Source organism: Telopea speciosissima, chromosome 1 (genome assembly GCF_018873765.1).
Source record: "Telopea speciosissima isolate NSW1024214 ecotype Mountain lineage chromosome 1, Tspe_v1, whole genome shotgun sequence".
Taxonomy (NCBI): Eukaryota; Viridiplantae; Streptophyta; class Magnoliopsida; order Proteales; family Proteaceae; genus Telopea; species Telopea speciosissima.
In genome coordinates, this window is record NC_057916.1 from 15,388,412 (window position 1) to 15,439,517 (window position 51,106).

The 51,106-nt window shown below is 38.9% G+C and overlaps 3 protein-coding genes across 5 annotated transcripts; 1 reads left to right on the forward strand and 2 right to left on the reverse strand.

Annotated features, from left to right (window-relative positions):
- Positions 1-2,305: 2,305 nt before the first annotated feature.
- On the reverse strand, positions 2,306-4,689 carry LOC122651879 (omega-3 fatty acid desaturase, chloroplastic-like). Its single transcript, XM_043845477.1, has 8 exons — positions 4,066-4,689; positions 3,881-3,970; positions 3,718-3,784; positions 3,551-3,643; positions 3,269-3,454; positions 3,081-3,161; positions 2,767-2,904; positions 2,306-2,675 (listed from the first exon to the last, which is right to left on the reverse strand). The coding sequence occupies exons 1-8, from the start codon at positions 4,614-4,616 to the stop codon at positions 2,484-2,486; spliced, it is 1,398 nt and encodes a 465-aa protein (XP_043701412.1). The 5' UTR covers positions 4,617-4,689; the 3' UTR covers positions 2,306-2,483.
- A 19,438-nt stretch (positions 4,690-24,127) lies between these two features.
- On the reverse strand, positions 24,128-41,383 carry LOC122651742 (U-box domain-containing protein 44-like). 2 transcript variants are annotated; one of them, XM_043845371.1, is made up of 5 exons: positions 40,785-41,383; positions 39,880-40,671; positions 33,795-34,101; positions 27,264-27,722; positions 24,128-25,340 (listed from the first exon to the last, which is right to left on the reverse strand). In XM_043845371.1, exons 1-5 carry the CDS (start codon positions 41,214-41,216, stop codon positions 24,226-24,228), a joined length of 3,105 nt encoding a protein of 1,034 aa, XP_043701306.1. In that variant the 5' UTR covers positions 41,217-41,383; the 3' UTR covers positions 24,128-24,225. The 2 variants fall into 2 exon arrangements, with proteins under 2 accessions (XP_043701306.1, XP_043701234.1); XM_043845299.1 differs by having other exon boundaries at positions 27,264-27,725.
- LOC122651962 (selT-like protein) lies at positions 41,377-47,617 on the forward strand. 2 transcript variants are annotated; one of them, XM_043845670.1, is made up of 5 exons: positions 41,377-41,393; positions 44,698-44,895; positions 44,976-45,049; positions 45,897-46,215; positions 47,323-47,617. In XM_043845670.1, exons 2-5 carry the CDS (start codon positions 44,707-44,709, stop codon positions 47,437-47,439), a joined length of 699 nt encoding a protein of 232 aa, XP_043701605.1. In that variant the 5' UTR covers positions 41,377-41,393; positions 44,698-44,706; the 3' UTR covers positions 47,440-47,617. The 2 variants fall into 2 exon arrangements, with proteins under 2 accessions (XP_043701605.1, XP_043701530.1); XM_043845595.1 differs by having other exon boundaries at positions 41,387-41,403; positions 44,700-44,895.
- Positions 47,618-51,106: the final 3,489 nt, after the last annotated feature.

The window sequence follows — 51,106 nt, forward strand, 5'->3', positions numbered from 1 at the left end:
GGCAGATAAAGATGGCATTGGTCCATTACAGGTTTCCATGGGTGACTTGTCCCTCTTTGTTGGCATACCAGTATGGGTCCAAAGTCCAATTGCTGGGGCAGGGCCTGTTTGGTTTCTCTTCTCCATTGATAGTGAAGGAGCGGATTTCATCTCACCATGGATGTAGGTAATCTTGTCGAACCGTGTAAATCTTTGTTTTCATTTTCTACAGCTAAGGCATTCCAGGTTCTGGTGAGGTCAGGTTCTAGCATGTCTTGCCTTGGAAACGGATTAACTAGAAGCTCCTTGAAAGGAATCTGAATTCTAAAAGCAATTGCAATGCTTAAAAACAGTATTTCTATATCATAATAGTTTGGTGATGAGGATGAGAAACAAAGTCAATGGTGGCTACTTGTGTGACCAGCTAGCATAGCCAGCATGTATGGCTCGAGTGTGAGGGCGGCATGGTGCTGTGCAGCTCGGCTAGCTCTGCTGTGTAATAATTGTGTAAGCGCTTCGGCTTGGCAACGGGCAGCATGGATCATGAAGTGTGTTTGGGACTAGGGTTTCAGTTGAGGTCACAGAATTTGTTATGGAAATATTTGCCTCAAGTCATGTACTGAAAAATGGAAGACATTGATTCTCTTGATCACCACAGCTGCATAAGAACTGATGATGGCTTGCGGCTCTGATGTTATGTACCCATACAAAACCCATTCCAAATTTCTGCCAATTGATGTATGTCATTGCCCTAGAAACCGTGGATGTACTAGGTAGAGTTGGCTTCCTTCCCTTACTACATTGGATGGAAGACTTCCCAGATGGATATGGGTGCGTTCTATCGAGTTCAAGCTGTGCACTATGAGACTTCTTTGTTGCCCTATGAGTACCCTAGAGGAGTGTTTCATCTATAATCCAGAAGGCTTGCCTGGTTCATTGCGTAGATTATGCGTTGAGTCCTTAATTAATGGTGGCATTTGGTTTTTATGATTCCATTGCTATACTAACATTGCCCATTGAAGGCTGGTTGGGGATATGAGAATTGACTGGTTTTGTGCTGTATGCTGCAATGAGAATCTATCAGACAGGGTATGGGTAGAAGGGTTGGTTCCATGTGCCATTTCAGTGTGTAGATGTTAGCAACTCAAAGGATGGAGTAGACAGACAATAAATGGGTGAGGTAGGCATTGATCGAAGGTCAAAGGTCAGCAAAAACACAAAATGGTTAATACATTGCCTGAACCAATTTAACAATGTAATTGTCGATGTCAAATTAAAAGGATGATCTCCAAACTTGACGAGTCTCAATCACAAATCACATTATCTGACTTGAGTGCAAATCTATTTGAAAAAAACACCGAAAACTCTGCTTATCTCTAAGTCATTTCTTCTACCAAATTCTCATGCTCCCATGAAATTCATGGTCTTGGACTCTGGGAATTAATCATTTAGAAGCTCTCTTTATCAAATTCATATTTCTGGTAAAGCAGAAGGCTTCAGATAGTATCCGCATAAATCCCCAAACCTAATTTCCTCATCTCTATGTACAACCAAAAACAGTAAAAAAGAAGTGCCGTGCCGTGTCGTGTCTCTCTATCTAGTTAGTGAAATTATTCACCCAACTTTTCACAGTGAAACTAATTGGATGCTAAGAAAGCTAAATTGATGCTTTGGGTTCCAAAAAAAGGTACAGATTTAATAGGCCGGTGCATTGGTTGTCCCCTCAACCCTATACAGCCAGAAAAAGCATGTGGTGGTGAGGCATGCACATGATACACTGTACAAATCAACCAAGGAGAGAGGACAATCAGTCCCTGGCCGGCTAGTGGTCATAGTCTCTTCTGCAATTGGAGATGGATACTAAGCAAGATGCCCAGACACCCATTAAAGATTTGAGACTTAGAGGTATTTAGCTTTACAGTAATATGGTTGTGGTGGCTGATGGAATACAATCACAACAGAGGGTCTTTAGCAGCAGTTGGCAAGCTCCACTTCTTCTCCTTCTCCTTAGGGAATCACTTAATTTAATAAGAATTGAGACCCAGGAAAGGAAACGTCCACAAGGTCTTAACTCTTACTATACCATTGTCATCCCACTCCTTAATAGTGTGACATGATCCAAAGACCAAAAGATTCCAAAAGACAAAAGAAGGAAAAGGAAACTAGTAAAGGAATCAAGCAAGCAAGCAAGAGGGCAAAAAAAGGCTTTCTTTCTTTCCATTCTTAACCTTCTACATGAAAAATTGATAGGTTATGCTAAAAAATGAATCTGTTTCAGCATAAACAATTACAAATGCTTACTTTCACCGCGTGAGCCACCACTTGTAACCAATCAATCATATATACTGAAGAAGTGAAAATACCTATGCTTTAAGCTTCAATAGGCGCCCACTGTCATTGCGAGACACATCAACTCCACTTAACATTGTGATTAGCTTGAAATTGAATAATTATTCTAAAGAGAATTAAACCCTTCCCCTGTTTCAGCAAAAGCTTTCACAGTTCTACTCTGACTTCTTCCCTGAAGATCCAAACAGGTCAGGATCGGTCTGGTAGTATAAAACATCCCCTAAATCGCTAACAAAGTGGTCTTCTTTCATGCTTTTTATTAGATTTTCAATCAAGTGAAATGGTAGAGGGCCAGATTTCTTTGGTTCCCGGTAGTACTTCCCAAGAACAGGCTTAGCTGCTTCAGTCTGCATTGTCACAACAACAAAAAAACCGATTAGGAACAATTCTTAATGTGGGTTACCTGTCTCGCTGCTGTTTCCAATAATGGATACTCACTGCTTCAATTAAATGATAATGTGGTATTTGTGGGAAGAGGTGATGTATCACATGGGTCCCAATATCATGGTGGATATTGTTAACCAATCCATAATCACGATCAATAGTAGTTAGACCTCCCCTTAAGTAACTCCATTCCTGTCCAGTGCAGAACAAGTAGAATTAAATTGAAAAACTACACTCCCACAATTGCAGCTAAAAGTAGTTAAAGCCTATGTCTGAAAGTGTCTCTATGGCATTTTTCTAGTAATTCTGGTTAAATATGGCAACTCAAAGAAAATGAAGAAAGGAAAGAATGGATCATCCAGCCTTACCTTACCGCGGTACCAAGGAAGCTTTTGCTCATGGCCATGGTGATGCAAGTAGGTCACAAAATCCAGCCACATGACAAAAATCTACTTTCCGAAAGCAAAATAAAATAAAGAATATTTCATAAGCAAACAGAGAGGAATTGAAATCTTCAAGCATTTCATCAAATTAGAATGATAATAAGTGGACCTACCCAGTAGGGAACCCCATAGAGCTTAAGCATTTGAACTGGTCCAAATACAAAGCACAATCCCACAAGCAATGCCACCATTGCCGACCAACACATGGTGGAGGTGAGCACATCCTTCCTTTCGTTGGGAGCAAAGAGATCACTGTCCGGATCGAAATGGGATCCTTTCTTTCCAGGAGTTCTAGACCACTATAACCCAACCAATCAAGCAACAAAAGAATCAGAATTTCGGTTCCTAAACTCCATCTGTGTTGGATTCAATCCCAAGCAAGAAACATTACTCACCAGATAGAATGGATATGCCAACAAAGGGTAGGGCACTGTAAACCTCAACTTTTTGGTACTGTCATCCAACCCCTTGTACATCTCCTCGGACAACTGCGAATTCAGAATTAGACCTGATTGAAAACTAAAAAGAAAGAAATCAAAAGGAAACAAAGAGAATTACTAACTGGGTGCCACGATTCGTCATTCTCGACATGCCCATGGTTCTGATGATGTGTCCTGTGGCTAATTCTCCTGCAGCATTCATTCATCAAAATGCAAATCCATGAAATATGAAACAGTTAAGTTTCTGTAGAAGGTAAGGAAAAAACAAACTTTAACAGAACATACCATCCATGGTAAGGTACAAGGATTGAAGAATGGAGAAGATGCCCAACCACACTATTTAGCCGAAGGTTGTTGGAAAAGCTTCCATGGCCGCTGCACCATCAACATCAAAACACAAACTGCGTCAAGAAAATGGATATCAAAAGCAGGGGATCCAAACAAGAAACTCGGAAGAAATAGGGAAATACCAGTCATGGCCAAGAACGAATATAGCCCAGAACATGGTTCCCTGGGCAAGCCAGTAGAGAGGCCAGACAACCCAATTGTTCAAGTAAGCGGCAGCAGCAGCCAAGCCAAAGACCACAACCACATCTCTAAGGACGTAGCTCATTGAGCGCCATGGATCCTTAACCCAGCAATGTTTGGGTATGGCGGCACGAATGTCGGCTATACGAAACGGAGGTGGAGCACCTGGATCGAAATCGTCTTCGTTGCCGACCTCATTAACCGCATTCCCACCATTCAAACCCATATTGACTGCTGCGCCTTCGTTCGGTTCATCAATGGAGGGGACCTTCAATGGAGCGCTCACCCCGAGTCCCCAATCTCTCCCTCTGGAACTACCTGAAAGGCAGATTGGAAGGCGACTGAGATACGTTGGTCGAACAACTGCTCCGCCATTACTTTCGGGCATTCTAAATATCTTGTGGATGTCGTTAGAGAAGTATCCGGTTCTGAATCGAGGGAATACGCGAGGAAGAGGTCTTAGACCACATTCTGACAAAAGCCAGCTCACCATTAAATACCCAGATGGAGAAAAACAATAGCTTTACTCCACCAGTGCTTGCTACTTTCTAATGGGACTGGGAGGTCCTCAGGAGAGAGGAGAGACAGTGCCGGAGTGACAAATTATTTTTTGGTTATTTAAAGTATATAGAGAGAGTGAGAGATAAAGGGGGGAGAGACGCATATACAAATCAGAAGGATTCGGACTAAATATCTTGGAATAGAAAAAAAAAATTTACTAAACAAGTTGCAAAGGATTCCCAGTGGAGCCTCTATCCTCTGCTTTCCTTCAACAAGAGCCTCACCACGTAACACGTTAGGGTTTCGTCGCAATGGCTTGAGACTTGAGAGCCTCTCTTTTATCCCTTCTCCACTGTCTCCGATATGGGATATACGACTCTCTATGTCCATCTGTGAATCTCCTTTGGGGCTTTTTATTTAAATCCTATTCGGGTTTCTCTCTCTCTTCTCGTCTGTGTTTTTTTTTTTTTGGCTTTTCTGAAATTAATACAAAATCAAAGCCAGTGTCGGGTGTCAATTTGGATTTAACCAAAACTGGGTCTGGAATAGCATTGTTACCTGTTATGTAAGGCATATACTGTAAGACAAAGTAGATATACAGAAATAGAGAAATACCTGTTATCGCACACCAGTTGCAGAGTGAAACGAACCAGAAAGGAAGAAGCACGGACAATCGAGTTGAGTCGTATCTGTAAGATACTTTCCTTAAGGATTTAGATGCCCCCTCTTCTGCAATGGGGTTGACCTTGCACCTTACCCTCCAAGATAAATACAACTCCTAAACGTATAGGTTGCAGAACCTAATACGAGTACTAGGGATATCAAACGGCTATACAACCCTCTTATTACTTAAACAAAAATACAGTATCTGTCTCTGGAACGGACTGTTGCAGGGACAATACGTCTCTGTTTTCTATTTCAAAAACAGGCATGACATGGTGTATATATATAATACTGGAGTACCCTTTCATGAAGGGATACATCCGTATGAATACAGGTGATATACGTACAGGGGTGTACCCTTTCATGAAGGGATACATCCGTATGAATACAGGTGATATACGTACAGGGGTGTACCCTTTCATGGGAGGTGTGACCGTATGTATACCTCCACGTACAGGGAGGGGGTGTAACTATTCATATATATGTACGAATAGACAAGTGTGGTTCAACCGTATGGATGAACCAAATCGAGTTTTAAACAAAACATTAAAACTCCTATAAGGTTTTGTCCACACCCACACCCTGACCCCGACCTCGGCCTCGGCCTCGGCCACGGCCCGGCCCAGCTCGGCTCGGCGCGCGCGCGCGTGATTCAAAAGCACCCCAAGGACCCCCCCACACACTAGAGAGTAGGGTGTCTTCCTCTCCAAAAGGCTCACACCTTAAGGAAACAATCCTATATATATACCCCTCAAGTAACTCTCCTACAACCAATGTGGGACTATTCTTGAGCTCAATTCTAGCCTCTTGCACACAAGAGAGTACAACCAATTTCAAACAAAATAGAGGAGGGAAACAAAAAAAGGAGGGAATGAAATAAAACACAATTTTGAAACTTTGACACACACTTGAAAAAGTGCTTTTTTGAAACAAGTGCTTTGACCCAAAGTGCATCTATAAAATAATAATACAACAATTCCCCCACAAGTTTCAAAATAGTGATACATATCGAGTGATAAGTATATTAGACATAGTAGGACACATCGTTGCAGGTGTCTTCAGGACTTGAATCTACACTAGGTCTGATGAACTACGCCACAGAGTACAGGTGAAGTCAGACTTCTTGAACCTTTCCTCATCGGTGTAGCCGACTAGTTCACCAGCCACATCCTACTAGTCGACCGTTTGTGATATCCCTTTTATAAAGATGGACATTTTTTAATTGGCCTTGTCCCCTATCCTGGTCTCATAGATGTTTAGAGAATTCGCCTATAAAATTCTCATCGGTAGGCGGCCTCACCTCCTACATCTATTTAGGTCAGTCCATAGTGTGCACCACAGTTAACACACCCCCACTTTACATGAGATCCGACTAGATTAAGAGTCTATAAGACTCATCCTCCTTCCTTTGTGGTGGTACTACTTTTCCTATCTACCTAGAATGAGAAAAAAAAAATGTAGTAGTACTAGACAGGTCATCCAGTGACTTCGTTTGTACCCTTTGAACCTAATTCAGGAATTTACCTCTTCACATAGGTTGGGTGTCCATCACATAACCTATGTCACAGTGCCTTAAGCTCATTCCCTTAGATGAATCATGAATTATTTTTGTAGGCAACGGTTTTGTGAAAACATCGACTAAGTTGCTTTTGATTTCACAAAATCAATAGCTATTGTTCCTTCATTAATATCTTGTCGTACAAAATTATGTCTTAGGCGGATGTGGCGCTTCTTTCCATTGTACATTTTATTCTTAGCTTTAGCTATTGCCGCTTGATTATCACAATGAAGTGATATCGAAGGCAATGGTTTTGGCCACAATGGAATATCCGCCATCAAAGTTTCGAGCCACTCTGCTTGGTTCCGCCTTTTCCAAAGCTATAAACTCGGCTTCCATGGTGGATCCTGTACCACAGGATTGCTTTACCGATTTCCACGAAATCGCTCCACCGCCTAGTGTGAAAACATATCCACTAGTTGCTAATGTTTCCTTGGTATCTGAAATCCAATTAGCATCACAATAGCCCTCTAACACGGCTGGTCTTCCACTATAGTGAAGGCCATAGGCTATCGTTCCCTTTAAATATCGCAATAATCTTGTCATAGCATGCCAATGCTCTATACTTGGATTATGAGTGTATTGACTCAATTTTCCAACTGCTAAAGCGATATCTGGTCTGGTGCAGTTCATTAGATATGTAACTGAACCAATGATTTGTGAGTATTTCTTTTGGGAGACAGGTTCCCCCAAATTCTTTTGTAAAAAACAATTAATGTCCAAAGGTGTTTTAACCGATGATAAATCATTATAACCATACTTCTTTAGTATGGTTTCAACATAATGGGATTGGGATAATATAATCTCTTTTTCTTTTCTGATGATCTTAATTCCAAGAATTACATCAGCCTCCCCCATGTCCTTTGTATCAAACTTAGACATTAAGAAACCTTTAGTTTGCTTTACAATATCTAAACTCGTTCCCATTATCAACATATCATCTACATAAAGTACGATGAACACACCTTTGCCTTTATTGAACTTACTATACAAGCACCTATCAGCATCATTTATGAGAAAACCATTCGATACAAGTACCGAATCAAGTTTTTCATGCCACTGTTTTGGAGCTTGTTTGAGTCCATAAAGTGATCTAACCAACTTACATACCTTGTGTTCTTGTCCAGGCACAACATAACCTTCAGGTTGCTTAATGTATATTTCTTCTACCAAGTCGCCATTTAGAAACGCTGTTTTCACATCCATTTGGTGTATAACCAAATTATACATAGATGCAACAGCCATCATTACTCGTATAGTAGTTATTCTTGCTACTGGAGCAAATGTGTCAAAGTAATCTATATTCTTCTTTTGTCTAAAGCCTTTTACTACTAACCGGGCTTTAAACTTATCTAGTGATCCATCTCGGTTTCAATTTCTTTGAAATATCCACTTAGTGTCCAACACTTTGGAACCTTTAGGTAAGTCAACTAATATCCATGTGTGATTGGCTAAAATGGAATCTAGTTCACTTTTGATGGCCTCTTTCCAAAACACGGCATCTAAAGATGTCACCGCTTCTTTATACGATAAAGGATCATTGTCTAAAAGATAGACAACCCAATCACCATCCGAAAAAGTAGCTTTCTTTTGCCTTTTACTCTTCCGTAATTGACTTGAATCACTAGATATAGGTTCAATATTCTTTGACACTTCTTGGCCAAAAGATGATACACTACTATCAACCTTCCTTTCTAATAGGTTAGACTTAAGAGGAAATACATTCTCAAAGAATTTGCATCCCTTGACTCAATGATATCATTTTCGTCAAACACATCATCTATGGTTTTAATAACCATAAATCGATATGCATCGTGAGCTGCATATCCAACAAAAACACAATCACATGTCTTTGGTCCTAGTTTCCTTTTCTTTGGTTCTGGTATAGCCACTTTGGCTAGACAACCCCATACCCTTAAATGCTTTATGGTAGGTTTTCTTCCATACCATAATTCAAAGGGTAACAATCCGGTTTTCTTGTGCGGAACTCTATTTAAAATATAACATGCCGATAACATGGCATCCCCCCACATGTCTAGGGGTAACCCTCGAGCTTATGAGCATTGAATTCATCATTTCCTTCAATGTTCGATTCTTCCTTTCTCGCCACCCCATTAGACTCAGGTTGATAAGGGGCGGTGGTCTCATGAATAATACCATGGTCCTCACAAACCGAGAAAGATTAGAGTATTCGAGACCTCTATCGGTTCTAAGCCTTCTCACTTTCCTCCCTAATTGATTTTCCACCTCTGCCTTATAGGATATAAAAGCATTACTTGCTTCATCCTTGGACTTAAGAAGGTAAACCATGGTAAATCTAGAGTGGTCATCTATGAATGTAACAACATATTTATTACCTCCTCTAGATTCAAGTGACTTATAGTCACAAAGATCACTATGCACCAAATCAAGAAGGCCACTTTGTCGTTCCATTGACCTATGTGGTCTTTTAGTGAATTTTGCCTCCACACATGTGGGGCACTTTGTCAATGGTTGCTTAATATGATTGTCTATTAAGCCTTTCTTATGCATATAAGAAATATAAGATGCATTGCAGTGACCTAATCTACCATGCCATAAATCATAATAATCAATAAAGTAAGCAGAAGAAGCACTAGGCTTTTCTTTTATTATCTCAGAAACACTTAGTACAAATAAACCATCGCTAAGATACCCCTTGCCCACAAATACATCATTTTTCAGAACTACAAGCTTGTCAGACTCAAAAAGTAACTTCATTCCTGCCTTGTTGAGAAGCGGCCCTGAAATAAGATTGCGTCTTATTTCTGGCACATGCAGCATATTGTCCAAAACAAGTGTCTTTCCTGAAGAGAGCTTCAAAGTAATTTTCCCTTTGCCGATAACCTTGGTTGACTGAGAGTTGCCCATATAGACCTTATCATCTAAAATAGAATAACTCAAAAAAGAGTTTCGGTCCCCACAGATGTGCCTCGTAGCACCTGTGTCTATTATCCAGTCATTTGGTTTTTCAACCAAAAATACTTCGGTTATCATTGCTGCAAAGACTTCCTCTTCAGCAAGATTGACTTTTGCCTTATCTGGCAAAACCTTCTTCTTGTTCCTGCAGTAATTAATGTCCAAAGGTGTTTTAACCGATGATAAATCATTATAACCATACTTCTTTAGTATGGTTTCAACATAATGGGATTGGGATAATATAATCTCTTTTTCTTTTCTGATGATCTTAATTCCAAGAATTACATCAGCCTCCCCCATGTCCTTTGTATCAAACTTAGACATTAAGAAACCTTTAGTTTGCTTTACAATATCTAAACTCGTTCCCATTATCAACATATCATCTACATAAAGTACGATGAACACACCTTTGCCTTTATTGAACTTACTATACAAGCACCTATCAGCATCATTTATGAGAAAACCATTCGATACAAGTACCGAATCAAGTTTTTCATGCCACTGTTTTAGAGCTTGTTTGAGTCCATAAAGTGATCTAACCAACTTACATACCTTGTGTTCTTGTCCAGGCACAACATAACCTTCAGGTTGCTTAATGTATATTTCTTCTACCAATTCGCCATTTAGAAACGCTGTTTTCACGTCCATTTGGTGTATAACCAAATTATACATAGATGCAACAGCCATCATTACTCGTATAGTAGTTATTCTTGCTACTGCCCCCTCTTCTGCAACGGGGTTGACCTTGCACCTTACCCTCCAAGATAAATACAACTCCTAAACGTATAGGTTGCAAAACCTAATACGAGTACTAGGGATATCAAACGGCTATACAACCCTCTTATTACTTAAACAAAAATACAGTATCTGTCTCTGGAACGGACTGTTGCAGGGACAATACGTCTCTGTTTTCTATTTCAAAAACAGGCATGACATGGTGTATATATATAATACTGGAGTACCCTTTCATGAAGGGATACATCCGTATGAATACAGGTGATATACGTACAGGGGTGTACCCTTTCATGAAGGGATACATCCGTATGAATACAGGTGATATACGTACAGGGGTGTACCCTTTCATGGGAGGTGTGACCGTATGTATACCTCCACGTACAGGGAGGGGGTGTAACTATTCATATATATGTACGAATAGACAAGTGTGGTTCAACCGTATGGATGAACCAAATCGAGTTTTAAACAAAACATTAAAACTCCTATAAGGTTTTGTCCACACCCACACCCACACCCACACCCCGACCCCGACCCCGACCCCGACCTCGGCCTCGGCCACGGCCCGGCCCGGCTTGGCTCGGCGCACGCGCGCGCGATTCAAAAGCACCTCAAGGACCCCCCCACACACTAGAGAGTAGGGTGTCTTCCTCTCCAAAAGGCTCACACCTTAAGGAAACAATCCTATATATATACCCCTCAAGTAACTCTCCCACAACCAATGTGGGACTATTCTTGAGCTCAATTCTAGCCTCTTGCACACAAGAGAGTACAACCAATTTCAAACAAAATAGAGGAGGGAAACAAAAAAAGGAGGGAATGAAATAAAACACAATTTTGAAACTTTGACACACACTTGAAAAAGTGCTTTTTTGAAACAAGTGCTTTGACCCAAAGTGCATCTATAAAATAATAATACAACATTACCATACTCCCTCAATTTAAGAAAATTGTTTGTAAGGATATTAGCAATGGAAAAAATATTTTTTATTGGCATGACCCATGGGTACTTACAATACCGATTCATTGTATCCCACACCCCTTTTTCTACCGGTCAGTGAACATGGTAAGTGACCTTACTCTAAACTTTACATGGAATTCCTCTTTACTTGCCAATTTGTTCCCATCTTGGTTTTCTTCTGAAATTTCAAGATTGTGTATTTCAAACTCTGAGGATCAGTGGAAATGCTCCTTGATCAAAACTAGGACTTTCGCCACTCGACAGGCTGCCTCTTACCTACAATCCAATTTTCAAAATAACAAGCTTCTTTCCACTTGGTGGCATTTTTTCTAGAAACTTAAACTACATCCGAAATTTAAATTGTTTTTTTGGCGTGTCTTACTTGCAGGTTTATTTGTCAAGGATACTATCTCACACTGGCTGCCGCTCGAGTCTACTTGTTTTCTCTGTGTCTGGGCATCTGGGCCCCTCGGCCTAAGGACTGAGCACCTTAGCAGCCCCGATATTGCACATCTTTATGTCTCCTTTCTGGCTTCAAAAGCCATGGATTTGAACTCTGCAACTTGGTTTTTTTCTATCTTTATTTTAACTTGTTATTTTGTGTGGAATGTAAGAAACAAGGTTTCCCGAGGGCTGGCTCCGGCCAACCCATATTTGGTCCTATATAATGTTAATCGTTGGATGAGTTATTTACACATCACCCCCCCCCCCCCCCACAATGAACCTACTTACGTCCCCCCCCCCCTCAAGATTTAACTTGCACTACCACGTATAACCAACTGCCTAATAACGACATACAATTCCCTATTCTGTGCTGCGCAGGCCTTTCTGACCAGTCAATGGGCCTAACCGGATGGGGGTATTGCTTTTTGTTAGAGGGCGACAGTGTTTTAGTGTCTGCAGGAATTTCGCGTTCATCCGACCAAAGGGAGGCTGAGCTAACAGGACTCTTGCAGGGATGGAAACACGCACTCAAGAATGAACTCAACCCAACAGAGATATGGATTACTAACTATAGCCTAAGTGGTTTTTTGCGTCATAAATCCCACTTACCTATACCTTGGACAATGATCTCACCTTTTGTAGAATTAGCAGAACTTACTGTTAATTTCACTATCACCCCAATCTCCCTACAACATAACCAATGGACTAATTCCCAATCGACGTGCTTCTTGTACGATGTACATACTTTTCTCATTTTTTAATATAATATATCTTTTTCTCATTAAAAAAAAAAAACTTGGATTTAACCAAAAAAAAAAAAAAGTGTCAACTTGGAAAGTAAACAATTCTTCCAATTCTCAACTTCCCTCCTAGTAAAAATAAAATTGTATGTAAAATGTATCATTACTAAATATAATAAAATTTTAAGTAGTTTATACAATCATGGGAGTAATCATTATAAATTTTTTTTTTTTAAGTTTGAAAATTCACTTCCCTTCCCTTTGATACTCCTTGCAACCAAACCTAGCCTTCATGGAAAGCATTTAACTCAATAAACTGTTCATACTACAGAGTAGAGATATCTCATAACATGATAACACTTTCTAACCCCCCCCCCCAACCTAAAAAAACAGACACACGCAATAACATCAAAACATGTGAATTTCATGTTAATAGACTCATTTTTTGTCTTCTTCAAATAAAAAGGAAAAGAAAAATAATAATAATAATAATAATAATAATAGCCAGGGCATGTCACAGTCTGATGATACTCATTTGTATCATAATCTATTAACAATTGGGAAAAAAAACAATATGCATATGCAAATGGGTCGTTATACAATTAACATTCCAAATACATGAGGTCCATGTTGGTTTAATTTTATTGTTGTGTGCCCTTGCTAAAACCATTTTAAGAAGTTTTTTGTATTAATTTAAAAGAATATCAAACTACCAAAAAGCCAAGAAGGAAACATTAATAAATAATTTAAAACTTTAAAATAGTAAAACAAGGCTACCATATAATTGAAGAATTTTATAAAAATAAAAATAAAAAAAAATAAAAAAACTTATGAAAAGAAATAGCCCAGGACCACACCATGGAAAATGAGGTTAGTGTGACATAGCATATCTCCCTCCCTCCCCCCCCCCCCTCCCTCCTCCCTTTTGCACTAGCGAGTGACATGGTATATAATTTCTTATAATCATAAAGATTCTTTTATCAAATGGTTGATTAAATAACAATCTAAACTTAAGATGTGGGCTAAAAAGTCAAATTAGGAAATAAAATAAAATATCTTGTGAGAGCCTGGTTCCTACATCCCCATGATAGGAAAGAACTTTTCCAATATGTAGCCAAAAATTGGCATGTGACAATCAGTTAGAATCCAAAATTTATGGATAGGTAGAGCCCTAGATCTCATATCTCATGTCAAGTTTCAATCCTATTTGAGTTGCTACATGGTTAATAGTAGGTTTGAAGAAGTGTGTGTGGACATACATGGAATGCATGCCAAATAAGAGGTGGAGAATTAATAAGAGAATGAAGCGCACATATAGGCTACATCTGTTGGAACTTGAAAATAATAAAAAATGGAGGGAAACTAAATTGAAATGAAAAATAAAAATGGAAATGTTATAATCATCATCAACAATGTATAACTAATTTAAGAACTTATTAAATGTAGTAACTAAATTTTATTTATATTTTTTTAACCAATTTTCTTGGATTTGAATAGGAAAATACAATAGGACTGAGAATCTTTTTTGAACATTTAAAATACCATATATTTGCTAAGATTTTAAGTTAGTTACATAATCATGATTAGATATATATTTTATTTTTTAAAATTAATTGACATTCTTGGGCTCTTTGTTTTCCTTTACTTATGGCTTAACACACTCACAAAACAGTGTTTGATCCAATAGGGATTTTAAGTTTAAAGTTGTCCAATTAAATCAAATAATAAATAGTTAAATTTGTTAGTCAAAGAAGATACTTAATTAAGCACTTAAATTTGAGGATTGTAGCATTCAAGCTGTCAAAATCAAGATTTGAGGTTTGATAGTTAGAGAGTCCTTGCTGATGTAGGGATGGCTCATAAAAGTTCTAATTTTTTCACCTTACATTGACCCACCCATGTGACCCGGCCGATGGCAGAAGATTTCACTACTTGGTGATGGTTTAATATAACCTAGTCTTGGTTACATTTAGAATTCCCATTAGACCTATTAGTGGGTTATGAATGTATTGTAAGAAAGGTTTGTGAGATTTTGCTGTTTTTGTTACCATTCAAAATTTGTGACATTATTTTTCATAAAAATAAAAAAAAACTTGGTGACAATATTAACCTCATTGTTTGTCAAATATTTTGTAATTAAGTAATTAAAGTTTCTAAGTTGTTTTGGAAAAGCAAAGAGCTTAGAACCTTGTCAAATGAGTGTCTGAAATATGATAACTACGAACTTCAAACAACATTCCATGCGTTTAGTAGTTAAAATGATAAAATCATTTTTCCACATGTTGTTAATTTAAATTGTATTAAAAAGGAAAAAAGATAATTTGTGCATGTGATGAAAAATTAATTCATTAAATAAAAAAACTGAATAAAGAATTTCAGAAACTACAACATCTAGCATCAAATTTGTAGATTCAATCGTGGCAATTAAGGTAATGGACTATCAAGATCATCTTGATAGTCCCATGATGGGCCAAATAAATTTTTATTTTAGTTTTCATGATAAGATGGCCCAAAATGATTGGTAGATGAAGAAGGAACCGTTATATTTGTCACAAATATCAAACTGGGCAAGGTGAGGTGAGGTTGAGGTGGTCCCATCTCTCTCTATCAAACATTTAGGTCCATCCATTTATTGATGATGAGCTGGCACAAGGATAAACGATGGATCTTCATTAATCAACGGCCAAGTATGATTATTTCCGTTAAAACTCAGATTCTTGAGGAGGATTTATTATTAGAGAAAATTACATGATTAGTTACTTTTGGGTTTTCATTTACAAAATTGTCTACCCTATGTTTGAGTTAACAAAAATAGATAAAAACAAGTTTAATTTTACAAAACTAGACAAAACAGTGACTCTCCTTCCTTTCTTGGCAGATCCTCTTTGAAAAAATCTTTTTTTTTTTCCTCTGTTACTTGAGATAGCAGAGAATGACGGTGGCTAGGACAAGGGTAGGGTTGCAGGGAACAGAGGATGCCTGGACGAGAAGGCAATGACAGGGGTAAAATTATCTAAAAAAATAAATGTGGGAGGGAGAGACTATTTTGTCCAGTTTTGTAAACCTTAACTTGTTTTTGTCTATTTTTGTTAACTCAAACATAAGGTGGACAGTTTTGTAAATGAAAACCCAAAAGTAGATAATCATGTAATTTTCCCTTATTATTATTCCTTGACCGCTTGACCGTTAGAAGTTTGTGATTTCCAGTCCTCACTGACTAAAACTCCTCACCCCTAAAACATTTATTAAAAAATAAAAGGGGTGCTATTCTCTGTGCCGCAATGCAGGCGGCGCCCAAGCACATGGGAATGGGTGCAATGTCCACCCTGCCCCCTGAGTGGTAGGCCCATATGCCTGGGCAGGCTGCGACAGAGAGAACATTCTCCTAAAACAAAAGTGTTGACAAAATGTAAGATGGGAAACCTAACTAGGGTGATCGGTGACGAGAGCAAGTGATGTTTGGTCATTGTCACGGTCTCGTACCCTGTAGTTGTAAGGTTATGTTTGGAAGTCAGAAAAGAAAAAAAAAACATAATAAAACAAAAAACATGATGATACAATCATTGAATTATGTGTCTATCTCTTTCCTCAAATTCAAAAATTCTTTAATTTTTTCTTTTCTTTTCTTGGCTTCCAAATATGGTCGGAGTGGGATGGGGTTGGGCTGGGCTGGGTTTTTTAACCCTAGTCCAGCTTAAGATCAGATTGGTGTATCTCAGCCCAAGTTCAATATTATTGGGATTAGAAAATATATATCAGAATAATTGTTTGAAAAATATTAAAATATATATATAATTTTATATTTCGTGGATCATTAAAAGAATAGATAGCAATGTGAAATGTGGTAAGCAATATATATAGAGTTGAAACAAGAAGTTAATTGTTCACCACAAAAAAAAAAAAAGAAAAAAAAAAAAAAACAAGAAGTTATTTTTATGTTCATGTTACAAACAATGAAAAATCCTATCTTATAAAAAAATATTCTTTTGATTAGTATGTCAAAATTATTAGATGTGGGATATGTTAGTGATCTCTATCCTTCACAAATACGCAAGCATCATAGCCATAAAAATATTCCTATCATCCATCATCAAGAAATTTTCAAGTCTAACAAAGAAACTTTTGTAATCATTACCCTCAGTATTTCACTAATTCTAAATCATTTCATATTTAGTTATAATGCTTCACAAAATGAAACAAAGAAATGTTTTGACGCCAAGAAAATAAAATAAAATAAAATAAAAAAATTTAAAAAATCGAATTTGAAGAGAGAGAGATAGCACACATAAATCAATCATTGCATCCTCATGATTTTTGTTTCAAATTTTTTTTTCTTCTTTTTTTTATTCCAAACATAGCCTAAGGGGAAGAAACAACAGTAATAATGCCTCAGACTGGATGGACTAATATTAGAATAATACATACTACTCCTAACTTAATCTTACCTTTTATGTTAAAAATAAAGGAAAACTTCACGGACACCCCAAACATTATCAAAATATCAACCTTCCCTTGACGTTAAGAACAATTAGCATCTAAAGTTGACGTTAAGCACAGTTAGCATCAACTTTGGATGCTAATTGTGCTTAACGTCAAGGGGAAGGTTGATATTTTGACAATGTTTGGGATGTCCGTGATATTTGATATACTTACAGGGGGGTCCGTGATATTTGATATACGTATGGGGGTGTCTGTGAAATTTTCCCTAAAAATAAAATAAACCCTTAATTTCGGTGAGGAACTTAGGATATTTCAGCCAAAGCACAAAAATAAAAAAGAGTTGTAGAAGTGCTTTCTATTGGTATGTTGTGTTTGTTTCTTGGGCTTTATGGGTCTTTGGTGTCTTGGTACAATTGCAAGGAATGCTGGCCAGTGTTTGTTCCTGATTTGATCCTCCAATAAGTACTAAAAACTTCAATTGGGAAACTCAGTTCAATTGAGGTAATTGTGTGAGTCTCTTAAACTTCATTAAATTCACTATAAAAGAGTATACCCAGTGCACAAGACTCTCACCGCCACTACAGGGTTTAGGGAGGATCATAATGTACGCAGTCTTACCCTTACTTTCGCAGAGAGACTGTTTCCAGATTCAAACCCTTGACCACTTGATCACAATGGAGTATTCACTTTATATGCATATAATTAAAAACAAAGAAATAGAATATCAAAGAGGTTCGAAGGCATACCTAAACTGCCCATACTTCAAAAGCTCCTCCTGCCCTCCAAAGAATTTTCAAGAGTAATACTGCTTCAGTTTAGTTAGTAGTTCTTAGTTGATGATCACTCGGTCTGAAGAAGGCACACTTATTTATAGATTTCATTTAGACCCCGTTTGTTTAGAAGGTTTTTGATGGTGTGGAAAAGTACAAAAGCATGGTATTTTAGGTCGTTTGTTTGTATGGGGTGGGAAGTACGGCAGACAGATTGTCCAAGTTCATTGAAGTTTCTCCCACCCCATCCCCTCACAAAAATTGAAACAAAGAAATGTTTCATGGAAATCATTCATTTCATGCATTGTTGTACAAAAGCATGGTATTTTAGGTTGTTTGTTTGTGTGGGGCAGGAAGTATGGCAGACAGATTGTCCAAGTTCATTGTCAGTGGCAGGAAGTTTCTCTCACCCCATCCCCTCACAAAAATTGAAACAAAGAAATGTTTCATGGGAATCATTCATTTCAGGCATTGCTGTACAAAAGCATGGTATTTTAAGTCGTTTGTTTGTATGGGGCCGGAAGTACGGCAGACAATTTGTCCAAGTTCATTGTTGGTGGCAGGAAGTTTCTCTCACCCCATCCCCTCACAAAAATTGAAACAAAGAAATGTTTCATGGGAATCATTCATTTCAGGCATTGCTGTACAAAAGCATGGTATTTTAAGTCGTTTGTTTGTATGGGGCCGGAAGTACGGCAGACAATTTGTCCAAGTTCATTGTTGGTGGCAGGAAGTTTCTCCCACCCCATCCCGTCACAAAAATTGAAACAAAGAAATGTTTCATGGGAATCATTCATTCCACGCATTGCTGTGCAAAAGCATGGTATTTTAGGTCGTTTGTTTGTATGGGGCCGGAAGTACGGCAGACAATTTGTCCAAGTTCATTGTTGGTGGCAGGAAATTTCTCCCACCCCATCCCGTCACAAAAATTGAAACAAAGAAATGTTTCATGGGAATCATTCATTTCACGCATTGCTGTACAAAAGCATGGTATTTTAGGTCGTTTGTTTGTATGGGGCCGGAAGTACGGCAGACAATTTGTCAAAGTTCATTGTTCGAGGTAGGAAGTTTCTCCCACCCCATCCCGTCACAAAAATTGAAACAAAGAAATGTTTCATGGGAATCATTCATTCCACGTATTGCTGTTCAAATTCCAAACCACACCGAATCTCGTCTCACTTATATTTGCAGAAGAAAAGAGGGGAAGGGGTAGGAATTGAAGAAGCACTTGGACACTTTGGCAAAGTGGGGATGGGATCTAAGCATCTACTAGCTTTTCATAAAACTTCAACTTATTCATCTGACATCCTACCAAGTTGTGTGGTTCCAACGTCTAGACAAAGATGGATGCAAAATAACCACCCTTTCCTTGTGGAAAGAAAAAAATCTTGCTGCCATTGATGCTTTCGCACATGCTCCCATATATAATATTGATTTCATAGTTTGGACTCTTTGTACTCATGAATAAAAAAAACTAACTTATGTATCTATTGTTGTGTTTTATCAAAAAAAAAAAATAAAAAAATCTATTGTTGTAATGATGATTGACCTCTAATTAATCGAGTCCGGATCCTTTACTTCCGCCTGCCCCTACTTCCATGTGCGTCCTACACACAATGGGATGCGCAAAGACCGCCTTACCCCTGCCCAAACGCCTTGCCCGATCGGGGGTACGGTGGTTTTTACGCGTCTCGTTATGTGTAGGGCGCACATGGAAGTAGGAGCAGATAGAGGATGTCGATTCTAATTAATCATATTCACCAATGTGACCAGTTATTTACATTTCTATAAATATATATTAGTTCTTAGTTTCTTGTCAAAAAAAGAAAACAAAAGAAAACATAAATTAGTTACATTTCTCTTTGTACAAACATAAATTAATCGTTGTCTCTTCCGTTGGGCATCAACTGATCAACTCCTCTATTTTAAGTAGTTGTTGGCATCACACCACTTGCTGACGAGGTGAGATGAAGAATACTTGATGACGAGTCACGAGTCCGGATCCTCTCCAGCGTGCCAGCGAGTGCGGCACTCATCAGACGGCTGGAGCTGTCCGGCACATGCCACAAGGACAGTTCGTGCCGGACAGCTCCAACCTTCCGATGTGTGCTGCACTCATTGACACCCTGGGGAGGTTTTTTTTCCACTCCAACTCATACATGGAGTTACAAATTTAATAACTATGTAACTATTTACACCCAAATCTCACAAATTTAATAGTTAATAGTTACAAATTAATAGTGTCGTTTAAATAGTTACATATGTAACTATTTAAATCAATATTTATACACCCAAATTTATTTTTACATATGTAACTATTTAAACGACACTATTATAGGTGTATTTAAAAATAAAGATAAAAAAGAGATTTCAAATTAATTTGAAAGTGACTTATTCTTGTGTCATTATCAAAAGCTGTCATTATTTTGTACATTTTTCAAGTACACAAGTGAAATGACAAAATTTATCCTTACAAGAAAAAAAAAATGTGATAATACTAAAAAGGCAAAAGAGTAAAATTACAATTATTTGACACCTTAAGGGATGTCAATAAAAAAACCTTTATACATATTTAGCATATGTTAAATTTGTTTTCGAATATTATATAAACGGATTGGCTTTTTATTTGAAAATTAGGGTTGGATCCAAAGTTTGATTCTAAGTCATGCTATATATCCTTGGCTCTAGAGTCTAGATCTAATTACAATCTCAGAGATAATTAATAAATTAATTAGAATTCATATTCCAATGGCCAATCCAAGTTTATTAGTGAAAGGTTATTCCTTTTGTATTTCCATCTATGGGAATTGGGAAAGGTAAGACCAGTTGTTCAACTCCATCATCCCTCTAAGGAACACAAAAAGCAAGAGATTTGGAACCTTAATTACTATGTGTAGTAGTTTACCTTCTCGTAAAGCTTTACCCATTCACTTTACAGACAAAAAGCATCAAAGAAACAGAAGAATATCAGAGGTTTGAATTGGGAAAAGTAGACCCATTTTTAAACCCCATCATCTATCCCTCCAAGGAACACAAAAAACTTTTACCCAAAAAAAAAAAAAAAAAAAAAAAAAAAAGGAACACAAAAAGCAAGAGATTTGCTAGCTTATACTATTTGTAGTTTAACTTCTAATAGAGCTTTTAACCGTTCACTTTACTTACTGACAAAAAGCAAAGAAACAGAATATAAGAGGTTTAAAGAGAGTATCTAAGCTGGCCATACTTCCAAATCTCCTCTTCAAAGACTTTTCAAGACTGCTTCAGTTTAATTAGTAGTTTTCAGTTGATCAATCTGAAGAGGGAACACCTATTTATAGAATTGCATTTCCATCCCATTAAGCATTTTAGTCAGTTTTAATTATGAGAATCGATTTTCTTGCATTCTTGTTTAAGAAAAAGTTAAAAAGGGGCAAGGAAACACGGAAAAAGATGAAGGGTTCACGTTTCAAGTTAGCAGAATTGACCTCTACAACATGGATGAAATTTTGCTGTAACCCAGGTTGCAGGAATGTTCTTGCTACCCAGTTCACAACCAAAGAAATGGAATCAAGAAGGGTATTTTAGAAAATACTATAACCTAGGAGGGTATTTGTGAACGTTAAGGGGAAATGAATTATTCCATTTCTTTGGCTGCAAGCCCAGGTAGCAAGAACATTCCTGCAATCGGGTAGCAGCAAATTTTTTTCCCATGTCGGTACCCATACCATAATGGAAGTTGTTATCTCACATTTGTAATGATAAATTGAAAGGAGATCCAACTCAGCTAAGTCTTATTCCAATTAAATGGAATAACCACAAAAAAATTTCTCAAGTCGGTAGCCATACCATAATGGAAGTTGTTATCTCACATGTGTAATGATAAATTTGAAAGGAGATCCAACTCAACTAAGTCTTATTCCAATTAAATGGAATTAACACACAAATCAAAAAAAGAATGGAATGAAAACTATATTGATTGAAGACTGCACTCAAGAAAATGCTTGATGATCCCATGTGCACAAGGTGTGGAACTTTTATTTGATAGAATCACATCAAAGAAATGGAATAATTGCTTAGAACTAGAACCACACTCTATTGGTCTAATCAATGATTCACATACTTTGCACACTATTGAGGATGTTATAAGTATTGAAGATAGCCAAGAAGAGAACTTTTGAGGACGTTTGGATAATTATGCCCTTAGAAGAGTTTAGCATTTATATTGCAATTATATTTTTGGCTTTTGAGAGGGACTTATTTAGGTTTCCTTCTTTTTTTCATCAACCCATAAAAAGCATTAAAAAGAAAAGGGAAAAGTTTTTATACACGGTTGTGTAAACCGTGTATGTGAGAGGGTGAGAATTTCAAGGCATTAATTAATGGGTGGGGATTTATGACTTTTCCAACTCTTTGAGAGACACCCTTTCACATACACGGCTTACACAGACATGTATGAAAACTTTCTCCAAAAGAAAAATTAGAAAAATCTGTAAGAAATCAATTTTAGAGGAGCAAAACGGAATTTACCTCCTCATAAGTTAAATATGGTGTCCTTAGGATACCACAGACCAAGGTCCTTGTGCCTTTTTATATACTTTATAAAATTTCCAAATGCCAAAAAGGATGTATCCATTGCTTAAGATTCCTGTCACTGCGAGGTCTAGGGAGGGTCATAGTGTACACAGTCTTACCCTCAAGTTCGCAGAGAAGTTGTTTCTTTAATATCCCTTTTAAAATGACCGAATACTTCCAAGCAAAACGTATGTATACCTCCAAAGAAATCTTCCCCCTTAGGCTAACGAGGAAATCAAACGTGTTAAAGGCCTAAGGGGGATACTCCAAGCATCCGAACAGATAACGCGAACGTCGCAAATTGATAGTGTATGAAGAGATAAGGGATTGAGGGACAATTATCATCTACGGTTCCTGACTGGTGCGGTTCCCTAGTTCCTCTCACAAGAGGGGGTGGGACCCACCCGGGGCACTTGACCGAACAGTCTGCCTAGGTGGGGTCCACCCTTCTCTTGTGAGAGGAACTAGGGAACCGTACAGGAAAAAAATTCGGGATTGATTCACTACCACTCAAGCACATAGGGCACACCTTCAAAAGAAAAACCTCCCAAAGTGGAGTTTTATTTTGTAATTTGGTTGTGCTGGGACTGCCCAAATGGTTTCTTGGAGAAAATTTTCCTTCAATGCACGGTGAAGGTTCACCAACCAATCCTAGGGTTCACAAATCGTACCCTCCTGATACCCCCTCGTACCCATCCTTTGGCCTGCATCGAATATATTCTCATTCACCGTGGCTGAAGGAATTTTCGATTCTTTTTCTTCTACATTCTTTTACATGAACTAAGAAGGCCCAGATCCTCCAAAGCAAAACCAGTGGATCTAAAAAAAACACTTCTGTCTGTTTATTAAGTCCAAAGCCCAGAGTTGTTCAAAGTCCCCAAGGATTCTTTGAAAATCCAAATCGCATCTCACAATCTCGTCAACCCACTTGCACTCTGTGCTTCTGTTTTATTCTTAGGATCCACAATGGTGTAATTATAGGACAAACCCCGTCAAAGAGCCCTCCAAAAACCCTTTTTCTTTCCCCATTACCCACTGTAAATCTTTTTTTCTTTTTTTTTTTTTGAAAAAAAAAAAAAACATCCAACATTGAATTGGTAAAGTCCTAGATATGCTCTTCCAAGGAGGACCAGGAAGAGCAACTTTTTTGCACTAACAAAAAAGGGTAAGCAATAAAGAGAAAATCAAGAGGGTTGAGGTTTCCTTGATGGCTCAAATGTCCACAATGTGGCACCAAATGTCTACCACTAGAGAAAAATTTGTGATAGAGGACCCCACACGAGTTTTTGGTAAAATTTCAATTTTTTTCCAAGAGAAAACGGATTATTTATTTCCCTCTAGTGGCAATTTCATAATTTATTAGACTTATAAGTATGAACCACTCTCTCCATATCATTTGTGGCTGAAATTTTACCAATAAGATGGATACAGGTCCCCTCTCACAAGGACCCAACCATGTCCTGCAAGGTAGGTCGTGAAGCACTACATTTGAAAGCGCTTCCATAATGAGAAAAGTTTGTTGGTCGGTAATGGAAAATGGAACCTCATTGTACAGAAATTACCCATCAATCTGATTAGTTACCAAAAAAAAAAATTACCCACCACTCATTACTTCCCCATAATTACAATGATCCCTCGACCTTAATATTATGTATCATTGTTGTTAGTTTCCTTCGGTTAGCATTTTCCTGTTATTTCACAGTAACAGAAAAATTAAGCATCAAAACTTTACTTTATACATGGTAATGATTTTAATTCAATTTGAATGATACAACATAGATATAGCAGATTAATAGGAGGTAACCTCATCTGCGTCCTCGAGGTTGATTCGAGTTCTTTCCACCGACCCCAGATATCTGCCTTAAGTTGGTTAGGGCATCCTGAGCATGCCTCTTTGCATTGGCATTCCCATACTTGAAGGCTTCCACCAAAGCCCGGACAAGGGCCTGATTGAGAGAGTGTTGCTGGGCGTGACTGTCCACTCTCAAGGCCCTCTCTACCATCCAAATTGTCCTTTCTTGAAGCTCCCCTGGTCGAACCTCTGTGAACAAATTGATCATAGCATCAATGACACCTAGCTGTTCAAGTTCATCAACTGCCCTCTTGAGACAATAGGAATTATCTGATACAAGGGTGGAAAGAGCTTCCACTGCTGCAATCTGAACGTTGGTATCTTCATCTGCCAGAGTATCTAATAGGGGCTTGATACAATTGCCCTTGAGCAAGCAAAACTGACTGTCCTCCTCACAGAGGGCATTGTGAATTGGACACTCTGCAAGGACCTTAGGTCCTCTTCCAATAATGGATGTCAAACATAAACAAAACCCATTGGGAGGTGGAGGTTCCGAATCACTTGCTCCCGCAAGTATCCTTCCAGACTCAGACAAGTACTTCAATCCAAGGGCAGCTCTCTGCTTCATTCTTGGCTGTGAAGGGTAGCCAAGCTGCTCACAGAATATGGTCAAAAGTCTATACTCTCGAACCATATTCAGGATTGCTGGATCATGGCTTCTTGCAAAATGCAGCAGAAGGCCAAGAAACCCTTCCATCATGCTTAATGTGGGCCGAGAGGTCCTCCCGCCAGAGCTATGACGCTGCTCTTTGAGAGCAGTGACTGTCCATCTCACAAGACCAGGTCCCAAGACTGTTTTAACCTCATCATCTGAGAGGGGAAGGTTAGCAAGTACACATGCTGCCTCTGATCTCTCTGCATCATTGCACTGGTGGTCCAAAAGCTTGTCTTTGAGCAACTGAAGCTTGTTGGAACGTTTCAGCTCATTCGCTAGAACTAAGCCCACCCTTTCAGAGAGTATTCTTGTTAGCCTGTAAGCATAAATCCTGTGGCCAACTTCTGGGTGTTCAAGAAATGATATAATAGCCATCATGCCATCACCTGATTTTATATGAGCAGCCACAGACTCTGCAAAAAAAAAGCTCTAGTTAGTAAGTGTACACTAGAGGAGAGTACTAACAAAATGATTCTTCAATAGGGAAAAAAAACTCTGTCCAGGAGTGTAGCCACTGCGCCCAGACACATCATAACACAAAATGACCACCCCATCCCCATGAAAGGCAGATCCCACCCCTGTTGATGCTTCCCTGTGTGCTCCTATAGCGCAGGGGCCACGCTCCCGGACAGAAAACTCTTCCCCTTTTCAATATTACAGAAATGCTTACGTTATGGCTAAAGAATATTATCTCAGTTTTTTCTGCAGTAGCAAGTAGCTATGATAGAATATCGGGAACACAATGCCAATCCAGGAGGTATAAACTGTAAAGTTTTTGTATATGTTGTGGATGCATTGTAAGTAAATGTATCATGCTGCATCTAATTGTTGGGAATAGTCCCACATCGGTTAACCGGGACCTTGGAGTTGGGCCTATACACTTGGGAGGTATTTCCACTTATTAGCAAGCTTTTAAGTAGGAAGCTTTGACACTTATAGTGGTTAAATTATTGCAATCGCATGGCACGCAATGTCCATCTGGGCCTTGAAATTATTCCCACTTCCATAGATATGTGGTTTCCACGGTAAAGTTAGATTCTGGCCGTGCACACCTGCACGGCTCATTTGATGCACATATCCTTCGCATTTTCCTCTTAAAAAATCCCTCAGAATCCCATCTTTTGCTGCTTGCAGCCTCATCCAATTGGAGTTCGTCAACTCCAACATCCACTGCAAGCCTCTCCAATAAGACGAGAGCTGCCAGATATCCCTACAGGCAGTTGTAACCGACCATCATTATAGACAAATCTCTTCTTGGGTAAGGAGCCATCAAATAATCTGAGGCACAATTGGGAGAATCTAGTTCTAGCAAACAGATGACAGTAATGCAGGGTATGTAGTCAAGAACATGGGGCTTCAAAAGAGTCAACCCTACTAAGGTGGGGTAGGTTAGATAATTTTCAAGAGTCAAGGAAAGGGTGTTAAGAACATAGAGAGGGCAACAGGTAAGTAAAGAAAACAGCATCAAGATGGAGAAATGGGCTGATCAAAGATTATCACGTTTCTCTCACATTTGAAAAACTGGTTCAGAGGGATGATCTAGGACCTGTTGCTAAGAGCTCTAGAGATGCAGCTAAGAGGTAAGGATTCAACCCCTCCCCCCTTGTTTAAAAAAAAAAATTAAATAATAGGTTAATATCTTATTTCCTTGACGAACTCGATTCTTAAAAATAAAAACCTATCAATTAGGCTGAAGATTCCTACGCTGCCAATGTGATACTAAATTATTAGAATGCAGGACAATACAAATTAGACCTCATTTGATGAGATTCTTACGGATCCAAGAATCTGATCAAGAATTAAGACAGCTAAATAGTAGTGATAGGGTAAACAATTAAGTTTGTGCTCAAGTATAAAAATATCGTCGACATTTCAAAACCGGAAGGGATTTTACGGCGGAGATTAAAAGTTGTCATATAGTAAAACAATAAAAAAATTCCATTATTATGTTGTCATTAGTCTCATATGTAACAGTGACAGTCTAATCACAATAATTGTAGTCACTGATGGTTAAAACATCCATTAAAACTATTGAGAATGGAAACAACAGAAGAAATGGGGGGAAAAAAAGCATTGAAGAGAATTCCAGTGGATTTTAAAGGTTTTTTTTTTTTTTTTTTTTTTTGGGGAGGGGGGGTGGTTAGTTGGCTGGATTTTAAGTTGAAAGGCTAAAATACGTTGAAAGACTATTCAAGTATAATGAAAAAATATCATGGAGAAAGACTCCAAGTCCAGTACTCTTGGTCCCCCAACCAGACTATTCATATGTCCAGCACTCTTCTTCAGCAAGTTCTGTGAAAAGAAGTAAATAATTAATAAGGAATCAAGAACTATACCTGAAGCTTGAGGAGAGGATGCAATTCCGTTAAGAATCTGGAGAATTGCGACTTGACATTTAGGGGATCCAACAGATAGAAGCCCCAAAAGACTAGAGACAATGGTTTCTGACTGCATTGACTCCCCTTCTTTGTCAGCAGATGCTAATTCCCAGTGCCCAGGTTGTGAGACTACATTTGCTAATGTCATTGCTGCCAATTCTTTCAAATCTGATGGAGCAACTCTGAAAAGAATATCGGTAAGAGCAGGAAATATTGCAGAATCAACGAGGATAGTAGCATTATCATACAAGGTCGACAAATTATACAATGCTTTCAAGCTTGGTTTTCTTTCCTCTGGCTTGGATAGCATCTCAACAAGTATCTTAGTGCCTTGCCTTGCAATTTGTTCTTTACCACTATTTGTCAAAGTCATCCTCCCCACCAATGATGCCATCTCCATTCTGACATCATTGGCACCTACATCAGAGAAAACACAGGTTCAGGTAAAAAAATTTGCAGAGTAATGTAGAGATTGAAAACTGTGTCAGGTTCAGTTTGTCCATTTATTATATTAAGGTGTGCATATATACATGACATTTTCCCTTTTTTTTTATTTTTTATAATTAGATTTCAGGAAGTAGATTTCTGTCCGGGAGTGTGGCCTACGCCCGCACTCCCATGTTTCTATATCTCTCCTCCTCAAAACAAGGGGGCAGAAGTGTCTTTTCATATGAGGAGGAGAGAGATAGACACATGGGAGTGCTGGCGTAGGCCACACTCCCGGACAGAGTTCTTTTTTCCTTAAGATTTCAAATCTATAACAGTTAGAAGGGCTCAATAAGGAACTTGAAGTATGGGTGAAAGAAATTTTCATAGGCTTTCCATTCTAAACAAGTAAACATACAGAGAAATTAAAAGGGAAAGTGAAAGGAAAAGGTGGAACTCTCATACAGCTCCCCTGTCCATTATATTAAGGTATGCATATAAACATGATAATTTTTATTTTTTCTACTTTAAATTTTAAATATATAATAGTTAGAAGAGCTCAATAAAGAATGCAAAGTATGGCTAGAACAAATATTCATAGCCTTACCATTCTAAACAGGCAAACAAACAGATACTTCCAAAGCAAGCATCACTGAGTTCATTCTTCACAGTTCAAGATTTCAGTTGAATTACCAAAATTTCGACGGTTTTATCTCGGTTTCAACCCCGATCATATTGAAACTATTAGCAACTTGACAGTTTTACAAGGTATGGTTGTGATGTGGGATCCCTCTGTGGCCCCCTCTACCCATGAATCTTTGGGTGTTGTTGGCTGTAGAGTGCATGGCAGCCCCCCTCCTACTCTTAGATATTTAAAACTACCATGTGTAGGAATAGAGTCATATCCATTGTTCCATGGCAATCAACCTGTCAGACAGCTGCCTCTATTTTGTAGACATTTGTTGCATCATCTCAAGTATTTGATTGAAAGGATCATGGGTTTGATCCGTAGTCCTTGTACTGCTCTCTGCCATAGCTCTGATACCAAATTGATGCAGAATCAATCTCAAACCAGGGGAAGAACCAGTGGGAGATTAATTGCAACAGGATCGGTGATATAGAGACGAACAAAAACAACGATAGAATTCTTTTTCCTCCTTTTTTCCCCCTCTTAAATTCAAAATTGTGGGGTGCAGTATGGTAGCCCTCTCTTTTATCAATGCTTGCAATACAGCAATCAAAATCTCCTTCCTTGCATGGAGAACAGAATCCTTACAACAATAGTCAATAGTAACCAAATACATGGAAACTAATCCTAGAATGAGATTTAATTTCTAAAGACATTACAAAATAGAAACAACTACTACTACTAGTTGTTGGGGGTACACAATCTGAGAGAGGTGTGAGGACGAGCGGTTGTAACCCTATTTTCCATTGATAGTGAAACAGATCTCATCTCACTGTGAATATAGGCAATCTTGCCGAACCACGTAAATCCTTGTGTTCATTGTGTGATTGTTGTTTCTACTCCACTTTCAGTCCTATTTTTGCTCCCGCACCTTCTTTTTGTTCACATAGTCATTAGATTATGTTGCAATATGGGTTCAAGGGTAGTTTTGTCCTAGGCATATTTCTGTTTTTGTACCTATTCTGGAATGTTCTCCAGCTCATTATAAATTAAGAGGGGCTGTGACCATATCGTCACAAGCCATTATTCCTATTCTCAACATGGTATAAGAGCTAGGATCCACATCAGGATCCTAACCCTAATGCCCACCACCATGAAACCCTAGAACACCTTCTCTCCCTCTTCCTTTCTCATTTTTTGCACCATCAGCCACCACCAGACCTTCGGCTGTCACCCTCTCACTCTCTTGGTCTCGCCTCCACTGTTGCCAAGCACCACCACCACCATCGCCGCCTCCCCTTTATCTTGGTCGCGATTCCACCGCACGGCTCCACCTCCTTTTCTTCACCCTTGGTGGTGAGTTATCTCCCACCAAGGGTTTTTATCCCTGCCATGTTTTAAATCCATCTTCCATTGGGATTTGTTGATTTATTTTTGTGGGATCTCTTGCACAGTATTGATTTTCTGTTGAGTTCTTCCCTGACTAGCAACTATGGCCAACTCTGAGATCTCCACCGCATCTACTGGACACAAAGGAGCTAATCAATGTGACTTCCTTCTGTTCCCTGCCAGCTCTATTAAATTGAATGTGAGCAATTAATTGATGTGGTCGCGGTCTTGCTTCCTTGCCATTAGTTCTTGTGGTCTTTCCGACTACATTACAAGGACATCTGTTAAGCCTATTGATGCATCTCTTCTTCAAGCTCCCCGTAAAGAAAGGCATTCTTCACATCAAGTTGTTGGAGGTCCCATCCTTGGTTGATAGCACAGGAGATAATTACCCTGACAGTGTTCATCTTAGCAACTGGGGCGAATGTAACCTGATAGTCGATCCCATGAGTCTTGTTAAAACCACTAGCAACCAGCCTTGCCTTGTATCTTTCTACCGTTCCATCAGCCTTCTGTTTAACTGTGAAACCCCACTTGTAGCCTATGGGTTTCTTTCCTGGAGGAAGAGTCACCAAGTCCCAAATGTCATTTTTTCCCAAGGCACTCATTTCTTCATTTATTGCTTCTTTCCATCTTGAGTTCATTAGTGCTTCCTGCCAGGTATTAGGGATGGAAACAGAGGACAAGGAAGAAACAAACGCATAGAAAGATGGAGAAAGAGAGTTATATGAAACAACATTAGAAATGGGATGTTGAGTACAATTTCTACGTGGCTTATGGATGGCAATGGGTAGGTAAGTCAAGACTAGGATCGAAAGGAGACTTACCAGCATAGTTCAAAATCTCGTTTTGTTTCGGTCGAAATTTCGAATATTTCGGTCGAGTTGAAATGAAATGCAACATCAAATTGAAAAAAAATGCAATATTTTAAAAAGTTCAGAAATTTCGGCCATCTCGTTTCAGAAATTTCGAAAACCTCGGTCATCTCGTTTAGAAAATTTTGGAAACCTCGATCATTTTGGCATTTTACACCCGCAAATGGCCAAGCAAAACTCATAGAAAAAATACCATATTTCGACGAAATTTCTATATCACGGAAATTTCGGTTAGACCGAAACACCGAAATGGAACGAGATTTTAAACCTTGCTTACCAAAAGGATAAGAGTACTAGAAGGACTTGAGACTGGTAATGCCAATTGGTTAGGAGCACTGGAGCAGTAGTGGTGGTATTGTCAACTTGCTTTCTTTTATGCCACATTCCTCTAGTAAAGGTCTTCAAAGTAGGCTCACCAGGCTCCCCCTGTACTAGAGGTTGTTCCTGCTCCCCGTGGATTAAAGGCTGATCCTGTTCTTGTCGTGTTATACCATCTTCAAGCTTAATAGACTGATCTTCTATCATAGGCACATCAGCCTCCAATGGGGCAATTAAAGGCATCTCTTTACTTGCAAACTTCCCATGAAAAGGTGCATGACATGGAAAATAAGCCTATGTTTCCATCCCTAATACCTGGCAGAAAGCACTAATGAACTAGAGGTTGTTCCTGCTCCCCGTGGATTAAAGGCTGATCCTGTTCCTGTCGTGTTATACCATCTTCAAGCTTAATAGACTGATCTTCTATCGTAGGCACATCAGCCTCCAATGGGGCAATTAAAGGCATCTCTTGACTTGCAAATTCCCTCTGAAGAGGTGCATGACATGGAAAATAAGCCTATGTTTCCATCCCTAATACCTGGCAGGAAGCACTAATGAACTAGAGGTTGTTCCTGCTCCCCGTGGATTAAAGGCTGATCCTGTTCTTGTCCTGTTATACCATCTTTAAGCTTAATAGATTGATCCTCTATTGCAGGCACATCAGCCTCCAATGGGGCAATTAAAGGCATCGCTTCATTGGCAAACTCCCTCTGAAAAGGTGCATGACATGGAAAATAAGCCTATGTTTCCATCCCTAATACCTGGCAGGAAGCACTAATGAACTCAAGGTGGAAAGAATGAAGAAATGAGTGCCTGGGAAAAAATGACTCTAGGGACTTGGTGAGTCTTCCTCTAGGAAAGAAACCCGTAGGCTGCAAGTGGGTTTTCGTAGTTAAATAGAAGGCTGATGGAACAATAAAAAGATACAAGGCAAGGCTGGTTGCTAGAGGTTTTCCTAGACTCATGGGATCAACTATCAGGAAACATTCGCCCCAGTTGCTAAGTTGAGCACTGTCAAGGTAATTATCTCCTGTGCTGTCAACCAAGGATGGGACCTCCAACAACTTGATGTGAAGAATGCCCTTCTTCACAGGGAGCTTGAAGAAGAGGTGTATATGGATATTCCTCCTAGCTTCGCTGCCCCAGAAACTCAAGGCAAAGTGTGTCGTTTGAAGAGAGCTTTATATGGTCTAAAACAATCCCCAAGAGCTTGGTTTGGACGTTTCCATAAAGCCATGGTGTCCATCAACTACAAACAAAGCAATGCTGATCACACGTTGTTCATCAAGAAGACTGCCCAGCATATCACAGTTTTGATTGTTTATGTAGATGACATAGTAATTCCTGGGAGTGATGCTGATGAAATAAGCAAATTGAAGACCTACTTGGAGACAAAGTTTGAAATTAAGGACCTAGGAAAGCTAAGATATTTTCTTGGGATCGAGGTTACCCATTCTGCTCAAGGTATCTTCCTTTCTCAATGGAAGTATACACTTGACCTTTTGTCGGACACATGGATGTCGGGGTGTAAGTCTGTTGAAACTCGATTAGAGTCTAACACACATCTAAAGAATAAGGATAGAGAGCTAGTGGATAAGGGTGGCTACCAAAGGTTGGTGGGACGCCTGATATATCTTTCCCACACACGGCCAGATATAGCCTTTGCAGTGAGTGTTGTTAGCCAGTTTATGCATGATGCGTACTCAACCCATCTAGAGGCAACATATAGAATTTTGAGGTATTTGAAGTCTTCTCCAGGAAAAAGTGTCATTTTTTCTCCTCAAAATCACTTGCGAGTTGAGGCTTTTACCGATGCTGACTGGGCAAAATGTCTAGATGACAGGAGATCCACCTCAGGTTAATGCACCTTTGTTGGAAGTAACTTGGTTACTTGGCGGAGCAAGAAGCAGGCTATAGTGGCTCAATCCAGTGTAAAAGTAGAGTTTCGGGCTATGGCCCATGGTATATGTGAACTCCTTTTTGGCTTCAGGATTTATGTGTTCATGTTGACCTGCTGATGCGCCTCTATTGCGACAGCAAATCAGCAATCGCACATAATCCAGTTCAACACAATCGAACCAAGCATGTCGAGATTGATCGTCACTTCATCAAGGAGAGGCTGGAACAAGGAGTTGTTTGTGTCCCTTTTGTTCAATCTAGTAAGCAATTAGTTGATATTATCACTAAGGGAATTAGTAGTAAAAGTCTTAGTTCAATAGTTAACAAGTTGGGCATGTTTGATATTTATGCACCAACTTGGGGGGGACTTGTAATATGGGTTCACTGGTAGTTTTGTCATAGGGATATTTCTGTCTTTGTACCTATTCTGGAATGCTCTCCAGCTCATTATAAATATTGAGGGGCTGTGACCATATCGTCACAAGCCATTATTCCTATTCTCAACCTATTAGCATCCTCATTCCTATACATAGTTGTTGCTCTAAGGTCATCTCACTGGATTAACAGCACAGAAGAGGATTGAAGCGTGCACCAATGTCTCATTGATGGCTCACCATAGGACAAGCAATATAATCACTAGAACTTGTGTTTGGATATGTGTTTTGACACCGGCAAATAATTTTTCCAGGCAGCAGAAAACGTTCAATCATTCAATGTTAGACTTTTCCTCTTTCTGGTTTTTAGGGCTTTCCTCTTTTCATTTGTTTTTTTAATTTTTCTGCGCCGGGGGGGGGGGGGGGAAGCTGGACAGTATGTTTTAGCATTTGAGTTACAACATTGAGCCCAACATTCTTAAAAGTTAAAATTTACTTAGGATTGTGCATGAAATATGAACTTACATGTGCATACATATTTCCTAACAGATAAATATACAAAAACTAGCACAAAACATACCATGACATAGTCGAGTAAGTAAAGGCTGAAATCTTCCTGCTGCTGCTAAATGCTGAACATTTTCCTCCACCCTTTCCATCCTCTTTAAGATCTCCTCTGTCAGATTAGATATTGCAGGATATTCCAGATTTCCAGCCATGCTCGAGAGAAGAACCAATGCTCCTTTCTCCGATGCCATTTTTGCACAATAAGCTTCATCACTGGAGAACTCAAGTAATAACTTCACAGCATTCTCTCTCTCTTTCTCCGAGCTCCCAATAAGACTATGTATAGCCAACCTAGTGGCACCTTCTTCAAGCATTTTTTCCTAAAAATGATGCATCGAATTTTTATCAGAACTTCTACAATAAAAAACAGTAATCTTACTATAATTATAAAGACGAAAAATAATTAAATAATTTCAGGAGGGATTAAATTTGATTATGAAGTTAATTGCTGACTAAACCAATAGAAACTATATCCCTTGCAATAAAATTGTGCAATAGAACTCCATGAAACACCCAAATATCATGTATTATAAGCACATAAGCTTAGGGAATGTTATCTTCAGCGGTTCTAGTACCAACCAGTTTATGGATACAGGAACAGAAACAGTCTATAAATCTTGTCTCAACTATGGGCAACTACGATCATGAATAAGATAATGGAGCAGTAAGGTTTTCTCAAGATATATTTTTACATGTTAAGTTACTTTACTAGTTGAAGATGAAGAATAAAAATCCCTCACTATAATAAGTTTTGATTGACAAGGTTAGAGAGGAGAATCTATGCAAAGTTAGAACTAAGAAGGTACGGTTTAGAATCAAAATGTTTTAACTACATTCAACGAGTTTAAATCACAAACACTAATATTCTTCCTCACACTATAATACCAAGATAAAGTTTTGATTGACAAGACTAGGGAGGGGGATATATGCAAAGTTAGAACTAAGAAGGTACGGTTTAGAATCAAAATGTTTTAACTACATTCAACAAGTTTAACTCATAAACACTAATATTCTTCCTCACACTAATATTCTTCAACAATTTTTTTTTAACACTAATATTCTTCCTCACTGCAATCCAACTCATCTATTGGCCCTCTTCTTTTCCTTTTACTTTGTTCAGTTCGCACTATTTTTCACCTTATAAACAGGGAATTAGCTGGCCTCAATGAACTACAAATCATCTCAATCAACCCTCCCTCATTTTCTGACTTAATAGAGCAACTCATACAGAAAGAAGAGTATTGCTGGGGTTAGTATTCTAAATCCTATTAGTGCCTTTGTTACTTCTTTGTCCTCTGTTTCCCTTCCTAAAAGCTGGCAGGAGGCTCTTCAAGATCAAAAGTGGAGAGCAGCTATGACGGAGAAAATGCATTCTCTTGAGAAAAATGGCACCTAGGACTTGGTAGTTCTCCCTTCCCAGAAAAAAACAGTCAGTTGCAAGTGGGTGTTTGCTGTCAAACAGAATTCAGATGGTATTGTGGATAGATACAAAGCCAGATTGGTTGTCAGGGGATTTACCCAAACCTATGGTCTTGACTATCAAGAAACCTTTGCTCTTGTTGCAAAGATGAACACAATGCGTGTTATTTTGTCAAGTGCAATCAATCTTGGTTGGGAGTTGCAACAGTTAGATGTGAAGAATGCTTTTCTCCATAGGGAGCTGGAGGAAGAAGTATATCTAGATATCCCTCTTGGTTTTGCCACTCAGGAGACTCATGGGAAGGTGTTCAAGCTAAAATGTGCCTTGTATGGATTAAAACAATCTCCCAGGGCTTGGTTCGGCAGATTTCACAGTGCTATGGTTAAGTTCGGCTACACCCAGAGCAGTGATGATCACACCCTTTTTATCAAGAAATCTGGAACCAAGATTGCTATTCTTATTGTCTATGTGGATGATATTGTTGTCACAGGCAGCGACACTGAAGAAACTGCTCGTCTAAAATTACATCTTGGGAAGGAGTATGAAATTAAAGATCTTGGCTCATTACGATATTTTCTTGGAATTGAGGTTGCCTATTCTACCAAAGGAGTATTTCTCTCTCATTGAAAATACACCTTAGAGTTGTTATCTGACACTGGCATGTTAGGGTGTAAGCCGTCCGATACCCCTCTTGAAGCAAATCCCTGTCTCTCTAGTAAAACAGGTGACCCTGTGGACAAAGGGAAACATCAGAGATTGGTTGGGAAGCTGATTTACCTTTCCCATACTTGGCCAGACATCGCATTTGTAGTCAATATGGTTAGTCAATACATGCATAACCCATATACTTCTCATTGGGATGTTGTGGTATGTATCCTACGGTATTTGAAGCCTGCCCCAGGAAAAGGAATTTTATTCTCTCCACATGATCATCTGCGAGTGGAGGCTTTTACTGACTTTGATTGGGCTAGTTCTCCTGATGATCGCTGGTCCACTTCTGGTTATTGCACCCTTATTGGAGGTAATTTAGTCACATGGCAAAGCAAGAAACAAACTGATGTTGCTCGTTCTAGTGCTGAAGCTGAGTTTCATGCAATGTCCCATGGAATTTGTGAATTGATGTGGCTCCAGGGACTGTTGAAAGACTTGGCTTTTCCTACTTCATTACCTATGCTGTTGTACTATGACAACAAGTCAGCTATTAGCATTGTCCATAACCCGGTTCAGCATGACCGCACCAAATATGTGGAGATTGATTGTCATTTCATTAAAGAAAAGCTGGAACAAGGGCTGAATTTGCATTCCCTTTGTAAGTCTGGTGACCAGTTGGTTGATATCTTCACAAAGGGGTTAAGTAGAAAGGTTTTGTCCTCTTGTATGCAAGTTGGGCATGTGTGATATCTATGCTCCAACTAGAGGGGGAGTGTTGTAATATGCGGTAAAAGGGTAGAATTGTTCTTAGGGTTTTATGTTGTGTTGCCCAAGGGGCTTTACTGTCTTTGTACTCTCATTCTTATTATTATAAATAAAGGAGGGCTGTGTCTCATAGACACAAGTCAAAATTCCCAAAGTCTTCACATAGTTCCCTGCGGCACCAGCTAATCTGGTTTTCTGAAAATCAGCTTCCATGGTGATTTACATCACATCCAACCAGTAGAATGAGTCCAGTCATTGGTATGTTCTTTTCCTAGTTCTTAGTAACCTTCGGCTATAGTCTCTCGCTCATGGTGGTTGGATCTTCCTGAGGTATAAAGTTTCTAATTCTGAACCTTTACTTTCTGTTTTTGAACTACAAGTTTACCTCATGATTTAGCCATTAATAGTGGCAGGAATTTTGAAGTGTTAATCCCTCTTAGGTACCCTAGCCTCTACTAGAAGGGTTTCCCCATCTGAGTTAGCAAGTAGCTATTTTGATATACCATCTGATGCAGGGCATTTTTGGCCCAAGACCAAGCACAGTCTTGGGTTAAGCTGCCCAAGACTAGGCCAGCGACTGTCTTTACTTGTGGGGCCCTCGTAGGCTAGCCCAAGAAGCCACTAGAATATTTTAATGTGTCTTTTAGTATTCCTAAGTCTTTATTTATTTTTAGCACTTGCCTTTTCCAATTCCTAGGCTTAGTTATTGAGTTCTTTTGAGTTTCTAGGTGCATTAAAGAGTCTCTTCAGTTTTCTATGATAGTCAAAGAGTCTATGGCTACGTAATTAATGTTTTCTTGTTTTTAGTTTCTAGGCCGTTAGTACTTCAAGAGTTACTTTTTCTATAAATACTACCTTTGTAGCCAACGAATGTAACATTGAAATTGAACTGAACATTGAAAACTGAAGCCTTTGGCTAAAATAGTGCATTGAGCACCTTTTGCCTCTCATTTTATTAGGTGAGTTATCTCTCTCTCCCATATTTTCTTCATCTTATCTTCTTTACTTTCAACCTATCATCTTCTTCTTCTCTTCTTGAATTTGACCCTTCATCTTCCACCTGACCCATCATCTTTCCTCGTCCCTCCGGCACCCCATTTGCTTCCCCTATTCTCCATCCTCTTTTAACCCTCAATAATCAGATTTAAATCAAATGCTCATTGTAGGACAGATCCTGGTGTGCTAGTCCTCCCAGCCTGCACCACCATCTTATTTTCTAGTTTTTGAGTCCTCTGTTCTGCCTAAAGCAGTGTTTTGGCTTGCTGTTTGCTCACTGTGGTTGAGTATTTAGTGACTGTACTTTGTATCAGATCCTAGGCTTCGTAAGTGTTAACAGCCATATTTCATTAGGAAGTTGTTAGGACTGTTATTTATTTCTGTTGCTGGGAATAGGTGTTATAAACTTTGTTTGTCAGTATCTGTGATCTTATTGTGGGTTAGGTTATTAGTTGGTTGGTAGTGCTTAGTCCTACATTAGGAACCTAATATATAAATAAGAATGTTGAAGCTTGATCTCATAAACACACTACACTTAGTTCTTAATTGTTAATAATCAATTTCCAGTGATGATATATTACCAAAATCCATGGTAAACTTCTATCTGTACAAGCTGCCCTGGTGGGTTGCTAGAAGCCTGATTGCAGGAATTTAGCAGTGAAAAAGAAGATATAAAAAGGATATGACCTGAGCTCCACACCGATGCCTTGATCAGCCATCCCATTGACCCACTTAGCATCCCACCAGGTAGCAACTGCATCCCACTGCCATTCATGATACAAGAAATCGCAAGATCTCGCTAATAACTCGCCATTTCAAAATAGCAAGACGAGATGAAGGTTGAAATGGAAAGTTACAATGTCTCGGCCGAGATCTCGGTGGTTTCGGTCATCTCGGTGAGAAATCTTGGTATACAGACACCTATTTATGCAAACCTTGGTATATAGACACTTATTTATGCCAGAAACCAAGACAAACACTTATTTATGCCTAACATCATTTAAGTAAATGTTTTTTATATTTGTTATTTCATTTACTTAAATTGAAAGGTTGACCAGTACATAACTCCTTCATGAAAATCATATTTGACCGGTACATAACTTCTTAAAATGAAAGGTTGTCCAACACTTATTTATGCCTAACATACACCAAATTAAGTTTGGCCGGTACATAACTCCGTCAATATAAATCAGATTTAAGCAATCTTGGACTAAGCTTTCCTACAAGTAAATAAGTAGGCATGGTTTCCCACTAAGTGAAACTCCTATTTGGACTTTCATTTTTCAAAATCCGATAGTGTCATTGTATTTAAACGGCCCAAAATAGGCTGTATACCAACTTTCATGACCAAACTAAGTCTAAAACCCCTGAAACCAGCCATCGAGTTCAAAAAAAAATTTACCCCAACTCGGTTTTTGGCCAGGGCGAAACCTGTACTGAAACCGAGTTCTTGAACCTTGTTGCCATTAATCTAAGTCTCACAGAGTATTGAACAGTAAAACCATACTTTATTCATAATAAAATCTGTATGCCTTAATGGCTGGTTACAAAAGTATATAGAGTCTCTAAATATGACTCCTAATATGATTAGAGATATCTTAAACTGACTAGTAATCAAATTAGCTACTTAATTGACCAAAAAAAGACTTCAACTCATTAAACTGACTTAAGAACGTCAAGCTGTGTTTGGAGTCCTAAACCAATTAGGACTTGACATAATGAAAGAAAATCAACTCATAACATGATTGGACTCATAGATTCCTTATTCAGCCTGAACTAGGACATAAACATAATCAAAATAGGAAAAGAACCTGAAAACATAACTCGACTTAAAACTCATTAGAGTAGGAATAGGATTTCCAGTGAGACTAGGATTCCTAGAGAAACTAGCAATTCTGAAATTCCTGAAACCACTACTTCTTCTTCTTCTCTTGGCACTGCTGCTAGTGCCCAAATACTGCATCATGCCCTCTTGGAAAGGAGGATGGGGGAGGGGATATTCAAGTTATGCATGCTAAATCTAGAGTGTCTTGAGTAGTAACTTCAAAATGGGTGCCTTATTGTGTCAAATATTTCTACTATTTCTTGTTATAGTTAAAAATGTCATGTCCTTGCCTATTCTGTATAACTTAGGTAGGGGATCCAGAACAAAGAACTTTGAACTTCCAAAAGAACAAAGCAGCATATTCAAATCTTAGAACTTTATTAAACAACTATAAATTAGGCACATTTACGATGAAAGCATGGAGAAATAAGACAGCCACACCTTGCTTTCTTCATCCTTGGCCATGCTATACAAAACCATTAGAGCTTTACTTCTCAAATGCGATCCAATACTCTTGGAACTGTTATTCAGCAATTTAACAATGAGAACAACAATCCCTGCATTCCTTACTCTGTATCTGCTTGATGGATGCTCCTCACATATCAAGCATATGCTATCCAAGATTCGTTCAATGCATTCTGCCGAAGGAAGTGAATCCTCACTAAGATATTGCACAGCAGACTTAATCTGACTATCAATATTCCTGTTAAGCCACTCCTCAATTGCCCCAGCGAGGCTAATGTTTGGCTTCTGTTCCAATGACTTGAGCACCTGTCCAGTAACTGGGCAAGTCGGATCACGACCATCTTCTATGCATCGCTCAAACCAGTACTCAATTGCAGAGCGCTCATAAGTCTGAGAAGATTCCAGCACAACAGGGTCCTTCATAACCTCCTTGGTCAAGGGGCAAATGAAGTTCTTGAAGGGTGTAATGTGTGTGTCCTCTTCAATCTCAAAATCCAAGCTTCGAGCGGCACTTTTAGGTTCAACGGACCAGCTATCAAAAGTTTTCTCAAGTGACATCAAAATCCGCCTCTCCGGAACAGAATTGGAACGGGCGAGGTCCTTCTTCAATATTTTGATTTGCTCTGCCAATTCGGCGTGGTTCTCAGAGTCAGTCCCCAGCGCTCGTGCCAAGTCCATGATTATGGCGCTCTGGACTGCTTTAGTGGTTGGTCTACCTTGGCCCTCTTTCTGTAGAGTACAATAGACCCTCTCTTCATTCTCCGTTACCTAAATCAAATCAAAGCCCCCCCCAAAAAAAACTCAAAGTTCTTGAATCAGAAGAATAAGAAGAAGAAATTCGGGGAATGGAATGAGAAATGAGAACTAAGAACTGAACTTACTCTTAACTGGGGCTGCTTCATATCTCTGGAGAGATCGGCAGTCTTCTTGTGAAGATCCGGATTGCCTTGAAGAGTCGAATCCAGCAAAGCCAGCCATCCTCCTATAGCTACAGAGCACTCCTGCAGAGCTGCACAAAGTGTTCGGCAACTGATCAGAACATAGATTTTGCTTTTGTTCCGATAAACCGACAACGTCTCGTCGGCTTTCTTCAGGTCTCCTGCGATCCCTTTCAGTGCTGTTTGTACGGACGGAGAGCAGTTATCAGGCGACAACCTGAGGAACTGGTTGATCACTAACTGAAGACGCTTGGCGTAACCCGTAAACCGCCGAGCGTTCTCCCAGGAGTACCTTTCGTCAGGGAGACAGATTTCGGAGAGACAATGGTGGATTGATTCTACCGCCGCTGCCGGAATACCGCCGTTGGAAGTCATTTCACGGCGGATGGGAGTGAATGGAGACAAGGCATGTGGGTCAGATGACTCAGATTCCGGCGAACGGAGATGGATTGACTTGTGCTGTTAAGGGAAGGAACCTCTCATGGTGGATGACTAGTTGCAGAGCCAAAGTACCGATTGACGAGTCTGTCTCCCTCTCTCTCTCTCTCTCTCTCTCTCTCGGTTTTATTTATTCATATATTTTTAACCACGTGTGAGCTTTCAAAGATGGAGTGAAGGATCAAGGTCTCATGGACGTCAACCATTAGAGTTGGAATTAGCTTCTTCTTCTTCTTTTTTTTTCTTTTTTTTTTTTTTTTCCCGTCATTATCAGCAGGCTTTCCTGGCTTTCGGGGGATTCAAGTTCAACAGTTCAACCCCTCCATGTGGGACGTCAAGTCGTCGGCAGATTCATAACGGTACGGTCTAGAGATTGGCCCGGCCCAGCCCGTTTCCTTGAGCCCGACACGTTTATCAACCAGGTGGTCCCGGTGTAGGGTCCTAGCCCGTCTAGCACCCAATCGGATCGATCGATTCTGGGCCCGATCTAGCCCAACCAGTTACAATCCGACCTAGCCCAACCCTTAACCTTGTAAACTTTGCTCTAGGCTTGGGCCCTGTATGATTTATTGGCCCAAATCTATTTATGACATTAACTTTCTGTTGGGCTGGGCCAGCACAAGTTGCACTATTTCAGCCTATTTTTAATGAATCGGTCATGTTTCGAACAGTTGGAATATTCAATTTTAATGGGGAAAAACATAAAAGAGGTGGCACGACGGTATACCTCTTTGTAAAATTAAAATATGCAGTTTTAATTGATTGCACTGTTTAAAGCCTGTTTATATTTAAAGAGGTCCATGGCAGAACCGCTTAAGGCCCGATTATATTACCCAATTATAGCCCAACCAAGCCTGGACCGAATACTTGAACGGGCGGTCACGGTGCAAGCTTTGAGTACCGTGAGGCCCGAGTAGACCCGATTGAACCTGACCGAGCCAGACCGATTGACACCCTTACAAGTGATGATGAACTGGTGACTGGGTTAATGCAGGGTACTAGAGCAAGTTGACCTCTGGAATTATTATCTTTATTGTATGATATTACTAATATTATGACTATTTTTCGGTCTGTAATTGCTATTAGGGAGAAAGAACGTCATCTAGTCGCGCCAAACACGTCATCCCTACACCCTAACACAGGGGTGTGCAAAATGACTACCACACCCCTAATCATTTCAGGGGTTCCAGGGGGTGGCGTTCATTTTGCACGCCCTTATCTTATGGTACAAGGGCGGTGTGCGTTGCGCGACTAGGTGACATTCTCTTTTCCTTGTTATTAATAAGGATAAACCATGAATCTCGATAATTCATAGGTTAGTTATATGGGTTAGGCCGTGGAGGAGGAAAGAAACAATAATAATGGATATAAATACTTTTCTTTTTTCTAGTGTGCTTTTGAATTTACCATAAAAAAAAAAGATTTTTGGGAAAATGTTCTTGATGGCATTGGAGCCACAGGATGCGTCTAGCCGGGGAGGGTAAAATGATTTCTTCGCCCCCTGAGTGATTGAAATGACCACTGCACCCCCATGCACTCTTAGGCAGAGCACATCACCTCTGAAAAAATATTGATTTTTATCATTTTTTATCAGGTTCTTTTGATTTTGGTCCATCTAATCTAATCAGTCCCGATCGGTCTTATCGGCCTAATTGGACCAAACAAAATGAATTAATATTTAAATATTTTTAAATCAAAACCAAAACCAAACTAATACAAATTTTGATGGATCCGATTATGGTTTTACATATCAATTTTGCTCAGGCTTTTTGTTTCGGCCTCCAAATTGACACCCTTTTTACCCAAAAAATAAAAAAATAAAAATGTGGACACCCCTGGTGACAAGGTGGAGATACTTCACATTAATATTGTTCTCATATAAAAGAAGTCTTCATTATAGTTTGATTAAAAAAAAAGTAATTTAATGATACGGATAATGAAAGGGAAATATCGTAATAATATTATTTTCAATCATCGAGCATATCTAACTTTTTCAGTTTAACTATAGTTGAAGAATCAGATTTTTATAACTCGACTCGTCTTTCAAAAAATCTGGTGACCCGGTCTAGTCAAATCTAATCAAGATGAAGTCACATTTTTTTTACATGCAATCAAAATACTATGGTTTTATTAGTTATCACATATGAGAGAGAGAGAGAGAGAGAGAGAGAGAGAGAGAGAGAATCAAATTGGGATTAATATTCCTGGTGAGTTATTAGAAAGAATTTATTTTTCAACTATTTTTTTTATTAGTTATTATATTTATTCATTTTTTTATTTTTTGATGAAAATATTTATTCATTTATTTATTTTTTGATGAAAATATTTATTCATTTATTTACTCCACAAGGAAGTTGTGATCTATATATTTTTTTAAAATGACTAGATTCGTCGAGTTTATGGTGACTCGAGTAAACAGACCAAGTCTTATTTGATTTGGATAATTCATGATCAAGTATAGGGTATTTTAGTTATTTGCATTTCACATAGTTAAACCTATTAGTTGTTGGGTCAGATTTAATATGTTGATACTTAGTGGGGTTGCATTAAAATAACGGGATAATTCAGGGGGTGGCACTATAGTTTCCCTAAAAACTTTGAACCGAGTTTCCCTTCACCCATGACAAAAGAGAAATCCCACACCATGGCCAAACATATTGGTAGCGATATGGGTAATTTTGACCTTAAACAATAAATATATAAATTAATGATGACACAAGAATCCAATCACATAATCACATCACTTGTTTCTGTCTGTTGAAGGAAAACTTAATATTTTATCTGTTGTATAAATTTAGGGAAAAAAGATTGCCCATCAACTTTGACCCTCTCAGATAAACTTTAAATGATCCCACCATCCAATATACACTGATGCTTCAACAAGCATTTCTCTCTCCATAAATAAAAGCTGTTCCCAAGCCAATCTACTCCATGTTGAGCTCGCTATCTAGGAATCGACGTATTATTGGCTCAGGAATACCTTTGATCTCAGATATACAATGGAGATGGCCATGACAAATCAAACAGAAACTATAAAATCGTTTAATAAATGGTTTGATTATGATTTTAAAATTAAGATCATTTAATTAAACGATTTAAATTATATTGGATTATTTAATCAAATATACCGTTTAACACTCATAAATGTGTTTTACCAAAAAAAACAAAAATACTATTGCATAAATGTGCCAAAATCAAATAAAAATCGTTTATTGAATCGAACTGTGAAACCGTTAAATGGTTCGGTTCTTCTCCCCCCAAAAAAAAATTGGTTCGATTGTGGCTTTAAAATTAAGACTGTTTACTTAAACGGCTTAAATTGAACCGAACCGTTTAACACCCTTAATGTGCGTATAAGTCATCCGGCCATCTCCAAGTTTTCATTTTGAGTTATTTGCCCAAGATATTTCGTCTCGTTTCTCTCGCCATGGATAGAGTACAGATGCTTCTGTTAGGGCTACCTCTGTTTCTCTTCTGTTCGGACCTCCTAAACCTCTTTACTCTTCCGCCACCCAAGCCATCTAATCAGCACCTCCACCACCACCAACACCAACACCAACACCAACAACATCAGCAGCTACCTGTTGTTCAACAAACCCTTGATTTCCCTACCCAGGTAATTAAGACGAAACCCTAAATTCATCATTATCTTCAAGATAATTGATTTCTATTCATTTCTGCTAATTTTTGTAGCAGAAACCTACGAGTGCTGGAGGCATCGGGTTTGGCAACACCATCAATATCAATTTCTGCTACTCCTGTTCTTACAGGTTCATCATTTTTTTTATTTTCCTTTTCTCTTTTAATTTCTGGCCGTGATGAATCAGTTGGATCGTCGGAGTCTGTGAAATTGTGCAGGGTTAGGTTTAATTTGTCAGTTCTGTTATTGTTCTTGTAGACAACAATATCTTAGATTAAGTCGTTCTGTGGGGTCATGTTTTTCGGTGTTTTTTTTTCCCCATTTACTTTAAATCAATTTAGATGTAGTTCTGGCCTTCTGGGTAAGCTTGCAGTATTGTATCTTCGTGGGTGAAAGATTTGAATGTGGTAGACTTCAAATCTGATGCCTTTGAAAACTGTGTGTTTGGATCAAGCTCACAGAAGTAAGCTATTCTAATCCTAATGCGGAGAGGAAACTCAATTGTTAAGTAACACTGAAGATTGTCGGAAGAGATTGTTTAATGAACAATATAGTTGGGTATTATATCACTTGGTGGCCTTTTCTGCATTTTTTTTTATCAGCAACAACTAGATATTTTCATTGAACAAATAGTTGATAGTTATAATTGCTCATGTATCCATAACCCCCTCCTAACACTACTGAAACTGTATGATCTATATAAAAAGATAAAACTATCCACAAAAAGTCATAGGAATCAAATCATGTCATTCATTTTGCATAGAATCCCAGCTGGAAGCAACCATTCCCATCTACCCCAATATGGCATTCATATAATTTGGAAAAAAATTTCAATTTTATCATTTTTTTTTTCTTTCGGAAGAGTAATATATATATATGAAATTTTGAATAATACTTATTCTATAATGTCTTGTGATCTATCATGGAAAGAAATGGAGATGAGAGTAATATTTAAATCATCTCATTGCCTTTGATAGGGGAACTGCAGCGACAATGAAGAAGATGCTGGAGACATCTTTTCCTGGGATTGATGTTATTCTTGCAAATCACCCCCCAACCCTTCCAAAACGCCTACTTAGCAAAGTTGTGCCAGTTGTTCAAGTAGGAGTTGTTGGGATAGTAGTGGCTGGTGAACAGATTTTCCCTAGGCTGGGTTTTATGACACCACCTCCTTGGTACTTCTCCTTGCGTGCAAATAGATTTGGAACCTTTGCATCCACTTGGCTCCTTGGCAATTTTGTGCAATCCTTCTTGCAGAGTTCTGGGGCTTTTGAAGTTTACAGCAATGGTGAATTGGTATGACCCTTCTCATTTTGTTCTACGCTTTCTAAAATGTTCCGACCAAATAGCCAACAGAATTATGATGGGCTGAGCCAGCCAAATGGCATTGAAGAAGCATACATCTTGGGCTGGTTTTTGAATGTTTGACACCAGCCTGTGCACTGGATGGGGGTAGGGGTAGTTTGATTAGAGGGTGTGTATCACATAAATGTGCTAGATGTGGGACTGGAATATCAGGCTCTAGGCACCATGCTGGGGGTTAGAGATTAAGAGCAATGGAGACATCTTTTCCTGGGATCTAATCATCATTTTTTATAGAGTGCCTTGAATGAACTTTCAATTTCACATCCAAGGTGAATCACAGCAAAGGTGAAACTAATCAAATTCCCCAGTAAAGCCGTCTTGGAAAAATCTTTTCTTCTGTTGGTTGGGGGGGGGGGTGTTCCAATTGAGCTTCTCAAGGGGTTTTACCCAGGAAAAACAGATGGCAGGATAGGAGTATAACAAAACCCACATGCTGTTATTTGGCTGCAAGTTTTGGGCCTTGATTAGCTTGGAGGGTACTGTAACCTAGCGATTAAACACACAGAGAGAGAGAGAGAGAGAGAGAGATGGAAAAATCAATCCAATTGAATAGACAGTTGGACAACCCAGAAAATGTGGATGGCATTGAACGTAAAATCAACTCTCTAATCATTGGCTAACCATCAAAGGGAGGGCCAATAAGTGTGTCTGCTTTCTTCACTTTTGTATCATAAGCCATCCTATTGTCTTCTTTATATGGGGTGATATCCCTGGACGGCTGGACCTGTAACCTGCAGCATTTTGGTTTGTTCCAATAGAGGAGGATGGTAGAAAATCCTCCCATGGGCTGTGATGCTGTCATTTGATGAGACAGTTCTGACTTTTAGAAAAACAAAACTTCATTTACTAGTTTTTCGGTAGTTAATTTTATGAGCATTTCTAAATGCTTCTCAACACCTGGTGCCATAAGTAAAACCAGGTGATTAACAGTAAATGTGGACTTGAAGTGAGTACATGTGTGCTTGGTTTAGGTATCTTGTTGATTCATCAGTCCGACATTCTCTAAATATCATTTTCTCCTCTTGCTGGACATTGTAGGTTTTCTCAAAACTGAAGGAGCAGAGGTTCCCAAGCGAATTTGAGTTGAGGGAGCTCCTCAACCAGAAATTGGGGAATTCAAGAATTATGGATGTTGGAACTGTCTGGTCGCAGTGAACTTGGGGAAATGAAATTGTTGTGATAAGAGGTGGCAAAAGATGTGCGGCATGGCATGTTCAAGAGACAAAAAATCTTAGATTTGTTGGCAAAGTTTTCTATATGAATCAGATTGCCAATTGGGTGTATAAATTTGAAGAACAGGTTGCCTAACGCCTCCAAACTTTATTTTTCCTCATCTTCTCCTGATCTTGTAGTTATGTGCAGTTTTGAGGGTGACAGTAGAGCCATGTGGACATTGGCTAGACATACCGAAATGGTTCCATTGCTATTAAAGCGTACGTATTGAGTTTCAAAAGACAAGTCTCGCTTCCACCAATACCAGTGTGGGGGCCAATGAGAGGTTGTGCAGGGCAGCGTTTATTTTTCCTAAATAAAATAAGGGCAAGAGATTTCTACTTGGTCACATGGTCTCTACATAAGAGATTGGGTCAATGTGTGGGCACGACTGAGTATTTACCAAGGGGGTAGAGGCGTCATCTCATGGTGCCTTGTTAGAGGGCGTAGGAAACACCACCAAGTAGAGATCTTTATCTCATAAAGTAAAATAAAATAAATAGGAGCCAGACTCTTTTTCGTTAAAATGGCATGCGAAAAAATGATCAGTACAGACAAACTAGGAAGGCCTAGAAACAACAAATAAGATCAAAAATTGACTAGCAAACGAGCATACACACAGAAGAAATAAACAAAAAGTAGCACAATCGGAATGCTGGTATTCCTTGAGCATCAATCTTGAGGTTCTCTTCAACAGAACATGGCCATGAACTAATGGAAGTCGAAGCTTCAAACTAAGCAGCTGACTTGGCGAGAAAATCTGCTACCAGGTTAGTCTGCAGAAAGCAACAAGTTATTTTCCCTTCAATGCCCCCAAGGAAGTCATGGAGAGTAGTCCATTTGTTGGCAAACAAATCACGGAACCATCTGCTTCGATACCATGACCACCACCTCAGTTAAGTCACACTTGATCCATAACTTTGAGAGGTGAAGATCTTTAGTCTGTTCCAATCCCAATACCAGCACACAAAACTCTTGCCACAAAATTAGTAGTAACCCCAAGGTAGGATCTAAAAAAGAGACTACCTTAGTGTTGCAGTCTCTAATAAACCCCAGTACCTGCCTTCCAAGGGTTGCCTAGAGAGAAACCATCGATGTTTATCTTAAACCAATCAGGCGGGGGCAGACACCAAAATACTTCCACCAATGTCTTTGGCCTACCTTGGGGGACGAGGACATTCAATTTTTTAGAACACAACAGATCAGCCACTGAAGCTTGGAGCCAAATCTCTGAGTCCCCTCAACACCATGGAGAAAACCTGCCTGGGACTTCTTAATATTCCATTAAACCTTCTTGAGTTTCTTTTAAGATAGCTGAAATATGGAATCAAAATGAAACCTAAGGTCCACGAATCCTTGAGGCCCACAAATCTTGACTTCTGAGACCATCACTTACCAAAATGCAGGACATTATCAAAGTGCACTTGCCTGGTCACCCCAAAACACTCTATGAAAGCTGTCTAGAGGAACTTGGCAAAGTGACAATTAATAAAAATATGATGAATGGACTCTTCCTGATATAAGCACAAATCACTCCTCAAAGTTCGACAAATTCCCTTTCCCTTAACCTTATCATCACATGATAATTTACGGTGTAACAGCTTCCAACCAAAGATAGACTAGCGAGGTTGGAGGTGTGAACCCCAAACAAGCTTGGCCCAACCCACCTTCGGTTTAGATCTTCTTAGAGCTTTCCATGCTGAGTTCATTGAGAAACCACCCAACAAACATAAAGACCAGCTGCATACATCCTCAAAATGCTTTGCGATAATGGGCAGCGCACCCCCTCCCTTCAGGATGCCCTTCATAAACTCAGATGTCTTGGGGAAAAAACCCATTTACCAACGAGGTTCATTCAAATATGAAATCAAATCCTGAGAATTAAGATGAAAATATATTTTAGGTCTTGGGTATGTACATGAATAATAATGAAAATTTTCTCTTAATTAAGCTAAGCTGTCATGAGGCGAGGAGGCGTGTTTTTATTTTATTTCTTTCTTTATAGTTTCCTTATATCTATTTCTTTATATCATTATTCGTTTTTTTTTTTTGGGTAGAAAATAGATTTATTGTGAAATACGGAAACGGCTTCTATGGTCTGGTACAAGGTCACCAGCTACACAGGGATCGGAATTGGGCCAAACTGTCCTTTCCGTAACAAACAGTCCCCTCCTAGCCAGGGAATCCGCTACACCATTCGCGGTCCTTGGAACATAAGAAAAAAACACATAGTCAAGATAAGTAGCCAGATGGTGGATGTCATCGAGGATTGGCTGAATAGACAGGGGGGAAGGAAGAGGCACAGGCTGCAGGAACTGGATCACCTTTTGATTGTCGCTTTCTACCTGTAACTTGTACGTGCCCTCAGAGATTGCTTCCAGAAGACCTTCACGTATTGCAAGCGCCTCCCCTAACATAATATCCTCAAAATAAATGGGATTAGACACAACAATTTTAGCGTTGCCTAAGTGGTCTCGAATAATAAAACCCATCCCACTCCGCTTGCCGTCCGAATGACATTTCTATAGGTGTACTTAGAACTTGATAGATTCTTTTAATAGCCATATGTCTTATATCTAAAATTCCTTTAAGATAAGGGTATAAAAAGATAGGGAAAAAGTTTTTCATTGTCATCACATTTTTAAGTATACAATGTGAAATGACACTAATATTCATCGGAAAAAAAATTGTGTTATACTACAAGAGCAAAAGAAAATAAGGTTACAAATTATTTGACACATCGAGGAGTGTCAATAAGAAAATCCGATTGCATAAGTAGAAAACATTTACTTAATGTTTCTACCAAAAAAATAACATTTACTTAACGTTCGATTTTTATACATATTATGTTCACATGGGACTCGTATTTCCCTTTCTGCGCCATGTTAATTGCATTAATTCGATTTACTTAGTTTTCCTTATCTTCCTAGCTCAAGTTGGAAGGTCTTAGCAAACCATTGGTATGAGCTAGTTGGAAGGGGAGGCCTCTCCACCTAATGGTGTCAAAATCAAATCAAAATCGAAACAAACCGTTTAAATCGAAACCGATAGGCCATTTAGTTAAATGGTTCGGTTATGGTTTTAGAAATGATACTGTTCATTTAATTGGTTCGGTTCGATTTAAATTGATTAATCCAACGGTTTCAAACCGTGTAATCCAATTAAAACCGATTATAACCAAATTGTTTAAAAACCTTAGTTTCAGGGGAGCTATTGATTCGTATTGTTATGTGCTTTTGGGTCTCTCCATTTTGAAGCTCTAACCATGGCATCCGTTGTACCTATTTCATTCTAAATTTTTATATGTGTCTTCCTTAATGGTTATGTACACTGCCAAAGGCCCCCATTTTCTATTAAAAAATACAGCAGATAACTAGTGTAAATTAGACTTTTTAGTAAATGGTTTATGAAACCATAACCCTCTAACCAAAACCGTGTAAAACCGTTTATCAAACGGTCTAGGTTTTGATTATGAGATCGTTTAGTTAAACGGTCTGGTTACGGTTTCTACTCTCAAACATTCAAAATCGAACCAAATCAAACCATTTAATCAAAACCAGACCGTTTAACACCCTTATCTCCACCTATAAATAGGTGGTTGGTTTCCCTT

Excerpts from the sequence above, each read along its gene's own strand:
- LOC122651879 (XM_043845477.1), bottom strand. The coding sequence starts at position 4,616 with ATGGTGAGCTGGCTTTTGTCAGAATGTGGTCTAAGACCTCTTCCTCGC. Across the intron at positions 3,971-4,065 it reads TTCGTTCTTGGCCATGACTG|CGGCCATGGAAGCTTTTCCA; the intron begins GTATTTCCCTAT and ends TTGATGGTGCAG. Across the intron at positions 3,785-3,880 it reads CTTGTACCTTACCATGGATG|GAGAATTAGCCACAGGACAC; the intron begins GTATGTTCTGTT and ends TGAATGCTGCAG.
- LOC122651742 (XM_043845299.1), bottom strand. The coding sequence starts at position 41,216 with ATGACTTCCAACGGCGGTATTCCGGCAGCGGCGGTAGAATCAATCCAC. Across the intron at positions 34,102-39,879 it reads CCAAGGATGAAGAAAGCAAG|GAAAAAATGCTTGAAGAAGG; the intron begins GTGTGGCTGTCT and ends CATCATTTTTAG. Across the intron at positions 27,726-33,794 it reads ACTTACTCGACTATGTCATG|TAGGTGCCAATGATGTCAGA; the intron begins GTATGTTTTGTG and ends TTTTCTCTGATG.
- LOC122651962 (XM_043845670.1), top strand. The coding sequence starts at position 44,707 with ATGGATAGAGTACAGATGCTTCTGTTAGGGCTACCTCTGTTTCTCTTC. Across the intron at positions 44,896-44,975 it reads CCCTTGATTTCCCTACCCAG|AAACCTACGAGTGCTGGAGG; the intron begins GTAATTAAGACG and ends TTTTTGTAGCAG. Across the intron at positions 45,050-45,896 it reads TGCTACTCCTGTTCTTACAG|GGGAACTGCAGCGACAATGA; the intron begins GTTCATCATTTT and ends TGCCTTTGATAG.